The sequence below is a fragment of the Oncorhynchus nerka genome, linkage group LG7 (genome assembly GCF_034236695.1).
Source record: "Oncorhynchus nerka isolate Pitt River linkage group LG7, Oner_Uvic_2.0, whole genome shotgun sequence".
In the NCBI taxonomy this organism is placed as follows: Eukaryota; Metazoa; Chordata; class Actinopteri; order Salmoniformes; family Salmonidae; genus Oncorhynchus; species Oncorhynchus nerka.
The window spans coordinates 73,505,213-73,561,794 of NC_088402.1; the positions used below are offsets into that span (position 1 = coordinate 73,505,213).

A 56,582-nucleotide genomic window follows, 5' to 3' on the forward strand; every position below is an offset into this window, starting at 1 on the left:
CAAAATAACAGTTTCTAAAGCCTGACTAGTCTCGCTAAAATAACATTTCTGAAGTCTGATGCGTGCAAAATATAATTATCTTTTAAAACAGCACTTCTCTTGTGTTGCTAGTAGAAATTCAGATTGAAGTGATTTAGTTAAGACTGTGAGATTGGCTGATTCTTGCCATGTACTTTAAAACCCAATATTGTGCATTTTAATAATGATTTCCAAAATATGTTATCCATAAGATGATCAGTTTAGTGGACAAAAATAATCTACATTTAAATCAATACAGACATCCAAACTAAAAAGTAAAACACACACTCATATCAGCTCTCATCATAGACCACCATGATCAACCCATTGTCAGGCATGTGTATCTTAAATTTGTAAATTGAACATGTGAATCAAGTATGATTGTTCTGTAACAATGTCCGGTTACAAATATATACCGTGTTATTTTATCCTGAGCTGTAAAGTGCTTCCAAACTTGCAATAGATTATACATTTCAAATATAATAAAGAAGTCAAATTATGTCATGGATGGTGACAATAAATAAATTACAGATTATTTTGTGCATGTCATTTTAGACTGTCCTGTTCTTGGAATTATCATCGTCACAGCAATGTAGTAGATATATGTGCTGCTGACATCATTTATTATAAATTACACTGAAATACATTCCTCTCTTATATGAATTATCTGACAAATCTACAGTACATTCGGAAAGTATTCAGACCCTTTCTCCACATTTTGCTATGTTACAGCCTTATTCTAAAATGGATGAAATAAAACATGTTCCTCATCAGTCTACACATAATACTAAATAACGACAAAGCGAAAACAGGTATTTTGACATTTTAGCACATAAAAAAACAAAACAGAAACACCTTATTTACATAAGTATTCAGACCCTTTGCTATGAGACTAGAAATTGAGCTCAGGTGCATCCTGTTTCCATTGATCATCCTTGAGATTGATTGGAGTCCACCTGTGCTGAATTCAATTGATTGGACATGATTTGGAAAGGCACACACCTGTCTCTATAAGGTCCCACAGTTGACAGTGCATGTGTCGAGGCACAGATCTGGGGAAGGGTACCAAAAAATCTCTACAGCATTGAAGGTCCCCAAGAACACAGTGGCCTCCATCATTCTTAAATGGAAGAAGTTTGAAACCATCAAGACTCTTCCTAAAGCTGGCCGCCCGGCCAAACTGAGCAATCGGAGGAGAAAGGCCTTGGTCAGGTAGGTGACCAAGAACTCGATCACTCTGACAGAGCTCCAGAGTTCCTCTGTGGAGATGGGAGAACCTTCCAGAAGGATAGCCATCTCTGCAACACTCCACCAATCAAGCCTTTATGGTAACCACTCACCAATAAAAGGCACATGACAGCCCACTTGGAGTTTGCCAAAAGGCACCTAAAGGACTCTGACCATTAGAAACAAGATTCTCTGGTCTGATGAAACCTAGAGTTAACTCTTTGGCCTGTATTCCAAGCATCACATCTGGATGAAACCTGGCACAATCCCTCCGGTGAAGCATGGTGGTGGCAGCATCATGCTGTGGGGATGTTTTTCAGCGGCAGGGACTGGGAGACTAGTCAGGATCGAAGGAAAGATAAACAGAGAAAAACAAAGAAAAATACACAGAGATCCTTGATGAAAACCTGCTCTAGAATGCTCAGGACCTCAGACTGGGGCGACGTTTCACCTTCCAACAGAACAACGACCTTCAGCACACAGCCAAGACAACACAGTCGTGGCTTCGAGACAAGTCTCTGAATGTCCTTGAGGGGCCTAGCCAGAGCCCGGACTTGAACCCGATTGAACATCTCTGGAGAGACCTGAAAAAAACTGTACAGCGACGCTACCCATCCAACCTGACAGAGCTTGAGAGGATCTGCAGAAAATAATGGGAGGAACTCCCCAAATACAGGTGTGCCAAGCTTGTAGCGTCATACCCAAGAAGACTTGAGGCTGTAATCGCTGCCAAAGGTACTTCAACAAAGTACTTTGTACAAAGTACAAAGTAGAGTAAAGGGTCTGAATACTTATGTAAATGTATATTTAAGTTTTTAATATGTAATAAATTACATGTTTTTTACTTTGCTAATTATGAGGTATTGAGTGTAGATTGATGAGGGAAAAAAACGATGTAATCAATCTTAGAATAAGGCTGTAACATAACAAAATGTGGAAAAGTCAAGGTGTCCAAATACTTTCCTAATGCACTGTTTAAGGTGCTGACCAGGTTGACTACTTAAAATAATTTAAGTGTACAGAGCATTTTTTTTTACTAAAGAGCTTTGAAAGGGCAACTCCACTTCACTTACACAACAAACCAAAATAATGCCAACGTTTACCAACAATAAAACGACCACTTAGGACAAAGTGCTCAAATGACTGGCCTGTCAAAGTATGTTGATAGAGAGGATGTTACGGCTACAGTACTCTGTGCTGCTCTCACATACAGTGCACACACCATAGCAAGGAACTGTTGAGTAAACTGTGATGCCATCACACATGATCAAGATTGTCTTTTGCTTCTTTTTTAAACCATGTGTTTTGTGTCATAATTTCTGCTAATGAGAAATGCAAAGACCGGTAAGAAAAAGGAGTTGAGGTGGAGAGAATATGGTGGGATTTTGAGGGAAATCTTTCTCTATAGCAGACCGACAGCCGTTACAAGGAGCACAATGCATTCACCATACATTTCCATGAGACGACCATGTGACGTTCACGAGACAAAGTTTATGACACAACCATATGCTGTTCATATCTGACTGACTTAAACCAACCCAAACTGTTAGTCTCTGAAATAAACTCAAATTACTGAACAAAGGTTCATTGACCTCAAGTCTACTATCATTGTATATCAGGTTCTGTCCTATTCACATCTGTCTGATTGGTGCCAGTCAATGAAAGGCCTCAGTTATGAGGTTCCAGATAAAGAAGAGCATCTTTCAGAACAGACAACAATGAAGCTACAGTGCTGCCATGAGACATACTTTCTTTTTACACAGCATTCCTGATTGACAAATGACGTTACTGCTCCCAGCGGAGCATTACAAAATATTATGGGATGTTTGTGGTATATCTGCTATCTCTGGGGAATGTTTTACAGGCTAGCTCATCATGCTGAGACTAAAAGCATGAGGAGGAGGTAGAGGTACGCTAAGAAGACCTCCCTTTGCACAAAGTCCCACAAAAAGACAGAGTATGTGGAAATTGGCTTGCATTTACTGATTATCTTCCATATTGCACCCTGTTACACACTTTTCCCAGAAGCATGAACCTTTTGCCTACAATCCAAAGCCTGTAGGTTTGGACACATTACAGTACTTTACCCTCCAGGTTTAACATCCCCCTTTTCTATGATCACACTTTGCATACCTAAACCTTCAAACTTTAAAAAGTACTGTTGAGGTTAACAGAGCAGTGTCATAATGCCAAATATGAAGCAATAATTCATGTTTGACAACTACCTCCTCAGTTTAGAAAGAAAATCCATGGAAGGAGGTGACTTTGCGGTGTTTCTGGGGTATGAATGAAGTGGGTGAGGAGTAGGTTTGTTATGGGAATGTAAAAAGCTAACTGGGCACTAAGATTAGTTTGAATGTATGGATTTTATATTTGTGTAAATTCTTTGCATTCCTGTGACCATATACAGTATCTACTATCTGTATGGCCCAATTGTGCGATGCAGTTTTACTCCTAGTCTTTACTTTGACACTTTACTCAGTTAAACTCTTAATTAAGTGCCTGTCTGTCTGTCTGTCTGTCTGTCTGTCTGTCTGTCTGTCTGTCTGTCTGTCTGTCTGTCTGTCTGTCTGTCTGTCTGTCTGTCTGTCTGTCTGTCTGTCTGTCTAAATGTGTTTGACTGAGGGTGATAGTACAGACAGACAGCCTGGGGAGACGGGTCTTGGCACGGCATAGTTCGTCCGGTCTGGCCTGTTTATGGTTCAGTTCTGCTGCAGGATCAGGTTCTCCAGCTCGTCTGCAGATCGGAGCAGGAAGGCGGCAGACTCTCGGTACCCGGCGATGAGCTGCCTCACCGCTGTGACCTCAGGGGGGCTGAGCTGAGCCGAGGCACCTCCCCCACCTCCACCCTGACCACTGTGACTGTTAGAACTGGAGGAAGAGGATGTAGGAGCCACAGACTTCATACTGAGATCAGTGGGACCTGGAGAGAGAAATGATAGTGTACTTTAAGTGTGATAACCCCATACAGTAAAGAAAGCACAAGATTACTGGGTCACAATTGATTAGATTAGTCCATCTGTAGATGCTCTACAGATGGTCATACTGTCAACAAACTAGCTGTTGCTATGCAACTGCTTCCTAAGGTTAGGGTTAGGGTAAGGTTTAGAAAAACATTAGGGTAAGGGTTAAGGTTTAGAGTTAGAGTTAGGGCTAGGTAAGGGTTAAGGTTTAGAGTTAGAGTTAGGGCTAGGTAAGGGTTAAGGTTTAGAGTTAGAGTTAGGGCTAGGTAAGGGTTAAGGTTGGGGCTAGTAGATAGTTCGTTAAAAAATTACTGATAGTCTGTAGATACCCTGTTGAGCATCTACAGATGGACTATCCAAATAAAGTGTTACCAATTATTTATATACAATATAGGCAATCAATAATCACACTAATATAGATACAGGTACATACAGTACAAAAACACATTCTAACTGAATCTCAGTCTAGGACTTGGGTAGAAGCTAATTACCATTGGTCTGTGTGGTGGTGGCACCGGTGGTCGGCAGGTTGTTGCTCATTGCTCCGTAACTGCGGAAGCTGTAGTTGAGGCCCCTGTTGGTGCCGTTGGTGTATACTGGGTCCTGGGACTGGGAGTAGGCTGAGGCAGCCAGGGAGAAGCCTGAGGAGGCAACTGAGGCCGGGTCCCTGGAGCCGTTCTTATCAGCAGTAGCAGGTTCCTCCTACAGGAGTAGCTACAATAGTTATTACACTGTAATAGGAAAAATAACATAGTAATAAGAACATGTACATTTTTAGCAAGATATACAGTATTTGAATCTACTGTATGTACATACTGGTAATGATGTTACCGACAGAAGAACATGGACTTCATCTACTGTCATGTATAAACAAACACACTCCAAAATAACATGAATTAACAAATACAATACAAAACATTCTGTGAACACATAAATACATGTACACTCACAGGGCCTTGATAGACATCTAGTCGCATCCTCTTGGCAGCGTTGCGTGTCTCACTTTCACAAGCAGCAGCGAGAATGTTCTCTGCCATGGCAGAGGTGAGGTGTGGGGGTGTGGGCCGTGTCTGACAGCACAGACAATAGTGTTAAGGGTGTGCAGTATAATATTCATGTGTGAATGAGTGAATATTTATGCATGTTCATGAAACTTGATTCTGAAATTTTACATTGGCAGATACAAAATGATAGCTTTCTACAAATCCTGGCCATCCCAGTCTCTACAAACAATCAACCCCTTTCAAATTAAATTCCAAGTTCAAGAACACTGGGAAACTGTGGCACTCCAAAATGTTTCTAAATCAGAGAATCAAGAGCATGTGGGAGGGTGTTGGAAGTATTTACAGGTTGCAGTGTTGTTACATTGAACCAGTGGCGACACGTCATTCTGTTTTGTGCACCACATTTTTAGCTGCAAAAAACTAAAACTAACTGAAAATATGTATACACGTACTAATGCCAAAATATATATACATGTATTAATGCCAAAATAACATGCAAAGCAGGCAAACCCACCCCCCAAAATATATATATTATTGTTTTTTGGGGGGTTGGGTTTGCCTGTTTTGCATGTTATTTTGGCATTAATACATGTTCCATATCACTTTGCAAACAATGTTAAAAAAAATCTAAATCATTAAGTTAATAAAGCTGCATACAAACTGCTATTCAGTGGAGTGGGTGTGTGGTTCTAATTCTGAGTTTAAGGGTCTCTTTTCCAAGCTTAAAATTATAAACATTCAACATTGGCCATGCTGTCAATCCAGCATGATTTCTGCCACACCCAAAACAACTGTTAACTCGTAACTGGGAAATCTGACTTCAGTGAGTTCAAAACAACTGGGAACATGGGAAAAAAACTAGCTAACCTATAACCTGTTTTAGAGAAATGTAATCATTGAATATTGTAAGAGCTTTCATTGTCTGCTTATATGCCCCCTTTTATTTATCCTACGGTTCTGACTTGGTGTACAGGGAGAACACTGTAAGAAAAGAATGGCCATGTTCTGAATTCTGTAGCTGTACATGACAAGTGTTGAACAAATAGTTGTATTGACCACGTCCGTCCTAGCTCGCTCATTAATGTCTTAATCGAAATTACGGATTGCCTCTTATCCGCTTTTCGTCCCCTTATGCCATAGTTTGTATATCTCAATTGTCATTAGGAACCACATTTGTTTAAGCAAATCAGCCATATCAGCTGTTTTTTTTGAAGGCAGTAAATTAGGCTGAATGAACTGTTTCGCTGCCAGATAAGATAGCCAGATGTAACAGTGGTAATGTGTTGGGACTGCTGTTGGGACTCTACTGTTAGGACAGATTTATGTAGGCCCTAACAGTTTGTGGGCAGAGTTTGTCACAGTTATAGTGCAATTAATCTATTGTTTCAGTGTTGTGTAGTGGCTTTGGAGGCATACATCCCCAATTTTTTAAATTTTGTTTGCCCCACCAAGATTTACATGCTATAATCGCCACTGCATTGAGCACATCTTCCACACTTATAGTTCCCAGTTCGAACAGTAAGGCATTTGGAAAGAATGGACCAGCGCGTCTCTGATCGTCTGTATGAGAACACACCAGGCTGGAGCATCAGCTCTGTTTGTAGAATAGGCCAATGTTTGAAGTCTGTTACAAATCACAGCCATGACGTGCTGTCCTTTTCGGGCTTCTGAGCTAGAAATTATGGTCTGGGCATGTTCGTGTGCTGCTGTTTTCCAATGTTCTTGAACTTGGGATTTCACTTGAAGTCATTGTCATATATGGCAACTAATAAAGTCCACTCTACAATCAACCCCCCTTCGTAAGATCATAAGACTACCATCTACTAATATATCCTTCCTGTTTGGCCCTGTCCGGGGGTGTCCTCAGATGGGGCCACAGTGTCTCCTGACCCCTCCTGTCTCAGCCTCCAGTATTTATGCTGCAGTAGTTTATGTGTCGGGGGGCTAGGGTCAGTTTGTTATATCTGGAGTACTTCTCCTGTCCTATTCGGTGTCCTGTGTGAATCTAAGTGTGCGTTCTCTAATTCTCTCCTTCTCTCTTTCTTTCTCTCTCTCGGAGGACCTGAGCCCTAGGACAATGCCCCAGGACTACCTGACATGATGACTCCTTGCTGTCCCCAGTCCACCTGGCCGTGCTGCTGCTCCAATTTCAACTGTTCTGCCTTATTATTATTCGACCATGCTGGTCATTTATGAACATTTGAACATCTTGGCCATGTTCTGTTATAATCTCCACCCAGCACAGCCAGAAGAGGACTGGCCAACCCACATATGCTCTCTCTAATTCTCTCTTTCTTTCTCTCTCTCGGAGGACCTGAGCCCTAGGACCATGCCCCAGGACTATCTGACACGATGACTCCTTGCTGTCCCCAGTCCACCTGACCGTGCTGCTGCTCCAGTTTCAACTGTTCTGCCTTATTATTATTCAACCATGCTGGTCATTTATGAACATTTGAACATCTTGGCCATGTTCTGTTATAATCTCCACCCGGCACAGCCAGAAGAGGACTGGCCACCCCACATAGCCTGGTTCCTCTCTAGGTTTCTTCCTAGGTTTTGGCCTTTCTAGGGAGTTTTTCCTAGCCACCGTGTTTCTACACCTGCATTGCTTGCTGTTTGGAGTTTTAGGCTGGGTTTCTGTACAGCACTTTGAGATATCAGCTGATGTACGAAGGGCTATATCAATACATTTGATTTGATTTGATTTGGGAGGGGGGCTAGGGACTATGGGGAGGATACTGAGGGGAACAGTGCCTACCTCAAAACCAACCTTCTTCATACGGCGGCAGGACTTGAGGTAGGTGCGGATGCGCTTGCGGGAGCGCTCCTGGAACTCAGGGAACTGTCGGCTACATGACTCGATGATGGCCTGGATCTTCTCCTTGGGCTGCTTGGAGATGGGCACCATGCGGTCCAGGTTCTCATCCACAAACAGACGAACAAACATCTGAGAGGGTAGAGATGAAGGGAGGAGAGCGAGGAGGATTGGGTGTATAAGGGAGGAAAGGGGGAAGATAGGTTTAGAAGGGAGACGAGATGATGGGAGGTGTAGAGGGGAGATAGGAGGAGGGGGTGTAGAGTAGGGGGAAGCAGGAGGGGTATGTGTAAACAGACAACAAGAGCAACAGCAGAAGTGGGGGAGTAAACATGGAGGTAGAGCATGAAAGAGGGTGCAAAGAAAAGGAGAGGCATTAAATAAAGAGGGGGGAGAGATGAGAGGAGAGAAGATATAGTGAATGCAAAAAAAACATTCAAAATGCACAATAAGGTTGAGGAGTGCCATTTTACATTTTCTCTCTGACATTTATATTATTTTGAAAAAGTGCTAACTTAACTTCTTTGTAGATATTTGGGTTGCATGAAGACAAATTGTGTTGCATAAAGGCCAATTTCTTCAATTTCTTGAAGTATATATTTAGTTGTGACAGCTGCGATGATACTCTTACATTAAATGCTTTCAGCCTCTCTGGGTCCATTCCCTCAGCATCAGTGATCTTGTCACTGTCATCTTGGTCGTCATGATCGTCATCATCATCATCGATGATCTGAGCACGCCCAGAGGTCAGGTCCTCAGCACTCATGCTCAGTTCTGTCTTCAATGAGTCATAGCTTCCGGGGCGGTGCTGAGGAGACTGTAAACACCCACAAAGAAACAAACACGGTTACTATTGCCACAGATAAGGACACAAAACAGCATTCAAGTTGTAATAAAACATCTGGTGTGGCTATCACCACAACACCATATTCAAATGGATTTTCTGTCCTTACCCTGTTGCCGTAGTCTGGTTTCCCAGGGGACTTCCTCGTAGCGTCAGCTGAGTAGGGCGTCCCAACAGGGCTCCCCACAGGCAGCAGTCTGTCAGTCAGATTGACTGGTTGCTGGTCCTCTGAGGAGGAAGAGGAGGAGGTGGTGGTGCTAAAGTCCAGGGGAGCACTCACCCCGTTCTCAGTCACCTCCCTGTATGGAGCCACAACCATTGCCTCGAGGGGGGTCAGGGATGGCAGTCCGTTGGCACTCTCAGAGTCGTCATCTGAAAGAGAGAGAGAGAGCGAGCGAGCGGGTGGCATGCTGTCAATTAACTTCTGAGCCACATCCTGACTGATGGCAGCCCATTCTTGCATAATCAATGTTTGGAGTTTGTCTGAATTTGTGGGTTTTTGTTTGTCCACCCACCTCTTGAGGACTGACCACATGTTCTCAATGGGATTAAGGTCTGGGGAGTTTCCTGGCCATGGACACAAAATATCGATGTTTTGTTCCCCGAGGCACTTAGTTATCGTCATGCTGGGAAAGGCATTGTTCATCACCAAACTGGAGGAAACTTCTTGTTGTGTTCTTAGGAAAAATTGTGAGTGAGCCCTTCCCTTGGCTGAGAAGCAACCCCACACATGAATGGTCTCAGGATGCTTTACTGTTGGCATGACACAGGTCCGATGGTAGCGCTCACCTTGTCTTCTCCGGACAAGCTTTTTTCCGGATGCCCCAAACAATCGGAAAAGGGATTCATCAGAGAAAATGATTTTACCCCCGTCTTCAGCAGTCCAATCCCTGTACCTTTTGCATAATATCAGTCTGTCCCTGATGTTTTTCCTGGAGAGAAGTGGCTTCTTTGCGGCCCTTCTTGATACCAGGCCATCCTCCAAAAGTCTTTGCCTCACTGTGCGTGCAGATGCACTCACACCTGCCTGCTGCCATTCCTGAGCAAGCTCTATACTGGTGGTGCCCTGATCCCACAGCTGAATAAACTTTAGGAGACGGTCCTGGCACTTGCTGGACTTTCTTGGGCGCCCTGAAGCCTTCTTCAAAACAATTGAAACGCTCTCCTTGAAGTTCTTGATGATCTGATAAATGGTTGATTTGGATGCAATCTTACTGGCAGCAATATCCTTGCCTGTGAAGCCCTTTTTGGGCAAAGCAATGATGACGGCACGTGTGTCCTTGCAGGTAACCATGGCTGACAGAGGAAGAACAATGATTCCAAACACCACCCTCCTTTTGAAGCTTCCAGTCTGTTATTCGAACTCAATCAGAATGACAGAGTGATCTCCAGCCTTGTCCTCGTCAACACTCACACCTGTGTTAACGAGAGAATCACTGACATGATGTCAGCTGGTCCTTTTGTGGCAGGGCTGAAATGCAGTGGAAATGTTTTTGGGGGATTCGGTTCATTTGCATGGCAAAGGGGGACTTTGCAATCTGATCATCTGATCACTCTTCATAACATTCTGGAGTATATGCAAATTGACATCATACAAACTGAGGCAGCAGACTTTGTGAAAATATATCTTTGTGTCGTTCTCAAAACGTTTGGCCACGACTGTACATCCCAAATCACCTCAACCAATGAAAACAGGGACATACTGTAAACAAACAAACATACAGTACGCACAAACACACAAAAAGGCTTACCGTCTTCCTCTTTCAATGCGGCTTGTGGGCTGTGTACCATCCCTCCATTGGGGGGACTGAGCTCAGGGACAGGGGGACGCTCAGCAGAGACCCACGTGGACTCAGCCATATCCATGTCCTCACTGCTCACCGAACTTTCATCCTGAGAAGAGAGAGAGAGAGAGAGAGAGAGAGAGAGAAAGAGAGAAAATTTAGACATTTCTCAAATGAGGATTTCGTCCCTGAGGACGATTGAATAGGCTGCTGAAGATTTGATTGTATTTAATTTATTACGATCCGAATTAGCCGACGCCAATGGCAACAGCTAATGTTACTGGGGTCCGACATAACGAACAAGACATTATAGACTAGAGACTATACAATTAATATCCATTTAAAAACATTAACATGTAGTGTGTGTGTGAGGGCATCTATCAGTTACACATACATGTTGCGAGGTGTCGCTTTATTAGTTTTTTAAAACCAGATTTGCTGTTCACTTACGCTATATAAGATGGAAGGGAGTTCCATACACTCATGGCTCTGTATAATACTGTACGTATCCTTGAATTTGTTGTCAACACCCCTGGTGGCATGTCTGATAACAATAAAGAGCAAAAGCGGCTCTGTTCTGGGCCAGCTACATTTTAACTTGGTCTTTCTTTGCAGCATTTGACTATATGACTGGACAATAATAAAGATAAGATAAAACTACAGCCTGCAAGACTTGTTTGTAGAGTGTGGTGTCCAAAAATCAGAGCATCTCTTCATTACGGACAGACCTCTCCCCATTTTTACAACCATTGAATCTCTATGTTTTGACCATGACAGTTTCTTCAACTTGTTCAACAGCACACCTAAGCCTATATGGGAGGGTCTGGGTGGGCATAACTCCGAGGTGGCGGTTCTGGTGAGGGAAGTGGACCCCGCTCCACTTCTGACTCGGCCCACTTACGTAATGTCTCTGGAGCAGGAACCCTCACCACCGATCCCGGACTAGAGGACGCCACTGGACTGATGGTCGAGTCTGGAGTGAGTGGCTGCACCGGACAGGCGGGAGACTCTGGCGGCGCCGGACAGGCGGGAGACTCTGGCGGCGCCGGACAGGCGGGAGACTCTGGCGGCGCCGGACAGGCGGGAGACTGGAGGGATCCGGACTGTCACCCGTCGTGGGAGGTTCCGGTCTGTGGCACGTCGTAGGAGGTTCCGGTCTGTAAACTGTCGCTGGACGCTCTGGACTGGGTACTGTAGCCGGACGCTCTGGACTGGGTACGGTAGCCGGACGCTCTGGACTGGGTACGGTAGCCGGACGCTCTGGACTGGGTACGGTAGCCGGACGCTCTGGACTGGGTACTGTAGCCGGACGCTCTGGACTGGGTACTGTAGCCGGACGCTATGGACTGGCGAGGTGCACTGTAGGCCTGGTGCGTGGTGCCGGCACTGGTGGTAGCGGGCTGGGGACACGCACCTCATGGTGAGTGTGGGGAGGAGGAACAGGGCGTACTGGACTGCCGAGGCGCACTATAGGCCTGGTGCGTGGTGCCGGCACTGGTGGTACCGGGCTGGAGACGCGCACCTCAGGGCAAGTGCGGGGAGGAGGAACAGGGCGTACTGGACTGCCGAGGCGCACTATAGGCCTGGTATGTGGTGTTGGCACTGGTGGTACTGGGCTGGTGACACGCACCTCAGGGCGAGTGCGGGGAAGAGGCACTGGATACACTGGTCCGTGGAGACGCATTGGAGATCCAGAACATAGAGCTGGCTCAATACGTCCTGGCTGGATGACCATTCTAGCCCGGCAAATGCGAGGAGCTGGAATAGAGAGCACCGGGCTAGAATAGCGCACTGGAGACACCGAGCGCATCTCTGCATAACACGGTGCCTGACCAGTTACACGCTCCCCACGGTAAGCACAAGGAGTTGGCTTAGGTCTCCTACCTGACTCAGCCAATCTTCTCGTGTGCCCCCCGAAGATTTTGGGGGGCCTCTCGGGCTTCCGTGCTAGCCTTGTACACTCATAACGTCGCCGTTCCTCCTGTGCTTTCTCCACCTGCTTGCATTGCAGAGTCCTTTCCCCTCAGTACTTCTCCTCGTAGTATAGATAATCACCCACAAATTACCCAAGGAATATGGCTGCCTAAATATGGTTCCCAATCAGAGACAACGATAAACAGCTGCCTCTAATTGAGAACCAATCTAGGCAACCATAGACATACTAAACACCTAGACTAGTAAACAACCCCATAAACATACAAAAACCCTAGACAGGGCTAAACACAACAAACCACCCCTTGTCACACTCTGACCTAACCAAAATAATAAAGAAAACAAAGAATACTAAGGTCAGGGTGTGACAGCGTATATGGTTGAATCATCAGCATACATGGACACACATGCTTTGTTTAATGCCAGTGGCAGGTCATTGGTAAAATAGAAAAGAGTAGAGGGTCTAGAGAGCTGCCTTGCAGTACACACTTTACATGTTTGAGAAGCTTACATAAAAAATAGCAATTTACTCAACAACAGATTATGATCAATATTATCAAAGGCTGCACTGAAATCTCACAGTACAGCTCCCACAATCTTCTTATTATTGTCACGATCGTCGTATGGAGGGGACCAAAGCGCAGCATGGTGTGAATACATTCTTCTTTATTGAATGAAAAACACAAAGAATACTTAAACAAAAAACAACAAAACGATTAAGACGAACGTGACCGCTATATAAACACTGTGCTAACATGCAACATAACATAGACAATAACCCATGAAATCCCCAAAGAAGATGGCTGCCTAAATATGGTTCCCAATCAGAGACAAAGATAAACACCTGCCTCTAATTGAGAACCAATCTAGTCAACCATAGACCGACATAAACACCTAGATGGAAACAACCCCATAAATCTACAAAAAACCCTAGACAGTCCAAACACCCTAGATGAGACAAAACACAAATATCACCCATGTCACACCCTGATCTAACCAAAATAATAAAGAAAACAAAGAATACTAAGGTCAGGGCGTGACAGTACCCCCCCACAAAGGTGCGAACTCCGGCCGCAAAAACCTAAACTAAAGGGGAGGGTCCGGGTGGGCCTCTGTTACGGCGGCGGCTCGGATGCTGGACGTGGACCCCACTCCAACATAGTCTTAGTCCGCTTTTGTGGCCTCCTAGGAACGGCGACCCTCGCCGCCAACCTAGGACTGGCAACCCTACTAAAGGGCCCCACTGGACTGAGGGGCAGCTCCGGACTGAGGGGCAGCTCCAGACAGGGGCAGCTGAAGGACTGGAGGGTAGCTCAGGACTGAACGGTAGCTCAGGACTGAAGGGTAGCTCCTGGCTGGCTCACGGCTCGGGCAGCTCCTGGCTGGCTGACGGCTCGGGCAGCTCCTGGCTGGCTGACGGCTCGGGCTGCTCCTGGCTGGCTGATGGCTCGGGCAGCTCCTGGCTGGCTGGCGGCTCGGGCAGCTCTTGGCTGGCTGGCGGCTCGGACAGCTCCTGGCTGGCTGGCAGTTCAGGACAGACGGGAAACTCCGGCGGCTCAGGACAGATGGGAGACACTGGCGGCTCAGGACAGACGGGAGACTCTGGCGGCTCAGGACAGACGGGAGACTCTGGCGGCTCAGGACAGACGAGGCGCACTGTAGGCCTGGTGCGTGGTGCTGGCACTGGTGGTACTGGACCGAGGACACGCACCCCAGGGCGAGTGCGGGGAGGAGGAACAGGGAGAACTGGGCTCTGGCGACACACAGGAAGCCCGGTGCGGGGGGCTGCCACCGGAGGGCTGGTGCGTGGAGATGGTACCGGATAGACCGGACCGAGAAGGCGCACTGGAGATCTGGAGCACCGAGCCTGCCCAACCTTACCTGGTTGAATGCTCCCCGTAGCCAGGCCAGTGCGGCGAGGTGGAATAGCCCGCACTGGGCTGTGCAGGCGAACCGGGGACACCATGCGTAAGGCTGGTGCCATGTATGCCGGCCCGAGGAGACGCACTGGAGACCAGACGCGTAAAGCCGGCTTCATGGTGCCTGGCTCGATGCCCACTCTAGCCCGGCCAATACGAGGAGCTGGAATGTACCGCACCGGGCTATGCACACGCACCGGGGACACCGTGCACTCCACCGCATAACACGGAGCCTGCCCGGTACAACGCCCTCTCTCTCCACGGTAAGCACGGGGAGCTACTTGACTTCGCCACACTCCCCGTGTGCCCTCCCCCAATACATTTTTGGGGCTGCCACTCGGGCTTCCAGCCGCGCCGCCATGCTGCCTCCTCATACCGACGCCTCTCTGCTTTCGCTACTTCCAGCTCTGCTTTGGGACGGCGATATTCCCCTGGCTGTGCCCAGGGTCCTTTGCCATCCAGAATCTCCTCCCAAGTCCAGAAGTCCTTTGATTGCTGCTGCTGTCCGTTACCACCCTGCTTGGTCCATTGTTGGTGGGTTATTCTGTCACGATCGTCGTATGGAGGGGACCAAAGCGCAGCGTGGTGTGAATACATTATTTTTTATTGAATGAAGAACACGAAGAACACTTAAACAAAAACAACAAAACGATTAAGACGAACGTGACCGCTATATAAAAACTGTGCTAACATGCAACATAACATAGACAATAACCCAAGAAATACCCAAAGAAGATGGCTGCCTAAATATGGTTCCCAAGCAGAGACAAGGATAAACACCTGCCTCTAATTGAGAACCAATCTAGGCAACCATAGACCTACATAAAACCCTACATAAAACACACACATATCACCCATGTCACACCATGACCTAACCAAAATAATAAAGAAAACAAAGAATACTACGGTGAGGGCGTGACAATTATCAATTTCTTGTGTCAGTGCAGTACATGTTGAGTGCCCTTTGTTTACAGAGAAATGAGCAGGGGAATCTATCAAAAAGAGCACTTCTAACTTTGTACAGTGCCAATGCAATTAGTAAAATCAGTCACACTACGAAATGCTACCAAATACAGTGGGGCAAAAAAGTATTTAGTCAGCCACCAATTGTGCAAGTTCTCCCACTTAAAAAGATGAGAGAGAACTGTAATTTTTTATCATAGGTTCACTTCAACTATGACAGACAAAATGAGAAAAAAAATCCAGAAAATCACATTGTAGGATTTTTAATGAATTTATTTGCAAATTATGGTGGAAAATAAGTATTTGGTCACCTACAAACAAGCAAGATTTCTGGCTCTCACAGACCTGTAACTTCTTCTTTAAGAGGCTCCTCTGTCCTCTACTCGTTACCTGTATTAATGGCACCTGTTTGAACTTGTTATCAGTATAAAAGACACCTGTCCACAACCTCAAACAGTCACACTCCAAACTCCACTATGGCCAAGACCAAAGAGCTGTCAAAGGACACCAGAAACAAAATTGTAGACCTGCACCAGGCTGGGAAGACTGAATCTGCAATAGGTAAGCAGCTTGGTTTGAAGAAATCAACTGTGGGAGCAATTATTAGGAAATGGAAGACATACAAGACCACTGATAATCTCCCTCGATCTGGGGCTCCACGCAAGATCTCACCTGTGGGGTCAAAATGATCACAAGAACGGTGAGCAAAAATCCCAGAACCACACGGGGGGACCTAGTGAATGACCTGCAGAGAGCTGGGACCAAAGTAACAAAGCCTACCATCAGTAACACACTACACCGCCAGGGACTCAAATCCTGCAGTGCCAGACGTGTCCCCCTGCTTAAGCCAGTACATGTCCAGGCCCGTCTGACGTTTGCTAGAGAGCATTTGGATGATCCAGAAGAAGATTGGGAGAATGTCATATGGTCAGATCAAACCAAAATATAACTTTTTGGTAAAAACTCAACTCGTCGTGTTTGGAGGACAAAGAATGAGTTGCATTCAAGGTCCTGGAGTGGCCAGATCTCAACCCCATAGAAAATCTTTGGAGGGAGTTGAAAGTCTGTGTTGCCCAGCAACAGCCCCAAAACATCACTGCTCTAGAGGAGATCTGCATGGAGGAATGGGCCAAAATACCAGCAACAGTGTGTGAAAACCTTGTGAAGACTTACAGAAAACGTTTGACCTCTGTCATTGCCAACAAAGGGTATATAACAATGTATTGAGATACACTTTTGTTATTGACCAAACTTATACTTATTTTCCACTATAATTTCCAAATAAATTAATTACAAATCCTACAATGTGATTTTCTGGATTTCCCCCCATTTTGTCTGTCATAGTTGAAGTGTACCTATGATGAAAATTACAGGCCTCTCTCATCTTTTTAAGTGGGAGAATTTGCACAATTGGTGTCTGACTAAATACTTTTTTGCCCCACTGTAAATCACAATTAATTTATAATACTGTGAATATATAGTTTCACTGTCACGACTCCCACCGAAGGTGGCTCCCCTGCCTGTTCGGGCGGCAGTCGGTGGTCGTCGTCACCGGTCTACTAGCCGCCACCGATCCCTTTTTCCTTTTCTGTTTGTTTGGTCTTATTGGTTGAACCTGTCTCTTATTTTGTTTCTTGATTCATGTCTATTTAAGCCTGTTAGGCGGGATTGTTTTCTGTTAGTCATGGTGTGCGTGTTTGTGTTCCTGTCCGTTTGTGCCCTGTGTTGGGTCGGACTATTTTTCTGTCTATTTATCGCCTATTGTTTTGGGCATTCGTTTGGGAATCCAATAAAGATGGTTTCCCCAGTTCCTCTGCTCTCTGCATTTGACTCTGCACTCACCACTCCAGGCGATTGTGACATTCACAGACATATTGTTGCATCTTTTTTATGGTTTGAGCGAAATCGTTAAGAATAATATAAAGCCAGTCCGCACACCACCAAGGTGAATTGGTTTAGTCTTGACTCTTGATTGACAGTGTTGAGGGATGGGTAATGTATTGATTCTCGAGTGCCAAATCAACACAAATGTGTTTCTATTTGTCATTGTTACTTCTTTTTGATATTTTTGAGTCTTATTTTTGTATATATTTTTCAAATATTTATATAGTTTTAAATATTATGGTTATTGATTTGTGTTGTTCCAAATGTCTGAATAAAAATAATAGTTAGTGCAGAATGGTGCTCTTTTTTTTGGTTGGCGGGGGGGGGGTCCGCCCAGGGAGCCATACAAGCTAAAAACGCCACTGGATAGCGGAATGACTTTGACTTCCCTCCAGGCCTGTCGACAAAGGCTTTCCTCTAGACTCACATTAAAGACGACGGATAGAAGTGGTAATGGAGTCAGCTACCATCCTCATTAGCTTTCCATCTACGTTGTCAAAGCCAGGAAGTTTGTCATTATTGATCGATAACAATCATTTTCCCACCTCTCCCACACTAACTTGTAGAGAGCAGCAGACTACAGGAGTAAAATCACATACACTATTTTCATGTGAGCGAGCATTCAGTACACATGTCAAACACACATAATAATATGCATTATTACAAATGTCAATAGAAAGCACTGTACACAGTCACAGTTTAGCCAACGCCATTTTCTCCCGACACTGCCAACACCACTGTGGAACTTTGGTAGCAAAAGGGTAAGAATGAGGGAAAAAATCTCCCTGTTAAATAATGTGTCTTGCAGTACTGCTATTTTTAACTGTGGAAAGAAGAAACCTCAAACATGTTCACTATAGCGGAACATAGACAGGAGTGGACCAGAGTGGGTTAGTTGCCAGAGCTTGAGGAAAATAAAAAACAAACACACAGACTACGACGATGGTGCTGCTGAACATTGTTTAATTATATAGCGGGAGAAAGGGTCCTTAGTCAGTTGTACAACAATGCATTCAACTGAAAAGTATCTTCCACATTTAACCCAACCCCTTTGAATCAGAGAGGTGTGGGGGGCTGCCTTAATTAACATTCACCTCATCAGCGCCTCATCAGTGCCCAGGGAGCAGTTGTCGTTGGGGGTAAACTGCCTTGCTCAGAAAGAGAAAGACTGATTTTTACCTTGTCGGCTCAGCGATTTAATCCAGCAACCTTTGGGTTACTGACCCAACGCTCCTACCCACCAGGCTACCTGCTACTGAACCTCTACCAACAGGGAGGACAACAACTCTGAATGTAACATTCTGTAATACACTGGAGTACCTAGTCACAGAGAAGCAACCCAACACAGAGAAACAACCTCCACAATACCTACATATTTGATATTGTCTCTGTCAACATCTCAGTGTTGTCTTGTCGCCACCAATCAACATGCTTTTGGTCCTCTTGTAGAATGAATGACCAATACTTTGGTAAAGTGGTTACCGGTACTTACAAGCTATCCTTGCAAACCGCCTGATCTCGCTAACTTAATCTGGTAATTTAGGCAATTTTACAAGCAGCCTGGTTTATATGCATGATGAAAACAAAATCTACTCTTTCCAGGCCAGGGGTTTTGCCGATGGGGTTAGCTAATTTATGAATACACTTGCTAATGCCTCTGAATAAAAACCTTGCATATATCTTGAATGCAAGAGAACGCGTTTGGCAGAACCCCACACATACAGTACAGTACAATAAGCACTAAGCACACACTGCTATCCTCCTGAGGAAACACAACACACCCCTCTGAGGGTTCTGTAGAGGACTGAGGCATTTACCGAAGGCTCTATTAGTGACGCATGACATAATAAAGAGAGGGAGAGGAGGGGAAGAGAGGGGAGAGAGAGAGATTGAGAGAGTGGCAGAGAGATATAGAGATTCATTTAGCCACTTATGCATGTCTAAACAACATGCACAATCTCCAAACAAAAGCTGTGAAAAGTGACATCATGATGACATAAGCTAACATTCCCTGCGGTCATAATGTCATCTGGGCACGCAAAGGCGAGATTCATTCAAAACGGACAGTGAGCTGCATCACTACAATATCTGAAAAATATGTTTAGTAGGCATAATATTGCTACTAGCCAATGGATCAAATTATTGTCAATATTGTGAATAAATATAAATGTGTAAAATGCACATGACTAAACATGGTTTTAAGCACAGGGAATAGCTCTTACCTAGATAGGGTCCTGGTTTTCACCTAAATAAAAAACAGCAAGTTGTATAATACATGCTTCCTCTCTTTGTCAACAACACTTCTATCCTTCCGGTGATTTCACAAAAATCCTACTGCACGGGTGTGCATTGAAGTCCAGTGTTGGAGGAGAACAAGGCGGAGCGTTGCCTCTGATGTCACTATCACAGTACAGTGAGTTCAGTATCCTACAGTGGCATACAGTCTAATCTCTTGGTGTCTTTAGATGTTGATTGGTAAATCTGCTGCTTCCTCCTATGCTTTGTTTGGTTAATTTGTTGATTCCCACCTCTGCATCTTTAAAAAAAATGTTCACACTTTTTTATCATTTCTAGTAGGCCTATGCCTTGTGCTGAATGGGAAATTCTAGACAAAGATGATGAACTGAGTCTATCTGTGATTCTATTTTTGCAAAAAATGACAGTTGAGTGGGTCCTCCGGTTCCAGAGGATGTAAACCTCTCAGTGTCTCTCCAACTCACAAAGCAATAGAAAGTTGTGGATATGTGAAACATGTTGATGATTTCTCTCAATCAGCCCCCCCACACACACCACTGTCACTCTCTCTTCTTTCTCTCTCTCTCCCCCTCTCTCTTTCTCACTCACACACAGCTCAGCATTCACACACATGCAAGCACACACACGGGCACACACACCTGAAACCCCACCTCTTTAAGGAATACCTAGGATAGGATAAAGTAATCCTTCTCACCCCCCTCACCCCCCCCTTAAAAGACCTAGATGCACTATTGTAAAGTGGCTGTTCCACTGGATGTCATAAGGTGAAAGCACCAATTTGTAAGTCGCTCTGGATAAGAGAGTCTGCTAAATGACTTAAATGTAATGTAAATGTCTTACCCGCTCATTGGCAGTCATGCACTGTAGTTTCATCTGTTTCAGGTAGGTGGCCGTCAGGGGCATGTTGTAGTCAATGAGGTCCGGGACCAGGGATGCTGGTCGATCATTTTCTGTACAGAACATAGAGCACAGGAGGTTGGTGGCACCTTAATGGGGATTACGGGATCGTGGTAATGGCTGGAGCGGAGTAAGTGGAATGGCATCAAATAAATCAAACACATGGTTTGATGCCATTCCATTTGCTCCATTCCAGCCAGTATTATTAGCCGTCCTCCACTCAGCAGCCTTCACTGACATAGAGATAGATACAGTAAGATGTTTTTCGAAAACAAACAATCAAGTAAAGCAAGCCAGGTATGATCTCTTTTGTACCACTTTAACTGAACAAAACTCTCATGGCTCAAACCAAACAGACATGCCATTAGAGCTTTTTGACTTCTCCCACGTGCCCTTTGGTCTCTGATACTCCCCTGCACTGTCTATTGGTTTTCTTTGACCAGAGAGTTCATTCATCTGATCTGGTTTCTCTGGTTTCTCTGATCTTAATTAGAAGCAGTCTCTGATTAAAAGGCAATAATGACAACCAGTAGGCACTGTGGCCCTTTTTTTCATATTCTGTTATATACTGTTGTTTTCTCACTGTGTATGTACAGTATATACTGTATTCTCAAAATAGCATATCCTAATATTTCCTTTGCAAATGGTATACTGTCTATACACAACACATTTATATTCTGGATTCTGACACATGCTCACTCTAATATATCTACTCTGGATTGTTAATTGTACTCTATATTTCTTGATTTTTTGTTTTGATTTCTCTTTTTGATTTTGTATTCTATTTGAGATGCAATCTACTGCACTGTTGGAGCCAATAAACATAAGCATTTCGCAGCGCCTGCTATAACACCTGCAAACCTGTGTACGTGACAATAAACTTTGATTTGATTTGATCTGGAGTCATGGACTGCTGTTCTAATGCTGTAAACCAGGGGCGTAAAACTCATTCCATGGAGGGCCTAGTGTCTGCAGGTTTTTGACAACCAGGTGAGGGGAGTTCCTTACTAATTAGTGACCTTAATTAATCAATTAAGTACAAGGAAGGAGTGAAAACCCACACACACTCGGCCCTCCGTGGAATGAGTTTGAGGACTATGCTGTAAACTAAATAGGAAGCCGTCTGTGTTCCCCACCATGGCCACTAGAGGGACCCCATGCTACTTCTTTTGGAACATCTCTTTCATAATTTAGGACCTCTTGAGTCTTTCTTGCATCACTTGATGGCCTCTGCTTTCAACCAAAGTCCACACCTTTAATTGGCTGACGAAACATACACAGAGACCTAAGATATATTTAAACGACATATTGGACATTGAGTTGAGGGTGTGAAACACAACGAATATGGAGCTATAAATGTACTAGCAGTCAATTTAATATTTCATTATTTGTGGTAGCATTGCAATTAATAATTTAAACAAAGGCAGTAAGAAGGTGATACATGTTATAATGATGCATTAAAAGTATTTAGCATTGTTGCTATTCAGATAGATATCAAATTGAAAGAGGCCTTTCTTTTCAAACAAGGATTTAATGACTGAATAAATATATACAGTAAATGAATAAAAAGGAACCAGTTGACTGACTGGGAAGTTAGTTACCTTTAAACTCTGCAGTGTTGGGATTGATGTGCATCCTTTTCTGACACTCTCCACAGCTCATCAGGAAGCGTGTCACTGCCTCCCTGGGCAGGAAGGCATATGTCTCCGCTATCTGTGCCAGGGGAAAGGTCAGAGGACAAAGCACAGGTCAGGAAGGGCAGGAGCAAAGGAGGCATGAACTGTTATTAAAGCCTGGGATCAATGATTATGTTAATGCTGTGTTATGTGGTATGGTGAGGAATGAGGAAGGAATCCTCCCTCAAGGACTGCAACAACCTCTCTCTCTCTCTCTTGTCTACTGCCGAAGCCTTGACCGTTTGACTCTACCATCTATTTACAGTGCATTTGGAGTATTCAGACCCCTTGACTTTTTCCACATTTTGATACGTTACAGTCTTATTGTAAAATGGATTAAAGCAAAAACAGGATACATTTTTTGTTGTTGCAAATATTACATTTACATAAGTATTCAGACCCTTTACTCAGTACTTTGTTGAAGCGCCTTTTGCAGTGATGACAGCCTCAAATCTTCTTGGGTATGACGCTACAAGCTTGGCACACCTGTATTTGGGGAGTTTCTCCATTCTTCTCTGCAGATCCTCTCATGCTCTGTCATGTTGGATGGGGAGCGTTGCTGCACAGATATTTTCAGGTCTCTCCAAAGATGTTTGATCGGGTTCAAGTCCGGGCTCTGGCTGGGCCACTCAAGGACATTCCTACGTTGTCTTGGCTATGTGCTTAGGGTCCTTGTCCTGTTGGAAGGTGAACCTTCACCACAGTCAGGTCCTGAGTGCTCTGGAGCAGGTTTTCATTGCTAAATGACTTAAATGTAAATGTAAATGGATCTCTCTGTACTCCGTTCATCTTTCCCACAATCCTGACTAGTCTCCCAGTCCCTGCCGGTGAAAAACATTCTGACAGCATATTGCTGCCACCACCATGCTTCACCATGGGGATGGTGCCAGGTTTCATCCAGACGTGAAGCAAGGCATTCAGGCCAAATAGTTCAATCCTGGTTTCATCAGAATCTTGTTTCTAAGAGTCTTTAGGTGCCTTTTGGCAAACTCCAAATGGGCCTTTTACTGAGGAGTGGATTCCGTCTAGCCACAATATCATAAAGGCCTGATTGGTGGAGTACTGCAGAGATGGTTGTCCTTCTGGAAGGTTCTCCCATCTCCACAGAGGAACTCTGGAGCTCTGTCAGAGTGAACATCAGGTTCTTGGTCACTTCCCTGAACAAGACCTTTCTCGCGATTGCTCAGTTTAGCTGGGCGGCCAGTTCTAGGAAGAGTCTTGGTGCTTCCAAACTTCTTCCATAATTTTTTGTTTTACCTTTATTTAACCAGGCAAGTCAGTTAAGAACACATTCTTATTTTCAATGACGGCCTAGTGGGTTAACTGCCTGTTCAGGGGCAGAACGACAGATTTGTACCTTGTCAGCTCGGGAGTTTGAACTCACAACCATCGGGTTACTAGTCCAACGCTCTAACCACTAGGCTACCCTGCCGCCCCGAATGATGGAGGCCACTGTGTTCTTGGGGACTTAATCTCCCATCTCCCATCTCCACAGAGAAACTCTGTCAGAGTGACCATCGGGTTTTTGGTCACCTCCCTTACCAAGGCCCTTCTTCCCCGATTGGTCAGTTTGGCCGGGTGGCCAGCTCTAGGAAGAGTCTTGGTGGTTCCCAACTTCTTCCATTTAAGAATGATGGAGGCCACTGTGTTCTTGGGGACCTTCAATGCTGCAGACATTTTTTGGTACCCTTCCCCAGATCTGTGCCTCGACACAATCCTGTCTCGGAGCTGTACGGACAATTCCTTGGACCTCATGACTTGGTTTTTGCTCTGACATGCACTGTCAACTGTGTGACCTTATATAGACAGGTATGTTCCCTTCCAAATAATGTCCAATCAATTGAATTTACCACAGGTGGAATCCAATCAAGTTGTAGAAACATCTCAAGGATGCACCTGAGCTCAATTTCGAGTCTCATAGCAAAGGGTCTGAATACTTATGTAAATAAAGTATTTATGTTTTTCGAAAAACCTGTTTTCGCTTTGTCATTGTGGGGTATTGCGAGTAGAAGGATGAGGAAACATTTTTAATTGATCCATTTTAGAATAAGGCTGAACCGTAACAAAATGTGGAAAAGGGGAAGGGGTCTGAATACTTTCCGAATGGTCAGAGCTGGGGCCTTTCTCCTCCTCATTTTCTCTCTCAGGTGTAGCTGACTCATATACAGTCAGGTTCAAAATGATTGGCAACATGATTTATTTTATACTATTGCAATTGCTCAGATAAAGAGGTTTTGTTTAACAAGTAATAAAAAATCAAGGGCCTCAAGACGAGTGGAAACAAAATAGCCCCAAAGACCCAACACCGCATTTTACAGTACAGTGTAGGTATGAGATATCCAGGCGATGCTACGGTCAGATGACATGAAAATAGACCTCTTTGGCCACGCACATTAATGGTGGGTTTGGCGTTGAAAAACAGAAGCATATGCAGAAAATTACCTCGTAACTACTGTAAAATATGGTGATGGAACTTTGATGCTATGGGGCTATTTTGCTTCCACTGGTCTTGAGGCCCTTATTAACGTTAACGGCATCATGAATTTAACCAAGTGCCAGGACATTTTAGCCAAAAACCTGGTTGCCTCTGCCAGGATGCTGAAAATTCGCCACAGGTGGATCTTCCAGAAAAACAATAACCCCAAAGACACATCAAAATCCACAAAGAAAGTATTAATAGACCACAAAATCAACATTTTGCAATGGCCATCTCAGTGTCCAGACTTGAAAACCTGTGGTTTGAATTGAAGAGGCCGACAGTCCATAAGCGCAGACAAAGGATATCAAGGATTTGGGAAGATTCTATATGGAGGAATGGTCTAAGAACCCTCCCAATGTGTTCTCCCAATCTCATAACACATTTTTGTGATTGTTCTTATTACTTGTTTAACTAAGTCTCTTTCTCTGAGCAATTGTATTAGTATAAAATAATATAATTTTCCACTTTTTGTATCATACAACATAGCTCAGTATTTGTATTATTTATATTATACAGTGTTTTTTGCTCATCTTTATCAAGGGAACCAATCATTTCAGACCTGGCTGTATATTTCCCTCTCTCACGCTCTAGCTCCCTTCCCTGTTTATCTCTGCTTCTCTGCCCCCCCTGGCATTTCCCTGCTAAACAAGGCGACCTTCATGTGACCATGGCGAGGCAGCAGGGGTGCCCAGCTCACCCCCCTCTCTCCTTCCCCCAGAGGCAGAGGAGAAGGAAAGGCCACCCAGAGGAATCTGCACTTCCCAGAAGGCCACAGTGACAGCTTCATATTATGCCCCAATGGCGCTCAGTGCCTTCTCAAAAGGGTACGTACTATGAGACATGACAGGACCTCTCTACGGGGCAGGGGCGAGAGGCGCGAGGGAGAAAAGGCCCTGGTCCCTGGGGGGTGTAACAGCCATGCTTCCAAAAAACTATCTCACAACACAGACAAAGACCCCCCAGCTGCAGACACAGACATGGCATCTCAGACCTAACTAGATGCTGAATACACTGGGTGAATACACTAGGACTGGGTGAATACACTAGGACTGGGTGAATACACTGGGTGAATACACTAGGACTGGGTGAATACAGATACACCATAGAACAATTTAATCTAGGAATGCATATGCTGTTGATTATGTGGTATATATGGATTTTACTTTTGTCTCCAGTTGAGGATGCCTTTTTTCCTTAGTAGCTACTGATGCTATGAATAAGAAATAGCCAGTTTATAAAATGTCTATTTTATGTGGCAGTCTCTAAGAGAATTGGAAGAATATCTTTTAGTACAGTCTTTAGCAGGGGTAGGCAACTAGATTCAACCAAGGGCCGATTTTTGTCGGTGCGGATGAGGAGGGAGCCGTATCATAATTATAATAATTTGTACACTGCAAATTGACCACAACTAAGCCCCAAACAGATTGTATTTGAAAATAACAATAATTTCATACCTTGATTACATTGAGACACAATCACATATGTCTCTTTTTTCATTTGTGTGAATACTTGGTGAACAGATTTCCTAAATGAAACTCATTCTTAGCAGAATACTGGTTGATTTTCGTAGTTTTTTACAACAACTAACCCCCCCCCAAATCATATATAGATTTTTTTCCTTCTAAATACTTTGGAGGGACAAAATAAATCACTTGCGGGACGGCTTCTTACCGCTTTGTAGGTCTTCTTCTGGCCAGCGTGTTTAGGTGCTCTACCAAGGTCAGCACCCATCTCCACATGCATGGCATAGATGATGTCGAAGAAGTCCTCCACCACTGCCACCCTCTTCAGGGACAAGCTGTCCTGGGCCGAGCCTGCATCTGCACACTGGAAGACAGAGAGTGAAACATTCAGTACCCTGCCTGAGGAAGCTGAGGCCTGTGTGTGTGTGGTGTGTGTGTGTGTGTGTGTGTGTGTGTGTGTGTGTGTCTGTGTGTGTGTCTTTACAAAAAAAAGCACATGTCAAATTGCATTTTCACATGTATTAAATTTAGAGTTCACATGTTAACACCACTTTTTCACGTGAATTTCAATTGCAAATGTTATTCTCCATACATGTGAAAAGATGGTGTTAACAGTAGCAATGTTTCCACTGGTGGAATTAAGGTGACCACATCTAAAAAGCCCAAATGTGGGCAAAGGCAACGATTTTGCGGGACATTTGCGGAACAGTCGACAGAATACATGTTTACATGTTATGTTCAGCAGGGTTCCTGGATGGGAGACCAGATGTAGCTGAATGTGGTTAAAAAGAAACCAGTGGAAAAAAAAGGAAAAGGTGGGAACTTTTTTTTTCATGAGGGAAAAAAAGCTGAAACTTCACACATGTCCCAGAACCACGTCTCACTCATATGATATAGATGTATTTTTTATTTTTCACGTGATGTGTTTCATGTGTTTTTTTTTTGTAAGGGTGTGTGTGAGCACATGCATGTATACCACATGGGGATGTGTGTGTCCCCTAGCGACAGCAAATAGCTAGCTTTTAGTGTGGCGCCAACTGGTAAGAGACTTTAGGAGGGTGGTCACGTGTGCTAGCGAGGCAGAGGTCACAATTTCGCATCAGGTACGCCCAACTTGGGAGGAAATGGTACTCGCAGCTTGTCTTCCGTTACAGATGGTGCCGTGACCCAGATCTACAGTTGCTTTCAGCTCAACGATGGTGTCGCTACTGAGTAAGTTTAAGGGGTGAATGGAGCACATGGGATGTGTGAAACACACTCCTCAGCCTGAAATGTCCCCCCTATCGACAGCAAATAGCTAGCTTTTAGTGTGGCGCCGACTGATAAGACACTTCAGGAGGGCGGTCAAGTGTGCTAGCAAAGCAGAGGTCCCGAGTTCGCAACAACTGTGAGCCCAATCGGGAGGGAGTGTACTCACTAAGCAAGCAGCGTGATGTCCTTTACACATGCACGTGTGTGTATCAGTTCTATATGGAAAGATATATCTGAAACATAATAGTCATGAAAATCTGAAAATATCCTAACCCCCTATTAGCTGATGCAGGGCTCGTAGTGTGAATGTTAACAAGATAGCTTTCTTATTCAAGCATTGAGAACAGTGAGTATGATTCAGCAGAGTAATATGGATCAGCACACAGGAGAGAAGAATATGGAGCAACTCAAACAGGGTGCAGGAAAAATCACCACTGGGTCAGCTCTCCTGAGATGTCCAGTGCTACTGTCTGTGTCTATGTAGATCCCAGCTCTACAGGCTGGCTGCCTGTCTGTGTCTATGTTGATCCCAGCTCTACAGGCTGGGTGCCTGTCTGTGTCTATGTAGATCCCAGCTCTACAGGCTGGCTGCCTGTCTGTGTCTATGTAGATCCCAGCTCTACAGGCTGGGTGCCTGTCTGTGTCTATGTAGATCCCAGCTCTACAGGCTGGCTGCCTGTCTGTGTCTATGTAGATCCCAGCTCTACAGGCTGGGTGCCTGTCTGTGTCTATGTAGATCCCAGCTCTACAGGCTGGCTGCCTGTCTGTGTCTATGTAGATCCCAGCTCTACAGGCTGGCTGCCTGTCTGTGTCTATGTAGATCCCAGCTCTACAGGCTGGCTGCCTGTCTGTGTCTATGTAGATCCCAGCTCTACAGGTTGGCTGCCTGTCTGTGTCTATGTTGATCCCAGCTCTACAGGCTGGGTGCCTGTCTGTGTCTATTTAGATACCATCTCTACAGGCTGGCTGCTTGTCTGTGTCTATGTAGATCCCAGCTCTATAGGCTGGCTGCCTGTCAGTGTCTATGTAGATCCCAGCTCTACAGGCTGGGTGCCTGTCTGTGTCTATGTAGATCCCAGCTCTACAGGCTGGCTGCCTGTCTGTGTCTATGTAGATCCCAGCTCTACAGGCTGGCTGCCTGTCTGTGTCTATGTAGATCCCAGCTCTACAGGCTGGCTGCCTGTCTGTGTCTATGTAGATCCCAGCTCTACAGGCTGGCTGCCTGTCTGTGTCTATGTAGATCCCAGCTCTATAGGCTGGGTGCCTGTCTGTCTCTATACAGATCCCAGCTCTACAGGCTGGGTGCCTGTCTGTGTCTATGTAGATCCCAGCTCTACAGGCTGGCTGCCTGTCTGTGTCTATGTAGATCCCAGCTCTACAGGCTGGCTGCCTGTCTGTGTCTATGTAGATCCCAGCTCTACAGGCTGGGTGCCTGTCTGTGTCTATTTAGATACCAGCTCTACAGGCTGGCTGCCTGTCTGTGTCTATGTAGATCCCAGCTCTACAGGCTGGCTGCCTGTCTGTGTCTATGTAGATCCCAGCTCTACAGGCTGGCTGCCTGTCTGTGTCTATGTAGATCCCAGCTCTACAGGCTGGCTGCCTGTCTGTGTCTATGTAGATCCCAGCTCTATAGGCTGGGTGCCTGTCTGTCTCTATACAGATCCCAGCTCTACAGGCTGGGTGCCTGTCTGTGTCTATGTAGATCCCAGCTCTACAGGCTGGGTGCCTGTCTGTGTCTATGTAGATCCCAGCTCTACAGGCTGGCTGCCTGTCTGTGTCTATGTAGATCCCAGCTCTATAGGCTGGGTGCCTGTCTGTGTCTATACAGATCCCAGCTCTACAGGCTGGGTGCCTGTCTGTGTCTATTTAGATACCAGCTCTACAGGCTGGCTGCCTGTCTGTGTCTATGTAGATCCCAGCTCTACAGGCTGGGTGCCTGTCTGTGTCTATGTAGATCCCAGCTCTACAGGCTGGGTGCCTGTCTGTGTCTATGCAGATCCCAGCTCTACAGGCTGGCTGCCTGTCTGTGTCTATGTAGATCCCAGCTCTATAGGCTGGGTGCCTGTCTGTGTCTATGCAGATCCCAGCTCTACAGGCTGGGTGCCTGTCTGTGTCTATTTAGATACCAGCTCTACAGGCTGGCTGCCTGTCTGTGTCTATGTAGATCCCAGCTCTACAGGCTGGCTGCCTGTCTGTGTCTATGTAGATCCCAGCTCTATAGGCTGGGTGCCTGTCTGTGTCTATGTAGATCCCAGCTCTACAGGCTGGGTGCCTGTCTGTGTCTATGCAGATCCCAGCTCTACAGGCTGGCTGCCTGTCTGTGTCTATGTAGATCCCAGCTCTATAGGCTGGGTGCCTGTCTGTGTCTATGCAGATCCCAGCTCTACAGGCTGGGTGCCTGTCTGTGTCTATTTAGATACCAGCTCTACAGGCTGGCTGCCTGTCTGTGTCTATGTAGATCCCAGCTCTACAGGCTGGCTGCCTGTCTGTGTCTATGTAGATCCCAGCTCTATAGGCTGGGTGCCTGTCTGTGTCTATGCAGATCCCAGCTCTACAGGCTGGGTGCCTGTCTGTGTCTATGTAGATCCCAACTCTACAGGCTGGCTGCCTGTCTGTGTCTATGTAGATCCCACCTCTACAGGCTGGGTGCCTGTCTGTGTCTATGTAGATCCCAGCTCTACAGGCTGGGTGCCTGTCTGTGTCTATGTAGATCCCAGCCCTACAGGCTGGCTGCCTGTCTGTGTCTATGTAGATCACAGCTCTACAGGCTGGGTGCCTGCCTGTGTCTATGTAGATCCCAGCTCTACAGGCTGGCTGCCTGTCTGTGTCTATGTAGATCCCAGCTCTACAGGCTGGGTGTCTGCCTGTGTCTATGTAGATCCCAGCTCTACAGGCTGGCTGCCTGTCTGTGTCTATGTAGATCCCAGCTCTACAGGCTGGGTGCCTGTCTGTGTCTATGTAGATCCCAGCTCTACAGGCTGGGTGCCTGTCTGTGTCTATGTAGATCCCAGCTCTACAGGCTGGCTGCCTGTCTGTGTCTATGCAGATCCCAGCTCTACAGGCTGGCTGCCTGTCTGTGTCTATGTAGATCCCAGCTCTACAGGCTGGGTGCCTGTCTGTGTCTATGTAGATCCCAGCTCTACAGGCTGGGTGCCTGTCTGTGTCTATGTAGATCCCAGCTCTACAGGCTGGCTGCCTGTCTGTGTCTATGCAGATCCCAGCTCTACAGGCTGGCTGCCTGTCTGTGTCTATGTAGATCCCAGCTCTACAGGCTGGGTGCCTGTCTGTGTCTATGTAGATCCCAGCTCTACAGGCTGGGTGCCTGTCTGTGTCTATGTAGATCCCAGCTCTACAGGCTGGCTGCCTGTCTGTGTCTATGTAGATCCCAGCTCTACAGGCTGGCTGCCTGTCTGTGTCTATGTAGATCCCAGCTCTACAGGCTGGGTGCCTGTCTGTGTCTATGTAGATCCCAGCTCTACAGGCTGGGTGCCTGTCTGTGTCTATGTAGATCCCAGCTCTACAGGCTGGCTGCCTGTCTGTGTCTATGTAGATCCCAGCTCTACAGGCTGGGTGCCTGTCTGTGTCTATGTAGATCCCAGCTCTACAGGCTGGGTGCCTGTCTGTGTCTATGTAGATCCCAGCTCTACAGGCTGGCTGCCTGTCTGTGTCTATGTAGATCCCAGCTCTACAGGCTGGGTGCCTGTCTGTGTCTATGTAGATCCCAGCTCTACAGGCTGGCTGCCTGTCTGTGTCTGGGGCTAGCCTAACAGAGTGTCTCCTGACAGATGTCACTGATCCAGGCTGCTGCTTCTGGCTCTTGGTATCATCACCCACTCACTGTCCAGAGCACTGCTGAGACTGGGGATAGCACTGGGTCTAGTGTACTGCGGTGGGTACTGATTTATTTTGTGTTTAGGGAATTAGCTGCCAGATTAGCTTCCCCTTAGCAGAGCTTCTTCACCCCTGCAGAGTCAGTCTCTTTCTCTGTTACACACACTCTGAGATTACTCCACTGCCGAGAGAGAGAGAGAGAGAGAGAGAGAGAGAGAGGGAGAGATGTATGTCTGGGGCTTCATTTGATGGGCACCACCAACACCACCTCACCCCTGCAGTCAGTGTTTAAAAATAACACCACCTCTAGTCCTGTCCAATGCAGAAAGCTACTCCTACAGCCAGCCCCCAGCAGCTACCCTGCTTCCCATGTAGCTGACCCCGTAACCATAGAAACTGCCACAATCTCTCTCTCGGGCAGGTGTGGTTGGAACTCACATAGACAGCGGCCTCTGCTTAATAGCCTACCTACCACATGGGCTTTCTTTCGCGTGGTCACCGCTGGGTTTTCTCTCTCTCCTTTTCTCCCTCAACTTTTCTGTATCTCCTTGTTACATTTGTCTCTATTCTTTATAACTTCCTTGTGTAGGTTTATCTGGTGTATTATTTCCTTGAGAAATGAGTTTTATGTAAACAAAAGAACATGTGAACTGAGGCTTATGTGCATGGTTTATAGCTCTGAATAGAAGCTGAGGTCAGTGAAACAAAATAATGGAATATTATATGCATCTAGTTGAGTTCCTGGTAGACAGCACAAATGTAGGTTCCAAAAGCTGTGCTTTGTGACTAGCTGTGAGATGTCAGGGGATGTGTTCTAGTGTTCCCAGAGGAAGGTCCAGAGTTCAGAAAGTTCTCCTCTGGCATCACTGAGGAATCTCACTATTTTTCTCTCCTTAGACATTTTTATCCTGTTCCTGCTATCTGACGTTTCTTTCTCTCTTCTTCCTCCAACGGTGTCCTTCTCCTCGTCGCTCCCTCTGTCCCGTTCATTCTTTCTTCCCCTTCTCCTTCCTCCTGCTCTCCCAAGTGCAAGGTAATGATCGTTGCCATGGCAACTAAAACCAGCTCCCAGAGCAGGTTTGTTTTAATCCGGCCCCACTCCTCTCTCTCTCTCTCTCTCTCTCTCTCGCCTCTCTCCTTCCCTGTCAGCATGTTCTAAATGTAATAGCCTAATGATAATGCTAACAATCCTGATCATCATCACTCCTGTCTCATTTTCCTGATGACATCATCATTATTCAGGACAGAAATAGTGAGTGAGCTATTTTTTTTTTGCATTCTCTCCAAATAATAATCCAACCTAGGATGCTTTTGTACTGCACATACTTGGACATCTACCAATGTTAGATCCGCTATTGTCCTCTAACACAGCAACACTTTATATCTCACTAACTAAGATTCCAATAGCTGTTGTTGCCTCTTATGCCTCCTTGTTTTTGAGTGAACTGTGGTACAGCAAAGATTCCATCACCCTTGGCAGGAATCAACCCAGAGTCAATACAGCCATCCATTTTGGATGTGTGTGTGTGTGTGTGTGTCAGTGTCTGTCTGTGTCTGTGTCTGTGTGCGTTTGCGTTTGCGCACGCTCATGTTTCTGTGTTTAAATGCTCCTCTGTCTGTTTATTCAGCATAGTCCACAAGGTGTATGTTGCGTTGCTGGAGGAGACCAGCTGTTGAATGGTTGTGTAACTATGTGTTCTCATCAGCATCACAGCGTTTTACAGGAGGAAGACATGTCAGCAGCCCTAATCACCATCACCACATAAACCTATCAACACTCAACTCCAACTCTCTCTCTCTCATTCTTCCCCTCTCTCTTTCTCCCCATCTTTCTAATCCCATAGGACTTTGCTCTCCCCATCCCCTCCTATCTCGCTCTCTCTCTCCTCTCCCTGTCCCGCTCCAAACAGCTCTGTTGCTAGGAGACTGGAGGGGTTGAATCGGAGGAGGAGAGAACAGGAGGTGAGGAGAGAGCGGAGAAGAGGAGAGAGCAGTCCTGCACACAGACGAGTCGGGGGGGTTGGAGGCAGCTGGGTCACACAGACAGGCCAGAGGAGAGAGGAAGGGAGAAAAACACAGCAAACATTTAAAATGGAAAGGGCACTTTATCCTCAATGGAGTAGGGAGAGCAAACACTATAAAGCCCTACAGCCATCACACCACATACATCATAGGATTTACAGTTATATGTTGTCTCAAATACCACCAGCAGCAATACTACAGGTACAGTATAGCTACACTACCAGTCAAAAGTTTTAGAACACCTACTCATTCAAGGGTTTTTATTCATTTGACTATTTTCTACAATGTAGAATAATAGTGAAGACATCAAAACTTGGAAATAACACATATGGAATCATATAGTAACCAAAAAAGTGTTTCATATTTTATATTTGAGATTCTTCAAATAGCCACCCTTTGCATTGATGACAGCTTTGCACACTCTTGGCATTTTCTCAACCAGCTTCACCTGGAATGCTTTTCCAAGAGTCTTGAAGGAGTTCCCACATATGATGAGCACTTGTTGGCTGCTTATCCTTCACTCTGCTGTCTGACTCATCCCAAACCATCTCAAATTGGTTGAGGTCGGGGGATTGTGGAGGCCAGGTCTTCTGACGCAGCATGCCATCACTCTCCTTCTTGGTCAAATAGCCCTTGTACAGCCAAATAGCCCTTGTACAGTAGCACTACAGAGTGTAGTAGTAAGATTCAACACTGAGTCGTAAGGCTGTGTGTGTGTGTGTGTGTGTGTGTGTGTGTGTGTGTGTGTGTGTGTGTGTGTGTGTGTGTGTGTGTGTGTGTGTGTGTGTGTGTGTGTGTGTGTTGCTACGATCTGGAGCAGAGCTCAAACTCTCTCCCACACAGGGGCGAGGCCTCCAGACCAGTTAAAAATTGTGTTAATTTCTCCTCCTATGGGAGCAAAGAACTGTCTCTCCATGGCAACAGAGAGGGTGCTTAGAGGAAGAAAACCAAGCAGGGCGATCAACGACCCCCTCTTTGTACAGACACACACACACACACACAGTAACATACATATTTTTACACAAAAACACACACACCCACATATGAACCCACTGTGATATCACACTCCATGCACAGCTTACTAGAGATTAATTACAAAAATATTATCAAAAGGCTAGGAACACATTGGCTTCAAATATGTAGACCTATCGATTTCCCTTGTCCTAGAAGAGGCCTCATTCACACAAAAAAGTGGTTAAATTGTGTGTCTATGTGTGTCATCTACATCCAAAGCAGAGGAACCTTGCACATAATTTATTAGGGGACACTGAGGGCCCAAATTCAATATATTTTATTATGTGTAAAATGAACTGTATAGGGATCAGATTAAGGAGGCACTAGAGGCACTCCCCCATGGCCAAAGAAGCACTAAAATAACCACAGCACACAATCACTACTAAAAAAGTAGGTAAATTGGAGATATGGTTTGAGAGAGGCCTTGTTGCAGAAACATCAACATCAAAAGCAATCTTTATTATAATGCCTTGTCCTTTTTATATTAAGGGGGCAATCTGCTTCATTCATTTTTGGACATCTGAATGAATTAAATGCATCCATTTATTCTTGAAGAATATTTGTTTTACCTTTATTTAACTAGGCTAGTCAGTTAAGAACAAATTCTTACTTTCAATGACAGCCTAGGAACAGTGGGTTAACTGTCTTGTTCAGGGGCAAAATGACATATTTTTACATTGTCAGCTTGGGGATCTTGCAACGCTCTAACCACTAGGCTACCTGCCACCCCATGATATTAACCTATAAATGTTTCATGAGCTTAGTTCAACTGTCATTCCCCATCAGAACCCAAAAAATAAACTTATTTCACTCCAAGGTTTGATACAAAGCAAATGCAAACAAACATTATATAGCCTCAAAACATGGTTAAAGCTATAATTATGCTATACAGTATATCATGGATGGCCAATCCTTGCACCCATAGTTAGGTCTATGAATTTGAGAGTGGTTCCATTTCTCCAGCCCTATCCCTCAGCTTTTTACAGAAACAGGGGTGGGGAGAACACTTTACTATTGTTTCAACTGCCGATTGCCGCTTTAAGGTAAATTCTCCCCCATCTCGCCAGGTGTGGTGAAGTGGTGTTTTTGGGTAAAGTATTCAGCATTTGGTGTAGACTTAATAACCCATGTGCCAACCCATAGAGACTAAACAGGAGGGATAAAACAATGGCTAGATTATGCTGGAGTTGTGCCATGCAAAACTGTTAATGCAAATGTTGTTGAATGAAAGGAGCACTATTCTTTTGACTCCGTGCCCTTCTAACAGAGGGGAGCTCTCAGGAGAAGTGGAATAATTCATCAGATAATAATGATGATATTCATGCTCCATTTTGATGGCAGAACACAAATATTTTGTACTTAATTTCCATTCCATGTCTGCCTCAGGGGGGGGTACATACTCAACTACTCCAACACCGCTCAGCCTTTTCTTTCTGTTGTCTTTCATTAAGTTACAATAATATATTCACTGGTTTACAGCTCACTGGGTTACAGGATTACAGAGCGTTTAAGACCTCAATTAACCCTTTATGTCCTTTATGACAGCACTTCCTACAACCTTAGTCTCAACAAGGGTAGCTTACATATGGAGTCCCATGCCTAAGGCTGTGCTGTGTGTGGTGAGAAAGTCCGACCAAACCCAGACTGTGAATGAGGGATAGAGATATTTACAGGTTGCTGTTGGCATGGCAACAAAAAGCAACAGCTCTCATCCATTAAAAAGAATTTGCTGCCATACTCTGAGCAACAAAAGAGAAATTAACACAACATTCCTCTTTGAAATGGAGGACACACCTATTGCTGAATAAATGATTATATGTGCAAACCAGATTAGTGTTAGACTATACTATATATGGTGGCAGAGTATTTTATATCTGCTAATAATAATGTATAACTACAAATAACAGGCCGGTATGAATTAATGAAGTAATAATGGTGTGTGAATGTACCACTACAGTGTGCATGTCTACAGTAGTGTATGACTGCAGAGTGTCTCACCGTGCCATGGTCTATCTATGGTTATATTCACCTCCTCTCTGCTTGGGCTCTAATCACGACATAATGAGAGTTAAACGAAGTTGCATCCCCACACTGAGTCCTGCTGGATTCTCTAAGCACGGGCTGTTCTGCTGCGTTCACAACATTTTAGTTTTTTATTTCAACTTTATTTAACTAGGCAAGTCAGTTAAGAACAAATTCTTATTTACAATGACGGCCTACCAAAAGGCAAAAGGCCTCCTATGGGGACAGGGACTGGGATTAAAAATAAAAATAAATGAAATAAAAATATAGGACAAAACACACATCAGGACACGAGAGCCAACACAACACTACATATTTCGGAAACTCGGAACTACCGAGTTAAAACGAACGTAACTTATTTGCTAGAGCTTCTTATTGGTTGATTCTAAAACTTCCCAAGTTGGAAACTCAGGTATCATCGTTCTACAATTAGTAACCAATTCGGAGATGTCTCAGTTTCCGACATGACTTAAATGCAGCATTAGTCATACAGAAGGAGAGCAAGAGAGAGGACTGGGATATAGGCAGAGACAGAGAGTGTGAAAGAGAGATAGAGATTCCATACAATCCCATCAACTGTCTGAAATTAAGATTACACTAGGCCCATGCTGCAAAACTGTTCAAATCCACAATTCCCTTTAGTCAGTATCTGTCTCCTTCCTTCCACTCCTGTATAACTATCTCTGTGTTTACACCAACTGAAAACAGGTTCCTTTCTGCCCATCAACCACCATGCCATCCCCGCCCACACCCCCTCGTTTAGACCCCACAGTGAAACTTGGCAGACCCCAGGAGCAGCTGCAGAGAGGCCACCAACGCACATGCTGTGGAAACACACCCCCACCACACAGGAGTGGTCCGGGGGGCATTGGGCATTGTGGTTTTTTACTCTCTGTGTGTGTGTGTGTGTGTGTGTGTGTGTGTGTGTGTGTGTGTGTGTGTGTGTGTGTGTGTGTGTGTGTGTGTGTGAGAGAGAGAGAGAGAGAGAGAGAGAGAGAGAGAGACAGAGAGAGACAGAGACAGACAGAGAGAGAGACAGAGAGAGAGAGAGAGAGAGAGAGAGAGAGAGAGAGAGAGAGAGAGAGAGAGGAGGGAGGGCAGGTCTAGGCGTACCTTGTGTGTATTTATTTGGTTGGCACATGGCCTAGGCCTGAAGCAGACAGAGTGAGAGAATGAAGAAGAGAAGGAGATCTGAGGACTGATAGCACATGACCGTTAAATCGACTGATACACTATCAACCACTCAGTAAGGGAACAGTCCAGGATGACATACCACTGGCTGACAGACAAGAGAACAGACACACAAACCCCCTCCACACTCACATTGATACACATGGACCTTTCTCATGTCTAATTGCACCTCAATTTCACTATTTGACCTTCTACTTCCCACTTTAATTAATGCTGTAATTACTGCCTTGTGTTTGCTTATGTTTTTCTCTTTGTTGTGGAGTTTTGCACAGGTGGGGGCTGGACATGGGGGAGTCCACTGCTTTCTCCCATCAATAATTACATATGTGATATTCAGGAATACTCTCATTTAGTAGGACTGGAAATCCCACATAGTCCTCTATAACATAATTTGCATGCTCTTCTCACTCATGCACGGAGTAAAAAATTGTTCCCTGCCCAGGCTCCAACCTTGTATTCCTGTAGATCAAGTTACTGTACATTTACAAACTTGGCCCTTACAGATTGACTTCAGTTTAGCCATTTCTGGGTTTGTTCCTTGGACATCAATCTGTGTCAAAATAAAAAGCTGTGGCCCACAAGCAATGTAAGATTGATAAAGTGTTGAAAAAAAGGACATTTAATAACTATAATGTGACATAATGACACATAAAGACTGATTCCTGTGGGTAATAAATGTTGTTGCTCAAAAATCTATCATGTCATCGATAACAAACACAAAAGAAAAAGGTAATGTGACGCTCCATCATCAAAAGGTAATGTAACGCTCCATCATCAAAATAACATTGGCATTGGCGGTACGCCAGCAGCATACCACCCTGCATACCACTGCTGGCTTGCTTCTGAAGCTAAGCAGGGTTGGTCCTGGTCAGTTCCTGGATGGGAGACCAGATGCTGCTGGAAGTGGTGTTGGAGGGCCAGTAAGAGGCACTCTTTCCTCTGGTCTAAAAAAGGGAAAAAAATATCCCAATGCCCCAGGGCAGTGATTGGGGACACTGCCCTGTGTAGGGTGCTGTCTTTCGGATGGGACGTTAAACGGGTATCCTGACTCTCTTAGGTCATTAAAGATCCCATGGCACTTATCGTAAAAGTAGGGGTGTTAACCCCAGTGTCTGGATAAAATTCCCAATATGGCCCTCAAACCATCACGGGCACCTAATAATCCCCAGTTTACAACTGGCTCATTCATCCCTCAACTCTCCCCTGTAACTATTACCCAGGTCGTTGCTGCAAATGAGAACGTGTTCTCAGTCAACTCACCTGGTAAAATAAACAAATAGATAAAAACGCTCCATCATCAAAAGGTAATGTAATGCTCCATCATCAAAAGGTAATGCTACGCTCCATCATCAAAAGGTCATATAACGCTCCACCATCAAAAGGTAATGCTACGCCCATCATCAAAAGGTAATGCTACGCTCCATCATCAAAAGGTCATGTAACACTCCATCATCAAAAGGTAATGCTACGCGCCATCATCAAAAGGTCATGTAACGCTCCATCATCAAAAGGTAATGCTACGCTCCATCATCAAAAGGTCATGTAACACTCCATCATCAAAAGGTAATGCTACGCTCCATCATCAAAAGGTCGTGTAACGCTCCATCATCAAAAGGTAATGCTACGCTCCATCATCAAAAGGTCATGTAACACTCCATCATCAAAAGGTAATGCTACGCTCCATCATCAAAAGGTAATGCTACGTTCCATCACCAAAAGGTAATGCTACGCTCCATCATCAAAAGGTCATGTAACGCTCCATCATCAAAAGGTAATGTAACACTCCATCATCAAAGACAGAAAAAAAGAAAGACAAACAAAACTAAATCTCAAACTCTAGATGCACCTGCCAAGAGGCTTTATCATGAAAACAATATAACCTATTAAGTGTTTGATTAAGCAGAAAAATAAAGGCTATGCATTTACACAGGTAACACACCTGAGGACGAATCAGTTGAATAACCCACACCTTAGTTGTACTGATATTGTAATTTGAGTCTTTTGTTCACACTAGTATTAAGGGTCCTTGGAGAGCTTGACCCAACACCATGGTGGGGGTTGGTGTGATTCCCTGAAGGCATCATTTAAAATGGTGGCAATCTCAATTGACACTGAACACACACAAAACCTCTACTATACTGTGCCTAAATGGTGTATGTATTCTTAACCTTTGGTCAGTCATCCTAGACAATCACTGTATCAGAATGGCTATCCATCCATCTCCAACCCTAAAAATAGCCTACCTAAATAAATCATTTAGATTATCACCTTAGATTAACACAGGATGAACTAAATCCAAATCAATGTCTATTGTATGAGATGATCAAATGGTGAAATCATTTGAATTTAAATCCTAAACAGAAGTGGTTTTAACTTTAATGGAGGGAGGATGCCATTATACTGATGCTGAATAGCCTACACTTTTGTTCCTGCCTGAGACCCTCAAAGACCAAATACGCACGGTTACTGCGCTCATGTCAAACACTGTACAAATGCAATATCACTGTTATCTACCTATAAGCTAATATCAGAATAGAACGTTTGATGAATGTGAATAAATGCACTAAGGGGGGGAAAGTCATAAAAATACATGCAATGTAGTGTACCAGCGCAGGGAGTGTATGTGGACCGATCTGCATCTATCCTGCACAGGACAATGCTAAGTGGTGGGGTGCACACATATCCTACTGTAACTATAGCTAGTTTTGCTTTTCATAGCATGACCATCTAGTCAATAGAAATTCATTGTTGTCAATTAGTTCAAGACATTCAAACTAAAAAAATATGCTAATGTTTACAATACATTTAGGTTCGGATGTTCAAGGCGTATGGTGCACAATTAGCCATCCCCATTGAAAATAGGATGGCTTTTGTGGATTTATGCTATCATACGAGGTAAAGGTGAACATGATCAAATATTTGGATAATCTATAAACCCTCACCTCCACCTTCCATACAATGCCCTCCTTCCTCCAGGGGACATACCAACCCCCCGACATCCCCCATTTGGGCCACGCTGCTGGCACCCAAAGTATGCGCGTTCACTCAATTGTCCTACATGGCAGGAGTCTGGACAAGACATAGGCTACTAGGCGTATGTCTACTTTTTATCATTGTTTTGTGAATGGGCTATTAACTCATAAATACTGCTTAGTAGCATAACGCACTGCATCTCAGTGCTACATACACCCTGGTTCGAATCCAGGCTGTATCACAACCGGCCGTGATTGGGAGTCCCATAGGGCGGCGCACAATTGGTCCAGCGTCGTCCGGGTTTGGCCGGTGTAGGCCGCCATTGTAAATAAGAATTTGTTCTTAACTGACTTGCCTAGTTAAATAAAGGTTACATTTAATAATTTAAAAAAGAATGATAACCATTCGTTAACAGAACATTAACCAAGTCATTCGCGAGACGAGCACAGAAAGATACCCCACACTGGCGATTTTGCCTCTTTATGCACCAGCGTTGCTATGGCAGCTGATGGGGATGGGAGTATGACTGCTCTGTTCAGAGGATGAGAGTCGGAATAGGTTAGAGTCTGTGAATAGGTTAGGGTGAGGAGGGAAAACCAAACACTGAAAAGTTGTAATCAAATAGCCTATGACAGGTACATGTGGTTGTGGTGAAATCAAATAGCCTAGGTTTAACTGATGGCATGGGACGTGTCATGCGACCGCGCGCATACACACACAAACACGCACACTTTACCGTTGACTTGACCGGGACATATAGGACCGGCTTCCCTGACGCTCCTTTCTTGTGCTCCCCGAGGATGTTGCTCCCGACCTGAAACCCTTTCGACTTCACCCAGAATTTGAATTTAGCATTGATGTGACTATTGTCGACATACATGCTGTCCGACTCTTCGTTTTGCAACAATGTCTGCATGATTTTGTTGTATTTTCGCCGGGTGACGGTCTTTGTTTTACCCGAGTCCCCATATGTCCGGAGGCACCAGTCCTGAAATTCACGGAACATCTCAACCTCTAAAACGACGGGACTCTGGCTCCTTTTCGTTATATCAGTGCATGATGATTTTTTTGTTGCCATAGCGTTCGCTCTTGTAACACGTTTGTCCCTTCAAATAATAGGCTATAATAGCTAGGCTACTAAAATGCAGATTTACCCCTCCTCTGCCCGTCCCGCGTCGAGGAGGATGGTTCCGCAAATGGGATGATTTCTGCCTTTCCTTAAACTGAATTAAAGGCGTAGGAAACTGATTCGGGAAGCAGCTGCACACCTGTTTGCAGAGACGCGTTGCCTGCTGTCCCGAACCGCAACGGCAAAATGTCACTTGCTCACATATTCCGATGAGGAATTGAGGGAGGGGGCTGTCCTATAGAGCGGGTATTTCCCACCTGTGCGTAAAACGGTCTCTTGACTGGAAGCTGAGATATGGATAAAAAAAACACAGTGCTCACTAAACAATAAAGAACAAAGGATGAGGGGAAACCTGTGGTTTTCTAATGACCTAATATTCGGCATCCGAGCTGATGCAGACTCAAGTGAAAACCGTGACAATTCTCAAACATTTAGGCTACTCGGTATTGAGCCATGTAGGCTATCCTATCATCACAACCAGTCACGCGCACCGGGGATGTTTCCCTGCTTCCCACCTGTTTGAATGGGACCTGCGCGTGCACCATCCCGAACCGCCTATAGGACGTTCCGTAGAAATTATATTCTCAAAGAAGCAATAGGATATAAAGGCAACCTGTAAAACAAAGCATTTTAGGTTAATTTAAAGGCGTTATCTGTAAGGGAATTACAAGGTGCATTATAAGTAGCAGCCTAATCGTAGAATGTTCTATACACCGACGCCTCTGCATCAATGAAGACCTATGATTCTTTGAAGAATTTCCTCAAATGTGAATAAGACATCTTAAATATACACTGTTAATTTGGTGGTCATGAGAAAACAGTCTCTTATCTTCACTCACGAAAATAGACTGATATCAGATCTGGTCCGTACAGAAGATTGAATTATAGACCTATAGGAAATATAAATTGTGCATCTGTCCCACCCAAAAATGATAACTATTGCACATAGCCTACAGTGAGAGATTCACGAGCATGTAAAGTATCAACTCTGTCTGTCTATGTGTTATTCCACACACATTGACCAGAAGAAAATCCATGGAGTTCAATAGACTCCGATCTGAGGTAAAAATGCTCTTAATACTCTCTATGTTTTGGCATTCGCCTGGCTAGTGTCCTATAATGTTCCAGTGTGTTCTCTGTGTCCATATGTGTGTGAGGCCTCTGTAGAACCATGCTGGGACTGCTGCTGGTGGTGACTGCTCCTGTTGCCATGACAGCAGGGCAGCAGAGGTGGGATGCCCCATCCTCATCTCTCCATCCTCCCTCCCTGACTCACACCAACACACAACGGAATTCTGGACAATAATACCACCCCTCTGCTCTCGCCTCCATATCCTAACACTGAATAATGAACAGCGTCAACTCATTCAATAGGTCCCTGACCAAATAACAAATGTGTGTGAGAGAGAGAGAGAGAGAGAGAGAGAGAGAGAGAGAGAGAGAGAGAGAAGAGAAAGAGAGAGAGAGAGAGAGAGAGAGAGAGAGAGAGAGAGAGAGAGAGAGAGAGAGAGAGAGAGAGAGAGAGAGAGAGAGAGAGAAGAGAGAGAGAGAGAGAGAGAGAGAGAGAGAGAGAGAGAAAGAAGAGAGAGAGAGAGAGAGAGAGAGAGTTTTACCCAGCCACACACAGATGAGACTTTCTTTTAGTTTCTTAATGTGGTATTATTTTGATACATATCTCTCTGGCAGGACTGGCCTGCATTAGTAAAGGTTGAGTGGATTAGCCAGCCCACTGAATGGCCCGGCTCAAGGCTACATAAGTCCCAGCATCTGCTAGGGACCTGGTTTGAGATGCCAAGTTGTTCCACAGTATTTCTTGTTTGTTAACTCTTGATGTCACAGGAACACTGATGTAAAGGCTGCTCAATCTGATAAATCACATAACCAAAGGCACGTGTGTGTGGGTTTGGTATACTTGAACCTGAAATGAATTTGGATTAAACATAGACACACCATCACTGAGCACAAACACGGGCGAGCATACATGACACAAACACACAAGCACGTGCGCACACAAGACAAGACCTCTGACTGAGAGGACCTTTAACCTGGTCCAGCACCCCATTCCACAATCAAATGAGGTTCAGCTGGTGGGAAGTCACACTTTCTCACTCCTAATGAGGCGATATAGTGCTGGAATTATTGCCACTATCCCCCACTACAATTCTCCACCCCGGGGGTGGCCAGGGGTGACTCTGGTACTGACAGGCTGAGCTTACAGTGTGTCAGGCAGTGAGGGAGAGAGAGAGAGACAGACAGAGAGAGAGAAACAGAGAAACATAGAGACAGAGAGAGAGAGAGAGAGAGACAGAGCGAGAGCGATGGGGAGAGAAAGAGAGAGAGAACAAAAGAGAAAGAGACACACAGAGAGAGAGAGAGAGAGAGAGAGAGAGAGAGAGAATGAGAGAGGAGAGAGAGTGTGCCTGAGATGGATGGAGACAGACAGTGTGAGACTGAATGAGAGAATAAGAGGCTGCTGAATCAGTCTCAGTTAGAATGACAAGTTAACCTTGCTCTGCGTGCTGATCCCAAACATACTGGTAACTGCACCTTCTTCTTTCTGTGCTGATCTTCTCCATATGATACTCCACTCTCAGAGAGACGATCTGTTGACTGCTGCCACCTGGAGGTCATTCTTTAGAACTCCTGCTATCAGTTTGGTGGGGGAGATTGGGTTACCTGTTTATTCAGACATGGTATCATGGACCAGAAATTAGTAATCTAACTTCTGGACCACCAGAATTTAGATTACTGATCTGGGATGGTGGCGAGCTCAGGGTTGCGAAATCAAACAAACAATCTCAGTTCATCTAATTATGTTTTTAAATGTACTTATTTCTATAAAATATACAGTATGAGTCAAAAGTTTGGACACGCCTCCTCATTCACGGGGTTTTCTATATTTGACTATTTTCTACATTGTAGAATAATAGTGAAGACATCAAAACAATGAAATAACACATGGAATCATGTAGTAAACAAAAAAGTGTTAAACAAATAAAAATATATTATATATCTGAGATTCTTCGAAGTATCCACCCTTTGCCTTGATGATAGCTTTGCACACTCTTGGCATTCTCTAAACCAGCTTCACCTGGAATGCTTTTCCAACAGTCCTGAAGGAGTTCCTACATATGCTTCACTCTGCGTCCAACTCATCCCAAACCATTGGGACAGCAAAGCCAGTATGCAGCCTGGAGACAACAGAATGGGCACAGTTACCATGGAAACACAAACGGCCCAGGCAAATCATGGCAACTGGTAACTAAGTAACAGGAAATGACAGACCATAGAGGCCGATAGGCCTGGTTAATCATGGAGGGAAAAGAGGTATGGGAGAGAGGGAGATATAGACAATTATGCTTGAATATTTCTTTTCATGCTTTAGAACAAAATTAAATATGGAATACCTTTGAGCATAGTCTGGTAATTGTTTGTGTGTGTGTGTGTGTGCTTGTTCTTGCGTGTGCATGTGTGTGTGTGTGTGTGTGTGTGTGTGTGTGTGTGTGTGTGTGTGTGTGTGTGCATGTGTGTGTGTGTCCCAAAGACAAAGAGCTAGAGCATATACTGCAGGCCAATTATTTCTCCCCCAACCCCATTGCAGCTGTTTATGGGCTGGGCTCTGATTGTTTAAGAGACTCTTATAGGCTGATTAACTCTGGGTCTGTTTACTCAACTCTAATTGCGCTCCCAGAGAGAGGCTGATAACACAAAGAGGGGGCCTTAGCTTTGCTCTATAGACTACAGAAGAATCTTCAGTTGGAAACCACACGGTATTAATACGCAGGAAGCACTTTGTGGAGAGGAGAGAAAGGAGTAAGCAATAGGTGTCATAGGCTGTTGAATTGGAAGAGCTACACTTTTCAAACTGATAAAACCCCACAAACACATACAGTCATTTTATTTATACCCATGCAGCAAACACTCAGCCAATAACACCTGCATTGAGATTCTCCAGTTTCTTCTGGCCATTAGAGAAATAGAATTTCCACTTATAGTATTTGGACATTACAGATAATCTTTCCGATTTATTCTGCCAAATGTGTGAAATTAAAGGTTATAGAATAGCAAAAGATAAAAATGGATAGATAATACATTTGATAATAAATATTATATTTTCTATCATCTGTATTATATATTTAATTGATCTATATATAATCATGGGTATCACAATTCTTAAAACATCTGTGATTTTATTTCACCATGGGGGGAAAACCTACAATACTGTGTAAATACAACAACGTGGGTTTCATTGAATTAAGTGAGTCAGAACCCAAGACGATAGATGGCGCTGTTCAACAATCCTAAAGTCTTAGTGAAGTCTAAAATGTGAGGACTGTGTGTCCAAGTGCATGCATGTGCATGTGTGCAGGCTGTACTTTTTTGGGGACTTGTGTGGTTCCCATTGTAACTGAGACTCAGAGCCATGGAGGTCTTTGAGGTGTGCATCAAGTCCCTTTCTAGGCTGCAAAGCTATGTCCTCAGGAGGCTGCAGACATTCGGTTTGGTCCCTAAGACCCTCACAAACTTTTACAGATACACCATTGAGAGAATCCTGTCGGGCTGTATCCCCGCCTGGTATGGCAACAGCACAGCCCACAATCGTAGGGCTCTCCAGAGGTTGGTGCAGTTTGCCCAAAGTATCACCGGGCCACTTACAGCACCTGATGTCAGCGTCCGGCCTGTTCACCATGCTATCATCAGGAAGGCGATGTCAGTACAGGTGCGTCAAACCTGGGGCAGAGAGACTGAAAAACTGTTTATCTTTCAAGGCCAGTAGACTGTTAAATAGCCATCACTAGCTGGCCTCCACCCAGTACCCCGCCCTAAACTTAGTCACTGTCACTAGCCGGCTACCACCCGGTTACTCAACCCTGCAGCTGAGAGGCTGCTGCCCTATGTACATAGACATGGAATATCCAGTCTCTTTAATAATGGAACACTGGTCACTTTAATAATGTTTACATACTGTTATACTAATTTCATATGTATATACTGTACTCTACTGTATTCTAGTCAATGCCACTCCAACATTGCTCATCCTAATATTTATATATTTCTTAATTAAACTGCACTGTTGGAGCTAGGAACACAACCATTTCACTACACCCACAATAACATCTGCTAAATATGTCTTTGTGACCTATATAATTTGATTTAATGTGATTCGATTTATATACAAATGTTCATGATCGGAAAAATTGTGTTTCAGTTTGTAGAAGTTTTCCTGCTTCTGACCCCTCTGAACCCCATCCCAGTGGAAAGACAGTCCAATGTTTTACAACCTGTCACATACCATACCTTCCACACTTCCTGTGAAGCCAAATCCAACCCCTTACACTCTCTTTGCACTGCCATTGTGAAGGGTATAATGCACAACATATTAAGGTGGAAGGTGGTGATTACTCCTCAGCCCAGTCAAAACTGTTCGCTGCTCTGGCCCCCCAATGGTGGAACAAACTCCCTCACGACGCCAGGACAGCGGAGTCAATCACCACCTTCCGGAGACACCTGAAACCCCACCTCTTTAAGGAATACCTAGGATAGGATAAAGTAATCCCTCTCACCCCCCCTCCCCCTTAAAAGATTTAGATGCACTACTGTTCCACTGGATGTCATAAGGTGAATGCACCAATTTGTAAGTCGCTCTGGATAAGAGCGTCTGCTAAATGACTTAAATGTAATGTAAATGTCTTAAATGTATAAGTGTGTGTGTGTGACCCTGGTGACCCTGCCCTCACTTACCAGAGCACATTCAACTTTGACATAACACCTGGTAGAAAGGGTTGGCAAGCTCAAGACAATAAATCACAAATCCTGTTGGACAAGAAATAGTCTTCCTGGTCAGTTAGAAGGCCTACCAGAAAACATTTATACTATACCTATGTGTACTTCCTGTGTAAAAATATTTACCAAAGAAAATGTTCCAATTCTGTCAGATGCGTGAAGGGTTCATTGCATTTACTCACTACTCCTTTGTTCATAATATTTTTTTTAATAAGAAGTTATTTCTTTACTCTACAAACATGATGCAAATGCCACAAACTTTCCCTTCCTCTTACCTAATCTCATACATACAAAAAGCCACTTAGATGTCCATACATCTGCTTGTCTTACATACACAGGTACACTTTCACACTTTATCATGGCTGTCTTTTTCAACTGTCGCAGCCATCTGTGTTTGTCCCTTCTCCCCTGTCAATCCCAGCTCTGATCCGTGGCAATAACAAGTTCACTGTGGTGGGGACACAAACACTCCCTGCACCCCTAATCTAGCTCCCTGATTGGTTGTGACACCCCATGGTCACACTAACAACCACTTTGGCCTGGACATGTGACATGTCTGATCGCACCTGTCAGTGCTTATCCTTAAAGCATTATCCTACACCACAACCCTTCCTTCTCTCTGACTCCTGTCTCTGTTTTCTCTCCTTTTAAGACTCCCCCTTTCCCTTCCCTTTTTCTCACACTAACGAATACAACCCATTCTCTCCCACCTCCCTCTCTATTTAACTGAGGGTTTGAAAGAAGTTATTACCTAGGCCCACATACTTACCTCTGTTTCTTAAAGGGATATTGCAAGATTCTGACAATTAAGCTGTTTTTCTTCTTACCCAGAATGGTATCCACCAGTTCATCTGACTCTGGGTAAGTATAAAAATGTCTTAATTACCAGAATCTCGCAGTATCCATTTAAAGCTCACTCTTTGATGGTATGCATTAGCAATGTCTACAGTAACACTGCTAATTCAAACTTTTCCTACAGACTATTACCTTAGAAGCCTACCACAGCCAAGCAATCAAACTGTGTTTGGGCACCATGTGTTTGTCTCAAAGTCAAATCATTTACAGCAATGGCTAAATGCACATTTATTAAGTCTCTGTGGGTTAACACACTCAGGTTGTGTTGGACAGGGGAGCTGCATGCGCAGTTTGGGTAGTGATAAGCCACCTTCTGTAGTGTTTAATAAACTGGTCATTGTTGTGGCACTGTTTTAACTTTAAAAACACTCTGACGAAGGCTGTTGCAGCCACATCACATTTAGTGTCCTCCTTTCCAAATGCATGAAATGGGATCTCACCTTGCTTACTCTTCATGGTGTGCGAATCTTCCTCCTTCTGTGTGACTCCTTTATGTTTGTGTGAATCTACTCTTTCTGACTGATTTAATCTCTGTGTTAGAAATTAAAACACCACCCACATCTTGTATTAGGAGGAAACTTACAAGAAAAATAATTTCTAACATCTTCCACTTGTCTGCAAGACAATAATATTAAATCATCCTATTGGCAAGGTAATCATTCACAGAGTCCTTTAAGATTGACCGGCTGTTCCACACCGGTATCAGTCCCACATAGATAACTATTAGAGAGTATGTTCTGACAGCCTGCCGGTAGTGAGGAATTCTTCTTCTGTTCCACTGGTTGATAAGGACATCTCTAACAAACACTTCACCGGTGACCTTGTATCGTTTTAGGTACAGGCCTCAGGTCAGGGGATATTGCTGCAGCCTCAGAAGGTAGATACTCGTCATCTGTAACGGAGGGAAAAAGAGTGAAAGTTAACATGTCCTGGTATCAGGAAAAATGTATATTTCACTTAGATCTCCATAAGTAAGCATGTCCCGATTCTTTGGAAGATATCCCTAACATGATGACTGCGGTGTACAAAATAAAAGCTTATCAGGTTCTGATTGGCTTACTATGCCTCTTCACCCGAGATCGGCCCCCGACAGCTAATCAATTAGTTTTTTATTCTCCAGGCTCCACTTTGTGATCAAAATGGACAACCTTGCAATGAGTGCCATGTATCCATTGTGATTTGCCCTGTACTTTCACTGCTGACCTCGTTATGAGCAAAACTTGATAAGGACCTTCCCATTTTGTCCCTAATGTTTCTGTTACGTATTTGTTTATCACCCACTGTCCTGGCACTATGGCATGTCTCCCCTCGAGTGTTTTTCCCCATGCCTTTTTCACATGTCTGTCTGCATCCCCTACCGCATTAGAAAGTTGTATGCAGTAGTTAAGCATTGTGTCACTCACAATGTGTACGTCTGCCTTTCTCAAATCTGACGTGCCTGGTAGTGACATGGGTCGACCTGTGACAACCTCAAATGGACTCAAACCTGCGGTTTTGTTGTGAGTGCACCATATACTACATAAATCAAATCAAATCAATCCAATCAAATTTTATTTGTCACATACACACATACACATAGGCAATGCATCCAGCCACGCTATCCCTTCTTGATGCATATTTGACAGTCTTTCTTTCAAAACCCGATTTGTGTGTTCTACCTGACCACTTGATTGAGGATGGTAATGGCAGTGTAGTTGCCAGTCTATGTTCAGAAGACGAGCTACCTCCTGACAAACTGTTCCTGTGAAATGAGTGCCTTGGTCTGAATCTAGTTGGTCCGGAAATCCCCATCTGGTAATTACTTCTCGAATCAGGATTTTGGCTGTGTGTTGTTCGGTTCCTTTCCTAGTAGGGTAGGTTTCAACCCATCGTGATAAACAATCAACAACAACCAGCACATCTCCCGGCCCTTTATATTTGGGCAGTGTGATGTAGTCAAGCTGTAGATTTCTGAAGGATCCTGGTGGGGCAGTCGCTCGTCGTGTCTGTACTTTCCCTCGTCCCTTGGTGTTGTTTTCCATACAAATGTTGTAATTTGCCATGTCAGCCACTTTCCGCACACTAGGATTCCACCATTTGCCCACAAAGCGATTAATTATCTTATCCACACCAATGTGTCAAAAGAGTGGATCTGTGTCACCAAGTAGGGTAAGAGTGCATTTGGCACTACACATTTCAGGTTGCATTTCCACACACCTTCTTGACTGAGTTCTTTCACTGCAGCCATCCATTCCCACACTTCATATTTTGGTGCATTGCTCTGCATGTCTTTAATGTGTTGCATCCAAGGTGCATTTCCTAATCAGTTTAGGTGACAGATGTGTTCACTTGGCAGACTCTGTCAGCCAGGTCATTACCTTTACTCTTGTCTGTAAATATTTTTCCATGGGCTTTCATTTTCATAATTGCAGCTTGTGCAGGCAACTGGAGAGCATTCAGTAGAGCCATCAACTCTGGTCCATTCTTCACAGGAGCGCCCAGTGATGTCATGAATCCTCTGTTTTTCCATATTTTTCCAAAATCATGGGTAACACCTTCAGCCTGTTTGCATGCTTCTGTCAAAGCCACCAATTCCGCCACCTGTGCTGATGTTCCTGCAGGTAACGTGCCTGTCACTATCACATTGTCCATTGCAGTAGTCCAAAATGGCGTTGGAAGAAATGGCAGCAGTTTTGCAGGCGCCCAACCAATTGTGCTATTATGTGTTTTTTTTTTGCGTTATTTGTAACTTATTTTGTACGTAATGTTTTTGCAACCGTATCTTATGGCAAAAAAAGCTATATATCAGGACAGCGTAATATCCCATGTTTCACGGAATCGTGGCTGAATGACGACATTGATATTCAGTTAGCGGGATATACGCTGCACCGGCATGATAGAACAGCACACTCCGGTAAGATGAGGGGAGGCGGTCTGTGCATATTTGTAAACAACAGCTGGTGCACGAAATCTAAGGACGTCTCTAGACTTTGCTCGCCTGAAGTAGAGTATATTGTGATAAATTGCAGGCCACACTACTTGCCGAGAGAGTTCGCAGCTATACTTTTCTTGGCTGTTTATTTACCACCACAGACAGATGCTGGTACTAAGACCACACTCAGTCAGCTGTATAAGGAAATAAGCAAACAGGAAACCACTCACCCAGAGGCGGCGATCCTAGTGGCTGGAGACTTTAATACAGGGAAGCTTAAATCAGCTCTACCAAATCTCCATCAACATGTTAAATGTGCAACCAGAGGGAAAACAATTCTAGATCACCTGTACTCCACACACAGAGATGCATACAAAGCTCTCCCTCGCCCTCCATTTGGTAAATCCGACCACAACTCTATCCTCCTGATTCCTGCTTACAAGCACAAATTAAAGTAGGAAGCACCAGTGACTCGGTCTATTAAAAAGTGGTCAGATGAAGCAGATTCTTAACTACAGGACTGTTTTGCTATCACAGACTGGAAAATGTTCCGGGATTCTTCCCATGGCATTGAGGAGTACACCACATCAGTCACTGGCTTTATCAATAAGTGCATTGAGGACGTCGTCCCCACAGTGACTGTACGTACAGGTACATACCCCAACCAGAAGCCATGGATTACAGGCAACATTCACACTGAGCTAAAGGGTAGAGCTGCCGCTTTCAAGGTGCGGAACTCTAACCCGGAAGCTTACAAGAAATCCTGCTATGCCCTGCGACGAACCATCGAACAGGTAAAGCGTTAATACAGGGCTAAGATTGAATCATACTACACCGGCTCCGACACTCATCTTATGTGGCAGTGCTTGCAAACTATTACAGACTACAAAGGGAAGCACAGCCACGAGCTGCCCAGTGACACGAGCCTACCAGATGACCTAAATCACTTCTATGCTCGCTTCGAGGCAAGTAACACTGAGGCATGTATGAGAGCATCAGCTGTTCTGGACGACTGTGTGTTCACGCTCTCCGTAGTCGACGTGAGTAAGACCTATAAACAGATCAACATACACAAGGCTGCGGGGCCAGACGGATTACCAAGACGTGTGCTCCGGACATGTCCCTAATTCAGTCTGTAATACCAACATGTTTCAAGCAGACCACGCCCAAGAACACAAAGGCAACCTGCCTAAATGACTACAGACCCGCAGCACTCACGTCCATAGCCATGAAGTGCTTTGAAAGGTTGGTAATGGCTCACATCAACACCATTATCTCAGAAATCCTAGACCCACTCCAATTTGCATACCGCCCAAACAGATCCACAGATGCAATCCCTATTGCACTCCACACTGCCCTTTTCCACCTGGACAAAAGGAACACCTATGTGAGAATGCTATTCATTGACTACAGCTCAGCGTGCAACACCATAGTACACTCAAAGCTCATCACTACGCTAAGGATCCTGGGACTAAACACCTCCCTCTGCAACTGGATACTGGACTTCCTGACGGGCCGCCCCCAGGTGGTGAGGGTAGGTATCAACACATCTGCCATGCTGATCCTTAACACTGGAGCTCCCCAGGGGTGCGTGCTCAGTCCCCTCCTGTACTCCCTGTTCACCCACGACTGCATGGCCCGGCACGAATCCAACACCATCATTAAGTTCGCAGACGACACAACAGTGGTCGGCCTGATCACCGACAACGATGAGACAGCCTATAGGGAGGAGGTCAGAGACCTGGCCGGGTGGTGCCAGAATAGCAACCTATCCCTCAACGTAACCAAGACTAAGGAGATGATTGTGGACTAGAGGAAAAGGAGGACCGAGCACGCCCCCATTCTCATCAACGGGGCTGTAGTGGAGCAGGTTGAGAGCTTCAAGTTCCTTGGTGTCCACTCAAACAGCAAACTAGAATGGTCTAAACACACCAAGACAGTCGTGAAGATGGCACGACAAAGCCTATTCCCCCTCAGGAAACTAAAAAGATTTGGCATGGGTCCTGAGATCCTCAAAAGGTTCTACAGCTGCAACATCGAGAGAATCTTGACTGGTTGCATCACTGCCTGGAACGGCAAACGCTCGGCCTCTGACCGCAAGGCACTACAGAGGGTAGTGCGTACGGTCCAGTACATCACTGGGGCTAAGCTGCCTGCCATCCAGGACCTCTACACCAGGCGGTGTCAGAGGAAGGCCCTAAAAATGGTCAAAGACCCCAGCCACCCCAGTCATAGACTGTTCTCTCTACTACCGCATGGCAAGTGGTACCAGAGTGCCAAGTCTAAGACAAAAAGGCTTCTCAACAGTTTTTACCCCCAAGCCATAAGACTCCTGTTCAAATGGCTACCCTGACTATTTGCATTGTGTGCCACCCCCAACCCCTCTTTTTTCGCTGCTGCTACTCTCTGTTTATCATACATGCATAGTCACTTTAACTATACATTCATGTACATACTACCTCAATTGGGCTGACGAACCAGTGCTCCCACACATTGTCTAACCGGACTATCTGCATTGTGTCCCACCCACCACCTGCCAACCCCTCTTTTACGGTACTGCTACTCTCTGTTCATCATATATGCATAGTCACTTTAACCATATCTACATGTACATACTACCTCAATCAGCCTGACTAACTGGTGTCTGTATGTAGCCTCGCTACTTTTATAGCTTCGCTAAATCAAATCAAATTTATTTATATAGCCCTTCGTACATCAGTTGATATCTCAAAGTGCTGTACAGAAACCCAGCCTAAAACCCCAAACAGCAAGCAATGCAGGTGTAGAAGCACGGTGGCTAGGAAAAAAACCCTAGAAAGGCAAAAACCTAGGAAGAAACCTAGAGAGGAACCAGGCTATGAGGGGTGGCCAGTCCTCTTCTGGCTGTGCCGGGTGGAGATTATAACATAACATGGCCAAGATGTTCAAATGTTCATAAATGACCAGCATGGTCAAATAATAATAATCACAGGCAGAACAGTTGAACCTGGAGCAGCAGCACGGCCAGGTGGACTGGGGACAGCAAGGAGTCACCATGCCCGGTAGTCCTGAGGCATGGTCCTAGGGCTCAGGTCCTCCGAGAGAGAGAAAGAAAGAGAGAATTAGAGAGAGCATACTTAAATTCACACAGGACACCGGATAGGACAGGAGAAGTACTCCAAATATAACAAACTGACCCTAGCCCCCCGACACATAAACTACTGCAGCATAAATACTGGAGGCTGAGACAGGAGGGGTCAGGAGACACTGTGGCCCCACCCGATGACACCCCCGGACAGGGCCAAACAGGAAGGATATAACCCCACCCACTTTGCCAAAGCACAGCCCCCACACCACTAGAGGGATATCTTCAACCACCAACTTACCATCCTGAGACAAGGCCGAGTATAGCCCACAAAGATCTCCGCCACGGCACAACCCAAGGGGGGGCACCAACCCAGACAGGAAGATCACATCAGTGACTCAACCCACTCAAGTGACGCACCCCTCCTAGGGATGGTAAGAAAGAGCCCTAGTAAGCCAGTGACTCAGCACCTGTAATAGGATTAGAGGCAGAGAATCCCAGTGGAAAGAGGGGAACCGGCCAGGCAGAGACAGCAAGGGCGGTTCGTTGCTCCAGAGCCTTTCCGTTCACCTTCACACTCCTGGGCCAGACTACACTCAATCATATGACCCACTGAAGAGATGAGTCTTCAGTAAAGACTTAAAGGTTGAGACCGAGTTTGCGTCTCTGACATGGGTAGGCAGACCATTCCATAAAAATGGAGCTCTATAGGAGAAAGCCCTGCCTCCAGCTGTTTGCTTAGAAATTCTAGGGACAATTAGGAGGCCTGCGTCTTGTGACCGTAGCGTACGTGTAGGTATGTACGGCAGGACCAGATCAGAGAGATAGGTAGGAGCAAGCCCATGTAATGCTTTGTAGGTTAGCAGTAAATCCTTGAAATCAGCCCTTGCCTTGACAGGAAGCCAGTGTAGGGAGGCTAGCACTGGAGTAATATGATCAAATCTTTTGGTTCTAGTCAGGATTCTAGCAGCCGTATTTACCACTAACTGAAGTTTATTTAGTGCTTTATCCAGGTAGCCGGAAAGTAGAGCATTGCAGTAATCTAACCTAGAAGTGACAAAAGCATGGATTCATTGTTCTGCATCATTTTTGGACAGAAAGTTTCTGATTTTTGCAATGTTACATAGATGGAAAAAAGCTGTCCTTGAAACAGTCTTGATATGTTCTTCAAAAGAGAGATCAGGGTCCAGAGTAACGCAGAGGTCCTTCACAGTTTTATTTGAGATGAATGTACAACCATTAAGATTAATTGTCAGATTCAACAGAAGATCTCTTTGTTTTTTGGGACCTAGAACAAGCATCTCTGTTTTGTCCGAGTTTAAAAGTAGAAAGTTTGCAGCCATCCACTTCCTTATGTCTGAAACACATGCTTCTAGCTAGGGCAATTTTGGGGCTTTACCATGTTTCATTGAAATGTACAGCTGTGTGTCATCCGCATAGCAGTGAAAGTTAACATTATGTTTTTGAATGACATCCCCAAGAGGTAAAATATATAGTGCAAACAATAGTGGTCCTAAAACGGAACCTTGAGGAACACCGAAATTTACAGTTGATTTGTCAGAGGACAAACCATTCACAAAGACAAACTGATATCTTTCCGACAGATAGACCCCATCATAGCACTGAGACGGCACTTGTGAAGGTGGTAAATGACATTTTAATGGCATCGGACCGAGGCTCTGCATCTGTCCTCGTGCTCCTAGACCTTAGTCCTGCTTTTGATACCATCGATCACCACATTTTTTGGAGAGATTGGAAACCCAAATTGGTCTACAAGGACAAGTTCTGGCCTGGTTTAGATCTTATCTGTCGGAAAGATATCAGTTTGTCTCTGTGAATGGTTTGTCCTCTGACAAATCAACTGTAAATGTCGGTGTTCCTCAAGGTTCTGTTTTAGGACCACTATTGTTTTCACTATATATTTTACCTCTTGGGGATGTTATTCGAAAACATAATGTAAACTTTCACTGCTATGCGGATGACACACAGCTGTACATTTCAATGAAACATGGTGAAGCCCCAAAATTGCCTGTGCTAGAAGCATGTGTTTCAAACATAAGGAAGTGGATGGCTGCAAACTTTCTACTTTTAAACTCGGACAAAACAGAGATGCTTGTTCTAGGTACCAAGAAACAAAGAGATCTTCTGTTGAATCTGACAATTAATCTTAATGGTTGTACATTCATCTCAAATAAAACTGTGAAGGACCTCTGCGTTACTCTGGACCCTGATCTCTCTTTTGAAGAACATATCAAGACCATTTCAAGGACAGCTTTTTTCCATCTACGTAACATTGCAAAAATCAGAAACTTTCTGTCCAAAAATTATGCAGAAAAATGAATCTATGCTTTTGTCACTTCTAGGTTAGACTACTGCAATGCTCTACTTTCCGGCTACCCGGATAAAGCACT

The 56,582-nt window shown here is 44.7% G+C and overlaps 1 protein-coding gene across 1 annotated transcript; it reads right to left on the bottom strand.

Annotated features, from left to right (window-relative positions):
* Positions 1-3,774: 3,774 nt before the first annotated feature.
* LOC115132359 (nucleolar protein 4-like) lies at positions 3,775-41,686 on the bottom strand. Its single transcript, XM_029664939.2, has 11 exons — positions 41,165-41,686; positions 26,333-26,488; positions 22,108-22,219; positions 20,450-20,559; positions 10,623-10,764; positions 8,981-9,243; positions 8,659-8,844; positions 7,971-8,159; positions 5,159-5,278; positions 4,700-4,910; positions 3,775-4,168 (listed from the first exon to the last, which is right to left on the bottom strand). The coding sequence occupies exons 1-11, from the start codon at positions 41,504-41,506 to the stop codon at positions 3,948-3,950; spliced, it is 2,052 nt and encodes a 683-aa protein (XP_029520799.2). The 5' UTR covers positions 41,507-41,686; the 3' UTR covers positions 3,775-3,947.
* Positions 41,687-56,582: the final 14,896 nt, after the last annotated feature.

Coding starts and splice junctions, on each gene's coding strand:
- LOC115132359 (XM_029664939.2), bottom strand. CDS start 41,506: ATGGCAACAAAAAAATCATCATGCACTGATATAACGAAAAGGAGCCAG. Junction 9,244..10,622: donor CGCATTGAAAGAGGAAGACG/GTAAGCCTTTTT, acceptor TCTCTCTTTCAG/ATGACGACTCTGAGAGTGCC. Junction 5,279..7,970: donor TGAAGAAGGTTGGTTTTGAG/GTAGGCACTGTT, acceptor CTGTGCTGTCAG/ACACGGCCCACACCCCCACA.